The following is a 72,089-nucleotide window of genomic DNA, read 5'->3' as shown; positions in this document are numbered from 1 at the left end:
GTTTTGTTTAGCGATGAATCCATTTTGTTCCCCATTTTCTTCGTTCCTTTTTTCCCTGGTGCTCCTCCGCATCCTTGTCCTTCTTTTGCGCCCAACTTCTTGGGCAATATGTGCCCTGTGTCGGGCCCCGAAAAAAAAGACGAACAAAGAGAGGTTCTGCGACTTTTTAGACGCGCGTTTTTTTCGTCCCAACTTTCTTGTATTATTTCGCACAATACGTCGTCCATACAGGTTTTCTGGTGAAACAACACTCCATGAGAAAACAACCGAAAAAATTATGAAAATAGCAACAGGTACAAGTTTCAAGTCTGCTGAAGGTTAAAAAAATTAAATCACGCAACTTTGCCCATATATTCTAATGAGCACCTTTTCTCCTTCACCTCCTCATGGTTGTGGTTTTCCAGCGAAAATCTGTGTCTCACGTGGAGATGGTCATTTTCACCTTGGCCACTCGCTTTGTCCGTCCAACCTTGCTCAATTGCGGACGCACAACCAGAGAAAACTTACCCCGGAAAGTGGAACGCAAGGGGCCAGGATGAAAAATCTTGCTCAATGAGTCAGTGCGGGATTTATTTGTTTCTCGTTCAACTCATGTTATGAATCGGTCGTTCTCAAGATTAGTGGACTCTAGCGTAAAATCGTACTGAATGTTCATTAAAACCTTCAATCGGAGAGAATTTTTTCAGGTTCTCCGGTTTTGAGAAACAATTGGTAGGTTGAATTTTGAGAAACTTTTTTCTATTCTTAATTTTTGAAAAATACTTTTTGAAAACAAAACTGAAAAAATTCTAATTGTTGAACAAATTGGTGAAAAAAAGTTTTTGGTATATTACACATTCGGTATTTGTATGCGTTCTTGGTGTAATCAAATTTGACAGGTCGAAGCCATTTTGTAATTTGATAGGTTATGACATGGACCACCATCTTGGATTGCCACTGATACAATCCGTCACAACAGGCCTTCTTACGATTTTAGATCAAATCCGTTTTTGGCCGATTTACACAGTTTTCGCGTTAATTTTTTTCCCGATCATGCGTCCACCCACATTTCGCGTGACCCTGGTATAATTTTCGTGGGACTGCCCGCTGATTGTAGCCGAAATGTGGCGTGCACGGTGCAGTTCACGATGGTGGACCTCTCCAGCATCATAGCCATCTTTCGGCCGGCTATAAATCATATCCAGTGAAAATGATAAATTTTTCACCATGACTCCTCGCACTGTGGCACCCCAAGTGCCCCTCTATAGCGTCCAAATACGAAAAATGCTGCACACTTGTGTGGCCCTGAGAGTGCAAATACGAACACAGTGCGACTGTGTGGGTGCCACAAAATTCGTCACAGCACACAAATAGAGTGTTTCTCATTTTCACCGATTAAATTTAACTGCGATTCCTCTCACTTGCGCATATCATCCATCTTCTCGACTCCTATAATGGTTTATGGGTTCGCTCCTCCTATTCACCATCTTCCACCATACATAGCACTCCACCACAGCCGCACTCGTGCTCGCTGCTCACTCACACTGGCCGCCCCAGTCACGCACACTCCGGCCCGTCGAAGTGCTTATTTGGTCTAGTTCGTCACACACGACTCCATACATCATCGCACACTATCGCAGACGCCACAGCGGGTCTTCTTCGCGTGCGAGTGTGTGGAAAAAAGCCCAGAACACCCAGTCGGCCGTCCCGCTCTGGCCAGGCGCCGCCGGCTAGTGCGGTCCCCTTCGCGGATGGTGCATGTGTGCGGCCGTGGTGGGAGAGTGTGTTTGTGTGAAATTTATTCGCGCTGCGGGATTAAAGGGGGTTAGGATTTCACATGTATGAAATCGTATTTTATGCTTAGTTTGATAGAAGTCGTAAAGAAATCAACATCTCAGGCACAAAAAGACCGCCAAGAGACGGACACTTTCTGCAGGCGCTCCGTTCTGTCTTCTTCCATGTGTTGAATCCTCACGAGGGGTTTTCTTCCCGAAAGCAGGGACTAGCAAGGGGAGGGTTCAGAAGCCTTCAGCCACAACTGCTCACGATTCCACCTCGCCCAGTTAGACTGTCGCCCTTGGCGAGAGGATCCTTGCCTTCCTTCCGAGACGCGCCCGGCCACAAGGCGGGCAGTGGAACTCTGCAGGACCGGGCTTGTCCGGCCGAGACTCGAGTGCAATTTGCCGTGTGGTTCTGTGTTCCTGCCCAGTGAAGAATAAGGGCTCAATTCGGCCACGAATTTCCGACGTTAACACACCAAAAAGTCATTTGCAAACGTAATCTAAGGCGTAAGTAGTGCTTGAAGAATCCAATTCATCTAAAACAAGTGACCGTGAATGTAATATTGAATAGACTGAAAGAGTGGTAGCAGCACCGAAATAATGGTCTGCAAAGTTTTGTGTGTCAGAAGTGTGATCAATAAATTCAAATTTTCCAGCCACTGAGAATATGGTGCCAACAATTCTACGCCTGGTGAATATACTTGTAAGTCTGTGTGAAGATGTGCTCTATATTGTTCTCTCTTACATAAGAGCTCCCCAGTATGTGGGTCCAATTTATTCCAATCACTTCAAATGAGAGTAATACTCGCTTTTTTTCATCTTCCCATCCGGTTGGACTTGCATCGCCATACTTTGAAGCCCATGGGTCGGCATTTTTTCGCCTCTCCGCAACTCCCCGTCGAATTCTTCGGCCGGTCCTCTTCCCCCGGAAAAATTCCACACACACTGATCTATATCCACTCGCGAGATTGCCCAAGAATACCCTGCACGACCATCAGTTCCGTCTCTTGTTAATTGTGAACACGACTTTGCAATCATTGAGAACATGTTTTCCACTCTTCAATATATCCAAACGTCTCAAATGTTTCCATGTAACAACATAATTATAATTACTCGCTAGAGAAATTATTGATTGAATCTCCGCTTGATTTATTGGCAAATTATCTCGCCCAGACTTTTTCTCTCTGCGTTCGAGTCTGTGATGGGGCTTTTCTCAACACATTAGATGGGGATTCATGAGACAAGTTCATCAAACAGATGATCTAACAGCCGCGATGCCTCGATCTTGATATTGCAAAGTGCAAGCACACGATTTTCCCGCAGACGTACAGACAGAGAAAAGTGAGATAAATGGGTGAGAATTACCAGACACAAGGGGTGGAATATTTGTAGTGAATTGTACACCATTGTGTTTGAAAGTATGTAAATTCTGTTTACAATATTAACTTGGCAATGAAATGAAATGCCTTGAATTGTTATTGCTTGAAAATACGACCGAATTTCTAATTGTGTCAGTAATTGGAACAATAACAGAAATTATCCTTTTATATATATGCACATATGTAGGTAAGAATTTAGATTTGATCCCAAATTTCAGCAGAGCTTAGAAAATATAATTTTCCTTGGTAAAAGAACGCAAAATCGCATTTAATGGTACAACGCATCATTGAATTATTCCACCTTTGCGCTGAAAATTCCATCCCAAGCATTCATGTGACCTTTGGCCTGAAATCTTCAGCATTTGAATCACGTTTCCCTCATTTTTCCACCAAGGCGGAGAGTGTTGAGAATTTTGGACTTTTCACCGAGTGGCAGAGACTTGAAGTGTTCTTGTGTGAGCCATTGAAATAAACACCAACTCGGCTGGTATTAATTAAGGACAACATGAACGCACCATTAAAGTTATTGTGGAGCAAAAGACGAGCGCTTTTTCCATGGCGCTCTACCCCAAAAGTCAGAGAGCATTTTAATTAACATCCCCACGAACATTTCGAGGAGAGTCATCCTGAAATTGGGCAGAGAGACATCTCCATTTTGATATGCTCTTCGCATGTTTCTCATCATCGTGAATTCATGTTGCCGCGGACTTTTTCTTTCTCTTCGACCTCACACTCGTTTTTTTTCTCTTCTCCTCCGTGTCTTTTAATCATGCCCTCCGCGTTACGATTTTTTTCAGAGGTCTCATCCCGAAACCACCTTCATCTTCTTCATCTGCATGACTCCTCGCGGCCCTGACAACGCTCCGTGTGCTGAAATGAAGACGATGCGCATTTCTGTTTTTACGAATTTAATTAAAAAGTTGCATACGAACTTTTTGGATTATAATATGCTAATGCATCTCCTTCACGATACGAGTTGATTGTGGCGGTTTTGGGAGTTCTTTACACTCTGACTCTCGCCCCGAACTCTCTCTCTCTCTCACTCTGTTTTTAATAACACTGTACGTGAAAATTTTCAAACTCACATAATTCATGCAATCCCTCGAGAATCCTCTCGTCTTTACTTCAAAAACCGCATTTTAGACAAAACCAGAGAGCGAGAGTGCAATGAGGAAAGCCCCAAAAACCAAAGAGTATTTGCAAGAAAATTAAATAGCAAAAGCTCAAGTGGTAAAGCTCACAGTTGCTAGTCCCATAGTGCAATTTAGCATAGAGTAAAAAGACGATAACCCAGAAAATTAATCAAGAGTCTCTGTGTGTGAAAATTTCAATAACAATTCCCCGGCGATGGACAAAAAGGGAAAACATTGGCGGCTGATAAAAACGCACAGCCACAAGAGAATGTAGGGGAAGAAGAGCAAAACAGTGCACATTTCCATAACCCACCTCAATCTCGATTGTGTTAAAAGAGACCTCAACACATCATAAAGTTTATGGTCCATTACAATTTGATGCCAATTTAGATTAAAGGCGAGCACGAGAACGTAACTGGTCATAAAGTTAATTTTTATGTTGGCGCAAGTTTGTCGACGAGAGGAGAGCTTTTTTTCTCCCCCTCGGGCGCACTCTTGCGGGTGACAAGAGCAACAAAAAGCGCCACCGAGAGCGAGTCAATATTAACCCAACCACATGGGTTTGAGGATCGACGAGCGACGGTAGTTATTGCGACAATAACAAGGCCCATCAGCGTTAGGAATGCCCCATAAAAGAGCGCCTCCTTGTACGCAGATTGGCACGAATTACAATTTATAGAAGTGAAATTTCACCCACAAGGCAACAAGTTATTTTATTCCTTTTTTATTGGCTCCCACCCCCTCGGCTTTTATTACCCACTTAGACGGGGGCTGTAAAAATGCTCGAGTGTGGAGCTATTTTGACGGATTAGTGCCACTATGCTCGTGACAGAGACATTTATTACCACACATATGCTTGAATCTTATCAATTACCGAACTCATTCATCACGAGCATTCGTCTTTCAATTATTTTCTCGTAAAATTTTATTGCTGACAACACGTAAAACAGTCGTAAAAAGTCATCTTCGGGCTTCTGTACGCTTTTTCAGGCTATGCTTCCTTCCTTGATTTGTGACACTGATAAATCGCACAAATCGTCAATGAATATTTCCGTGGAGAATCTCGTTGATATCTGTGATTTAGTGGTTGAATTTTAATAAGTGAAATGTAAACATATTGAGGGCGTACAAAACAAATTAAACATTCTGGCATTAATTCTGTTCAAGAGCGAAAAAAAAATGTTATCAATATATATATATTGAGATTCTCAAGCAATTGAACGGAAAGTCAGCAGCAGAAAATGACTTTATGGTGAAAAACTGGAAAAATAGACGAGACCTAATTGAAAATTCTAATTAAAAATCTCAATTTAGAATCCCTCTTGTCTGCCAGGAGAATGAATAAACATTGGCCAGAGACGAACCTGAAATTAAACATGAGCCGAGTGATTTTTATAATTAATTTCTATATAATAAAAATGAGATGGCACGAGAGTGAGACAGACAACTCATGAATCTCCTTCACTCTCTGGTGCCTGCTCAAAATGCAAGACTTCTTCTTTTCCTGCTCTAACGCCGAGGCGTACTGTATAAATGAGTGTTGGGTATAGTGAGGGCATCATGGTTGCCGACAATAATCTATTTTTGAACCGCCTAAAATATTTCGTTAGGAAAAAACGGCGAAACGACTGGCATGTGATCATTTGGGAGGAGCTTCTTATACCCATTGAAAAAAAAGTCTGAGTGTTTGCCTGTGTTGTGTTTTTCTACACACGAGCACGAAAGAATGAGTACATTTTGTAGCGATCTGGCATATCAACTTCCTGTATTTTGGCTGTGGATATATGTATTTTTTATTTCTGAATTTGTATATTTAAAAAAAGCCACCAAGAATTAATATGACTCTTCATTGTCGCGCCGCATGCAAAAAAGTGCCATACGCGAAACAATAAAAGTGCACCATAAATTACGAAAAGTGCAATAAATTCCACTAAACATGACGCCTTGTTGATTACACAGATAGAGAGAGGGACAAAGTGTAATTAATTAATAAGTCATTGGTGATTTATCTACTGCGAAAAGTCCCCATCCAGTGCGAGAAAGAGAGCAAAGAGCTCTTTCTCCCCATTTCACACGCGGAATATCAATTTATGCCCGGCACGTGGATCAGTGCATAAATATTTCGGAACATCCAGAAAAAAAAGATACTTTTTCAAATAAAATATAACAGAAAAATAAAAATCCGCCGCTCATGAATAATATTTTGTTGATTATTAATAACAATAAACCGCAATGGAGGTCTCACGATCTGACGACTCGGCGGAAAATAATTTATTTACCAACTATTTTGAGATACCTCATTAAATTAATTAAAAGTGAATTTGCCGTGATTTATTATTCTCATTAATTACGGCGCTTTGTGATGTGCAATTTGGTCGAATTTACCACCAAATTTCTTTCGTCTCGTTTTTTGGTTGAGGGAGGGCAATTCATCCAAAAAATTGCGGACAATGTGAAATATATGTTTTCCTATCTGCCATTCATTTCCATTCAAATTTTCTCCTCAATTCAATTACACCACCTGACCGGCGATGCACGAGCAGCGAAGATGTTTCCACGGAAGTTTGACTTGAGGCACATTTATAAGTGCGAACTGTGCTCCATCTCATTTAAATTCACCTACTCAATTTGACTATCTTGCATAGATAATCAATAGCAAAGTAAGTTTTTATGTAAAGGAAGCGGCAATATTTTTCGGCTGACTTAATTTATTTGGACAGTGTGGCTTAAGAAATCAGCTCTTGGCTATTTTGGGCGAACAATGATGAATTTATCCACGAAGCTAATCGATATATTGGATATAAAATCGGACAAAAGACAACGACGATGCAAAAGAACAACGGCGTGTGGTCACCTTCTTGATCATGTTGCGCACGATTTACACCAAATCAATAAAAATATCCCGATTTATTATGCAATGCATAGAGCATATTGATCGTAAACATTGAATTGGACGTGTTTCGCCTATGAAATATGCTGTCGATGACGATTTTTTTTCCTCTCCTACCATAATATCGCCAGTTTTGCAGCCGTGCTTCTAAATAAAATATCATGAAGTTGGCTGGCGATCAAGTGATCGATAGGCAACATAGAAAACTGATATATCACAATCGATGGACGTGTTGTCTTGGTTCTCTATGCTGGCGCACAAGAAGGCTGAAGGTCTCATAAATGGGAAATTAAATATGTCCAGAAGTCATTCCATATGTGAGATATCATAAAGCATTTCGATTGACTTTCCATCCTGGCAGAAACATGAATGAATATGAATGGGCAAAGGCACGACTGATGGTTGGGAAGGAAGAAAAAAGACAGACAGCAATTGAGAGAGACATGGAAGGGAGGCGCATAAAAAAGCCACCGGATTAATGTACATAGCAGAAACAATAAATATAAATCATATTCTCACGTATAGAAAAAGCCCCACACTCATTGAAGTATTTCAATATACATTTATAGCTAAAATAAATTATGATCAGCCAGTGACAAGGCGATAGAGATCTCTCAAAACTTTTCATGCAACCGTGAAACCGATCATAAGTGTCATGACAAATTAATTAACAAATCGCTCATGGAATTCACAATTTCCCCATCGTGATCACCTGAACAAGTTCACGTAAGCCACTGCCAAAGCTCTTCATTAAAGCCCTCACGCAGAAGTTCACGCACCTTTAATTGCGCGGTACTTTTTCCGTGTTTGGCAAAGTCACCCCCAGTGGCCCCTATTTGGGGCGAGTGAGAGATGGTAATGCAAAAGGGGCACAGAATGCCAGTAAATCATTAATGTCAAAATTAGTTGCGTGTGGCCCGCAGCATGTTTAGCGTCCGAGATAAAAGTTTCATTTCACTGGGTGGCAGAGAGGGTCGGAAAAAAAGTGCCACCCCCACAATTTTCCACCCCAACACACCTTTTCGGGCCACCCAAACCTCCGGCGGAACTTTTCGTGCGACACTTTCGCTATCGAGCCACGAACATGAGGAACAACAGAGTCGTGAATGGGAGTGAATACTTACGAAATTAGGACGATGTTTTCAGTGGTAAAGAGTTGAAAGGTCGGTAGATTAAAGAATTACGACAAGGGAAAGGTTTCCAAATTAAGATATATGTTTCAAAAAGAAAGAATACACGAGATTCTGCAAATGAAACTCAAAACATCTTCGATTCACAAGTGAGTATCGACTTGGAAAGGCTCGTTTAGAGTGGGAATCGAGATGAAGTCCATGAGAGTCTTCCTGGTAAAATAAATAAATGGGCTCCCTCTGCTTATGTGGGAATGACCCGAGGGGGTTTCTGGGGATCCAATTTTGAGATACAACCCTCTCCATACATCTGCCTGCGTCTCTGCCACCCTGCCGGAAAATATTAAACACATTGTCTGAGATAGAAGGGAAATTGATGATTTTCATCTTTCTCGGTGCAAATTTAAAGAGTCCACCCACTCAAATGAAATTTATCACCATTGGAAAATTGTGTTTATCTTCGAACACCACGAGAATAATGTACTTTCTCTCGGGGGTGACTCGGCCGCCCCGGGGCAGATGATTTATGGGGTGGAAAGGTGACTCTGGAGGAGACCGAAATGCTGAGAGCCACATTTTCCATCGCCGGTCGGGGAGATCGTGTAATTAAACAGTAATTCATCACAGAGTTGAAACACACAGAGACACGTTTTCCAGAGCCGTTGCCCAAACTCCCCACGGAGGGGAGTTATCCTGCGCTTAAACATTCCTCCGTGACGGAAGCACTTATTTGACCCGTGTTCCTTCCTGGCAGCTTTCGAGCGGCAGGAGTGAGGAAAAAGTTATTAAAATTGCGAGTCGGTGTGAAAGGAAAAGGGGTTGGAATCACGCGCACAATTTTCTGGGTGGGATGTTAAACCCTCCGCTTTGGGTGTCATCCCCAAAGAATGAGTTATTTCCACCCTCGCAAACACACACGTGACGTCAGCAGCGAAATTTTAATTCACCCCCGAAAGCTCCACGAAAGCTCACCTTTTGTGTGAATTCTGCAGCATATTGTAATTAAAAAGCAATTTATGGCACTGTTTAACATGAAGCGCTTCCCCAAGCATTTTCCGCCGACGACTGCGATGGAGAAAAATTGCTATGCGACTATCGTGGTTTTTTGGGACCTTATCACTAATCCTCGATCTATCCTCAGTGGCGAGACAGAGGAGACATGAAAGGAGGCTCGTTGGCGATTATTTAATAATTCAATAATTCCCGACTTCTCCCTTTTCAATGGCACTTCTTTGGCCCATCGATGCATCGCGACTCGCCACTCTTGCTCATTCCAATCACGCACCATCAAAATGATATTCTGATGATGTGTCCAACGAGAAGGCAAGACTCTTTCTGCTCCTTTCCATGTCTTTCTCATCGTCCTCATCATATTTTCTCCCCATTCGAATGATGAATGTTAATGCGCGGCGAGAGAATGTGTTTTTAATATCCATGTGATTGATATTTATTTCGGAATAATGAATTGTGTGCTAAAATTTTTAATTAAATCCTTCACCGTATCTCTCCCACATATTTTCCATCCATATAGCCGCCTGAAAGGCCCAAAGACCCAAATGGACACAGAGAGTGAAAGAGAAAGAGATGCGGTTTTTGGAATAAATTTGGGGCTTTCGTTCACGCGAAGCGAATTTCAATGTTTCACAAACTAAAATTAACATGATAAAGCGCATAATATAGCTGAATCAGGGATTATAGATGGTTTACGCATTGATTTATTGGCTCCAATTGCTCGTACATCGATATATAGATGATTTAAAAAAAAATTAAATCTCACCTCAACTTGCTTTTTCTACTATACTCTTTTTCCCATTGCAAATTTAATTAATCATTTTGTACAATTTTCCACGTTTTTCCACAGCAATTATTCAGTGCTGAGTGGAATTTAACAAATGCATTTTTTGCTGACTCCATCAATTGAAATTGAATTCCATATTGATGGAAGATATGATACATATTTTTTAATGCGCATTGCTGAAGTGATTTCTTGGGTGTTTAAAAATAAATAGACTTTGCAGCAAATTCTGCAAAATCGCCACAGAAAGGTCAATTTGTATGGATGTTCAAAGCGAAAGGAGCCGCGAACCATCATCATCAATCTCCCATGCATTTGCCCATAAATAATAACTCTCTGGGTGCATATTTTATCGCCCATTGCTCTTGTTTTTTTCCCCCGACTGAGAAACATTTATATTTAACAATATTTCTCTGCAATGCGAATCGACAAACAAACCAGCAAATGGGATAAATAAGCGGCGACAAACGCCTTTTAGCCATTATTTCACTGCCACTCCATTTAAAATGTGTCTCTCTTATGCCCACAAAACTCTCCTGAGTGAATTTATGTCTGGGAATTTGCTTTCCAACACTCTTCAACATATCAAGAATTGTCCCCAACAATTTTCCTCGTGATTTTCTCCCAGCGAATCGTTTATCATGAAATTGGAATTGCACATTGGAATTCCTGCCTTATTTGCATGCCATTTACTCGTGCTGCTGCCCGGAAGACAAATGCCATCATAATCAAATTGGAGGCAAATTTGCCGGTGTCGGCAAAAAAGCACGTGAGCGAGAGAGAACAACCCCAATAAATCATCAGCCATTCTGTTGTCATTGACATGTTCGCCCATTTTATTTCATTCTACACACTGTATTTTTTCTTCCCCTGTCGACTTTCTCCATCTCACTCACACCCCTCTCAGCAGCGACGCCCCAGAGTGAGAGGGAAGACTGAACAGCCATTACTATTTCACCCCTTGTGTTCTTCATCCATTGTTTCCCTTCATAATTCACCCAAAAGCACGTGGTTCGTATCCTCTGCCTGTGTGTTTGTTGCCCATAGAATGTAGGTCGAATGCTGCGCACTCCAAGGCCTCTTCGGCAGCGCCATCTGTGAAATTGCCGTCCAAGCTGAGAGCTTTTCCACCCCTATGAGAAAGCTTCGTCCTCGTCGCTTTGCCACTACCTCAAATTAAGGGTGTGTGTCTGGATAAAACAGACACAGCTCTCCAATAGCCTTAGCTGTCCCAACAACCCCTGCGAAAGGACAGCTTTTGAAGCTCTAAACCGCCCCTGCTGTCTGCCAAGCCCTCGTGCGGGAAACTTGCGAAGCAGCTGCTCTTAAGATTCATGAATGAAAAGCTCCCACAACTCTTCCCACATTAATCAATAGCAGCGACAATTTTATTGCCACGGCCATTAACTGACAATTATTTGACTTTAATGCCCATTCAGTGCACATTAAAACGTCATGTGGCAGCCACACTAAGTCGGGCTGTAAGAAGTAATCACGCAAGGCTCGTCGGTGTGTTTGAAAACTATCAAAAATTTTATGGGTTTGCTTCAACACATGTCGAGAAGGCACTTTGCGCGGTCTTTCAGTTGGCTTCTTATTGCACTCTGCGGAATATATTATAATATTAAGAGAGAGAAAAATAATTGCTGATATTTTAGTGATTGGACATTGATAAAAATGTATTAAATCATAGCATACAATGTTGTCACGAATGACAATAAGACGCGCCGGTAATTTCCTGAATAAATTCCATGCTCACAGAAGCAATTATTGGTGGCTATTTGAGTTTGAGTTGAATGGAGAAATTAAGGAGACTATCAGGCAATTGATTGTTTAATCGCACGCTTAAATCATTTTCTCCGTCCGCGAACGAGACCAAGAGCAATTCCGGATATCCTCAGGGAGACAAAGGCTCATTTGACACTCTTTTCTCGTGCTCACACACTCCGCCGCCTTGGCCAGGGATGCGAGCTTATGAATGTTTGGTTGTGTTAAAAGGGGGCATTGTTTGTTGCAACAAGTGTCGCGCGGAGGTATAACAACTTAACAAAAGGAAATAATAGCAATAAATAATAGCAATGAGGTGGCGAGAAAGGATGTGGAAGACGAAGAAAAGCACGGGATGCGGTGGAAAAGGAGAGATGGAGAGCGAAGCGTTGTGGAAAATGTATAATCACTTGTAAGCCATTGTATGACGAGAACCCGCTGTGGATTTCCAATATTATCATTGATCTCGGCGGGTAAGATGGGATAATTTTATTTATTTGCTCTTCCCACTTATATTCTGTGTCGCCGGAATTGTGTGTGAAAAAGAGTCCCCAACACCGATATGGTTTGATCTTGATAAAATAAAATTGGTGCTGAGGTGATAAACGTAAGAAAGGTGCAAAAATGACATTATGAGATGTGTTTCTCATATTATATGGAGAATTCCAGCGAGTTTTACATTTTATACTCTTTTTACTACATCGACACACTCGCCCGAGAAATTGCTTATGGGATGCTTTTTTCTCACCACCTACCATGAGACTCTCGGAAGACTCAAAAGACACCAGAGCAACACCTTTTCTGGCACTGAGAGCAATTTCGATTTGACTATCTGTACGAAAAAAAATACAATAATTGCGACTCAAATTGTTAAGAGTGATTCAATTTGGGATAAGAAAAGCACAAATTTGTACTGTTAAATGAGTAAATTAAAACGAAATGAGGAAACCTTTTTAAACTCACTGATGATTGCATAGATTTAAATGCAAAAAAGTAAAATGTATTTAAAGACAAATTTTCCTCAGTGTTGTCTTGAGAAAATCCGTAATGATTGAGTGCAAGTTGCATGGAGAAAAAGTCTCCTTGAGATTCAATCTTTCACACCTCGCTGGACAGATTCTCACCGAGAGTTGGGCAGTCGTAACTCCTCTCCTCAGCCCATCTCTTTGAGCTTAATTAAATATGCTGGTGAGTTAGCGAGTGCCATAAATTTCAACCATTCTTCATCTTGTTACTTTCTTTATCTGCAATCAAATAATTGCTCACAATTACACCTTCATTGACATGTTCAATACACTCAGCGCTCGTCGATGCTATTTGAATAGCTAATTCGGTGGTGTTGACAAATTTTTCTGGCACCTTCGAAAAGGGGGAGAAAAGAGAAATTTTCGGGAATTTCCAAAGCCATTTTTGCAATTGTGAACGTGAGATTTGAAAGGTGTATTTACAGTGTCATGACTGGAGTTGGAAAATGTTCAAAATTATCATCAAAAAAATCGCAGAAAATGTCTCTTTCATCCAAAACCCGGTTTTTCTATGTCTCTATAGCATTTGCATGAGGTAAAAGTAATACTTGGAACAGAGTCTTGGCATCGTTAATTTGTTGGTCTTTCTGTGTGTGTGGTTTTTTTTCGGGAACTCTGCTCAGCATTTTATCACGTCAAGAAGTGAAAAGTGCCGCCAAAAAACGAGCACAAAAAGAAATACAATCGCGAGATTTTTCACAGAGATTAGGTTGATTTCTGTGGAAAAAAAAGGCGAGAGAATACTGGTGGGAAAATACTTTTTTGGATTCGTCAGAGATTCAACTCATTTCTTTGACCTTTGCCACATTTTTCCGGGCCTCTCTTTCATAACATACCTTTGTGAGGTGGAGGAGGTCATTAAGTTAATGAAAATATGTGTAAGTTGTAATTATTTTGAGTTGGGCGGAAGGCCATGAACAGCAGTCAGGGAAGGGTCTCGCGAACCCTTGACACGCATAGGGGTGGGTGGGCGAGGGTGGAAAATCACAGTAATTGTGTGGAAATTCTCTCCCCGCTCTTTTTGGCTTCCGGCTTGTACTTTTCCTCCTCTTTTTTTTGGCCAATTTTGCGGGGGCGACTCAGATACCCCAGTATTAAGTTGCCTACATAGTTACCATGTTTAGTAATATTCTAACATGATAGGCGGAACTCTATTTTTGATATATAGTCTCCGCTATAAATCTCCCAGCACGAAATTCAACCACACAAACACATGAAATTGAGTGAAAAGCCGACAGAGAGAATTTTCTGTACCGGAAAATGCAGATTTTATTTTGCACTCACAATAAATAGTGAAAACAGTCACATTTTGGAGCTTCCCTTGAGTAATTTTCCAATTGGGGAAAAATGCGCCCGCAAGTCCAGAGGTCAGTGGAATGATTTCGCATCGTTTTGTGTAGAGTTTCTCTAGAGAATATTTGGGGAGGAATTCTAGAAAGAGAATAATTTGAGTAGTTCCCCTAGACTGGCGCAGATGGCACCAGATCTCCTCTGAAGATGTTCCATGCAGTGAGGAAATATTTCACACTTGCTCGAAGAATGGCACGAACACTGCGTACAAATTCTCCATTCCTTTCTCATGAAGTATTCTCGTATTTTAATTATTCTCCTTTTCTCTCTCTCTCTCTTCCAGAATATACACACCGGCATACACAAATTCAGGTGAGTTTAATCGTGGAGAATTTTCTTTTCTGTCACTCTCTTCTGATGATATCGCAAAGAACAACTTCACATATTGCGGCAAAGAGAAAGTTTCTCGAGGAATTCCTTCCTCCCCTCACACTGAAGGACACTGAAGCAGAAAAAAAACCTTCAGAAAAAATGAGAGCAATAAAAATATTATCCCTCCTTCACGTAACACTTACCTTCTTTTGCCGAAGAACGTCACCTTGTGCGGAGGCAATTTTTGCTCATGCCATTCAGTGGCTCGTCCAGTGACCAAGGAAGTCACTCTTTTGACGGCAAAGTGTGTGAAAATCGATATAAAATATGAGAAAATTCTGTACAGAGTGTTTTCCGCAGCCCGAGAATATTTCTCCCTTCAACCATATGTCACTTTCCCGCAAGAAATGCCATAAATAACAATTGTGGGGCAAAGTTTTCGTGTTGCACGACAATCAAACATTTTAATCGGAAATATTGGTGAATTTTTCCTGGGCGGAAAAACCTCGAGTCAGAAATTGGTTCTCGCGCGTGAAATTCGACAAAACATGGATATTCTCAAAATGCAGACATCACTTGTCGCGCATCTTTAAGCCTTTATGCAAATTGACCTCCAAGCATGTATGCAAGGAATATTTCGCGATGGAGATTTACCAGTTGCGATGTTATTCGTCTCTGCGTCATTCTCTCTGTATTTTGGTGCGGTTCGCGCGCGACTTTCCCGCCAAAAAGACCACAAGCTCGCGGCTTAGCAAACCGGTTGCCTCTGCAAGAGCAAAAATCCACAGAAGGCTCCACACAAAACAACCAATAAATCCTCACCCTATAGAGAGATCCATCGGGAAGAGGGAGAATCTAATGAAGTGGTTGCGAGAGACTCTTTCAATTTCGATGAAATGCGACCAACAACACGCGGATTTGCATATCTCGCCGTGGAAAGTCAATGAAGTGTGTATATTTCTCAGGATATAACTTCTCCCCGGCACTGCACTCGCACTGAGTTTATTTATGTGTACCGAACAGTCATGCAGAAAGTCATCCAGTCAGCAAATCAGCTGACCAGCACTCCGAGTGACTTCATTTCAATTTATTTCATTGACATTCTGCCACTCTTTGCCCATTCTTTCACTCCACCTCAATTCACTGGTGAATGCAGATCGCAAAAATGTGTGAGAAAAGGAGGAACATCACTCTTTTTTCATGCCGTGAAATGACCATTTCGATTTAATTTGCATACATTCGGCGCTGTTGATTTGTTTTCCACCACAAAACGAATCGCCATACATTCATCACAATTTATTTGAGAGGCTTTTCTGACATTCATCATTGATTTTCTCTCCTTTGCTTAAACACAAACAGAGTTGATGCGCGAGAGAACGATAGATTTGTATAGAAAATTTTAAATCAATGTGAAAAGCACAATTTTCATGGTCTTAACACTAATAGTTCCATTGGAAATAAGTGTAAGAAATTGAATTTTAGCCAACATCACAAATAATTGGCTGTGATAATTTATTAGCAGAATTATGTATAGTTTTGTGTTTAGATAAATACACAAGAGTCTTAGAAATTAATCTCTTATCTAGATTCTACGCAACTCTCTTGATGATATTCGCAATTAAGTGCGCCTTTGAAAATCGACCTCCAAATCCCATTCGCGATTTTTCTGCTGCTCATTTGAATTTCAACTAAAAATTTCTTGGAAGCTCATTTCGCGATGCCATCCAATTTTAGATATTCATTCAAATCGACTCGCTTCCCTCTGCATCCACCCACCTTCTGGTCGGTTATTTATGGCCCAAAATCAATCGGCTCTCTATCGCGACAATTCTTCTTCAGCCATGTGAAATGATGCGTGCGCCAAATGATAAGGCAAGAAGGTCATTTTCAGCTAATCCATCATTGATGAGCCCCTTAGATCGATTCATTGAGTGAATCTGAGTGTGAGTGAGGCCTTTTTTCGGCTACTCTCCAGTGCGGTTGTGTGCAAAAGTTCAGAGATCAAAGTGAAACAGCAGTATTCGGCGGGATTATGGGTCTGGCCACATGAGCAAATGAAAAGGATGGTAAAATCAGGCGGCAAAAATGGCAATGGAAGAAGAGGAAATTTATGGTATAGGGGAGCGGCCATTATTCATTTTCATACTGGATTTCGGTGTAAATTTGATTCTCTTCCTGTCTCTCTTTCGCTGGATTTTCCTAAGCATAGTGCAAAGGATTTCTTCGCAGGGGGAAATTCTCAGAAATCTCCTCCGTCAAGAAATGCTTCTTTCCCAAGAATATCAATCAAGACTTTGCATTTGATTTTTTTTATTGTGGGAATAATATATAATTTTCCAGTGATTTCTACGAAAAAATTATCACTCACTCGTCGGCGCTTTCTTTCTGTGAGAGGGAAGAAATTGCATTTCTCCAAGTGTTTTCTCTCTATTGAGAAATATTCTCCTCGACACTCTATTTTCTCATCTTCTCCCTCACATAATTTTCCATCCCTTTTCCACAGCACCAACACCATCACACGCGGCGGAGTGTATTTGTGAAAACCAGCTGTATTGATTAATGGCTTTGTAGATTTTCCTTTGACATGAGATCCCCTGAATGTTTACGAAAATTGTTCGCAGAAGCGGAAGTTTTCCACGAGGGTTGAGCCTCGCGATGGTGTGAGGAAGTGAAATTTCAACCCACCGAAGAACAATTCCCTCCCACTTGGGAAGCCGTATTTCAAAAAAAAAACACTGCGAGAAAAAGCGGAACTTCCAGAGACGAATGGATAATCCCTGAGTTGTTGTTTAATCTCCCAAATTGACATCGATCCACTTTCACATAAAGATTTTCCTTTTCAACCCCTCTCCAGGAGCGCCCTTTGCTGTGTGCAAAAAAGGGGGTGTTGGGAAAGGGGCAGAGAAACTAAAAGTTCTCCCTGTCTTACACTCAACACAAAAGGCGCTATGCTATGGATTTGGCCATGTATAGGCGAAAAGGAGGAGAAGAATGTTTCTCCCGACATATAAATAGCTATCTTCCAGAAGTAAAGTTGAACTGACAACGACAACGACTATGACGATGAGGAGAGATTCGCATTTCGCAGAAGGAGGGTGAATGAACAAGAAGAGGAGACGAAGAAGTATGAATAAGACGATGCCGAGACTATCACGGATTCTGAGGAAATTTCAGGGGCATCTCAATAGCTATGACGATGGCATTGATCACCTATTAAACGGATATTTTGCACAATATTTCTTTCCTGATTGTGATCGGAAAACTATGCTGACTTTCAGACTAGTCAGACTCAGCTAAAATCGTAAGACGTCTTTCGATTTTAGCTCTTCACTCACTGAAATTTTGGTAATCTTCTGTGGAACACATTCAATACCATGGATTGCCTTTAAAGCCCATTTTTCCGCCCCAGCAAGTGCTGGAGAAAGGGCAGAAGAGAGACTCGACCCAGGGCACAGGGATATACTGAAGAGTATTTCATAGTAGAGGGAAATTTTCTCTTGCGGATTGTATTTTATATGAGAAGGCAGAAAGATCTCCAAAGACAAGGCTCCGAGTGAGAGAAAATTCACAATTCAATTGAGACACTTTTCACATCGCGTCTTTTGATTTTGCGACACGCACACGGCTTTTTGCCGGCCAGTGAAAGACTTACAAATTGATTCTTGCCGCTCTGCAGCTCTCGTTGGACATTTTTCCCTGTTGGCTGATACAAATAATTGACAGTAAATCGATGTTGCTTCAACCCCCGTCTTTCTTGTCTCTCGCCGGCCATCCGACACGACAGTTTCGAGATGGCACGAGCAAAATTTTGCGCAATGGCTTGTGCGAGGCATGGAGAAAATAACATAACATGGTGGAATATAAAAATATAATATGAAATAAGACAACAATTCAATTTGCTCCGTACTATTCGTCTGACATTGTCTTCTTCGTCTTTGACGGTGATTTATTTCACAGCGGATATGTTGGGGAGTGTTGGGTGGGATTTGTGCCATTCCTTCGCCTCCTTCTTCATCATCCCAGACACACACTCGATGGTATAGTTTAGTTTGAAAAGTTTTGGGATACAGAGAGATGGCAACTTTTGTCGGGGTGGAAGACACCATCCGGAGAGGCGAACAAGAGGGTTGACATGGCGTGGGTGGAAGGGTTGGCAAAAAAGTCAAATACAGGGGTTAGAGGGCGAGAAATGAGGAGAGGAAATTGCGATGAGATGGGGATGCAGGGAATTTTGAAAAGGATTGTGTGTACTTCGCCGGAGACACCAGAAAAGACATGGAGGAATTATAATCTACGAAAGCATATCCTTAATTAACATTTATTCAAATTTATGTAGTTTCAAAGGGAGGGATTGACAGTCCATGAATAAATTAACTTTTAGCAGCCAGAGATAAATCATCTCACTCGCAAACAAACAGTGAGACACTTTTTGAATTCGTTTCCTTTTTTTCTCTCTCTCCCTCTCTGTGTTTTTCTGGGAAGAATTTTCCACGAGAATAACTATATTTACACCCACTCTTTACTCCATTTCCATGCCTTTTCTCGCCGCTCTTTCATCCGTCAATTCTCATGGAATGAAAATGGGCGAAAAAGCGGCCCAAAAGTTCAAATCTAGCGAGATAGAGATTTTTTTGGCGGACGGAAGAAAATCATATCAGGATTAGAGTTCCATTGAAATTTTGAAAAGAGTGAAACTCACATTAAAATTATATTAAAACTATTTATTATGATGATTCTTTTAAGGCGGATTTTCTGATTTATTTAACATCTTTTCGGACATTCTTCAGATTTCATGCAATGTAGAATCCTAATCTGTCTCTTCACTTCTGGCACGAGATTTAAATGGCAGCGGGTGGGAAATTCTGCAGCATCTTTTCATCTTTTCAGCCCTCCGCGCGCGTCCTGTGGAAGAGAAAGAGGGCAAAAGGATCGCCGGGGAGACGCAGAAAGGGCGGTCTGGGAGACAAGGAGAAGTGGTAGGAAAAGAATTTAATTAGTTTCGACATGACACACTCTCTTTTTTCCATGTCGCACGGCCCAAAGAAAGCCGTGGAGGAAATTTCGTGCGCGCTAGAGAAAAAAAAGGAGGGAAACTTTCATGAGTGACACTTGGGATGGGCAAAAAACGGGAAGAAAAGACAAGAAATATAAATTATTTATAGCCTAGAGGAGCATCTCATTCTCAGCTCCATCGTCAATTGGCGTGGAAAAGCTTAGGCGAGTGTCTTTTTTCCGCTCGAAGAAAATTCCCTTTATGCGCGGGGATTGTGTAGACTTTGAGATGTATAGTCCTGAATTGAGGAGAGTTGTGATGGTTGATGGAGCAAATGAGACAATTTGAGCGGTTCACGGCGTGGGAATGGGCGCTCTTCTCCGGTGAAAATTCTCTTGGTGTTTGAGGAATTTTCCTCCTGAGGTGTATTTGTGATTAATGACGATGATGCGAGCCTCCTCTCACAGCATCTTCGCCGAGGAGAGGGGCTCGCAAGTGCGCGACCATGCGCAGCATCCTCGTAAATCTCCCATCAGGCATCGCACTCCCACTTTTGGGGCAGCTGGTGAGTGCGCATGAGAGAAGCATGCAGCCGGAAAATCTTCCGGCCATCCTCGCGCACAAATCTCGTCCCGCTTTTCCCGGCTCTCTCGCAAATCATCGGGAGGGAAATTATTTGTTGTCTTTTTGCCCCATGTGGGGAAAAAGATGAGAGATTTTTCGGCCGTGCCAGTGGCATCTTAAATGGAGACACTCAGTCTCCGTCTGGCCAGTCGATCATCACGAGCGCGAACATCCTGGACCACTTTCCGCTCGCAAGATCGCGTCCCATGTTGGTCGCCTGCACATTTCATCGCGAATTTGCTATTTTCACGTGGAACTTTCGACGAAAGGTGTTGGACAAGAGTGCTCAAATCTCTGCTTACTAATCGGGGACTCGCGTGTGGTTTCTCGAGAGGCTTTTCTGCTTCTTCCAGTCCTTCTTTTCATCCCATATTTCCCATTCACCCCGATATACGCTCTAATTTCTCGTCGTGTTTCCTTTGCGTGAAGTTCAAGTGCCGCTGAACAGTGATTTTGTCTCATTTTCTGATACAATTTCATCGACTTCCTGTGAGAGAAGTATCTCGTGAAGAATATTTTTAAAAGATCTCTCCAAACACACACAAAAGTGCGAACATTTCATTGCGTCAAGTGATTTATGGGGCATTTTTTCTCAGCAAGAATTTCTCCTCTGCACCCAAATATTGTCCAACATTCAACGATATATATCGAATATTGGCTGCTCGCGAGGACCTTCTCAGCCCTCTGGCATTGTCTCAAATTTCACTGAGAAATTTCTCATCCTCGAAACTCCTCAATCTTGCCTCTGACACTCCACTTTGAGCCGCTGAAGAGAAACTCAGAAAGACAGTGAGACTTTCCCTCAAGTACAAAGAAAGTGTGTGTGCGTGTGGTTTTGTGGCCCCAAATTATATTTTTCTAACCTGAAAAAGACGAAGAGAGGGCAACCCACAGAGGAGACAGGAGGAAAGCGGATGCCAAACCACCCCAAAAACTCCTCCCTCATCCCCCAGAGCATGTCTTTCAACGTGAGATACTTCGTCATAGAAATTTTCCTGCTGACTCAGACAAATATTTCGTGATGGTGAAAATGTCGCCGCGACGGAAAAAGTATAGATGATTATTTATATGACATTCAACACCAGCATAACATGACTTCTGTGCTCAGTGTGTCCCAATTGAAATGTTGGAGCAATGAAAAATAGTGAGAGAAGTGATTCTGTCAGAGAACTCGAGTGTTTCTGTCCAAGACAAGACTTTTGACTGACTCTGCAGGAGCGAAAAGTGGCAGAAAATCATCACAATTGTCGGTTTCATTGAGGTGAGTTTTCCACTCATCATGACAACTCTGTCCGAAGGTGCGCAACACTGGCGAGATCGTGAACTTCTTATCACCACTGACTGGTCGCTACGTAGATGAATTTTAATTAAATCAAAGGCTGCGAGAGTGAAGAAATCTCATGAGAATTTAGGCCAGAGGTCATGGAGGTTCTTTCAATTCTAAAGCAACAGCGAAGGAAGTTTTCTGTGTATTATTGTGTCACAAAAGTTGAAGAGAGAATTTTTTTTGTGTGCCTTCGCAATCGTCTCCCATAATTCTTTCACCGAGAAATTTTCCGCATTTTATCACTCGACATCAAAACACGCGTAGAAGAAATCACAAATTCCCGTCCCACCCGAGAGAGAAGTCGCGTCGAACAAAAATACACTGGATGGCGAGGAGGCAGTTTAGAGAGGATGCCATTCGGGATGAAAAGGAGGGCAGAATGAGTAGTATTATAAAACAATCATTTAATAATAAACCCCACAAAAAGCGCTCTTCTCCAACTCGCAAGAATGATTTTCTTAGCGCGGAAAAACAAGACGACGCCATGGGATAAGAAGTTGCGAAAGAGGGGGCTGGAGAATGAGGATGAACATAGCGCAAGGGGATGGAGGAAAAGGGTGGAAATTTTCTCCCAGCAAATATGATTTACAGTAAGTTATTTCGGCTTCACTCGATTCCACCACAAAATGCAAACCCATCCCATGTTTCACTCGACATCCGAAATCCAACCCGGTTGACACTGCAGTGGAATCATTAGGCAGAGCAGCGCTAGTGCTTCGCGAAGGCTTCTTGTAAGCAGTGAAGGAAGAGTATAATAAATTTTTTATTGGATAATATGAATAATTCTTGGAATTCCTTTCATTATCTTGCCTTCAAGTATGACAAATGATTCTAATTTAACTATATCTCAGCAATCTGTCAAGATGACAGATCACTTGTGAGACAGTTTTATAAACTGATAACTGCCTTGATTGCTCAATATTTCATGTTTCTCATAATTATTTCGCATATCACTATGCTAAAATCTGTGTATGAAATCATTAATGTGATGTGCTTAGTAAATTCGTGTTATTTAATGCGCAATACCTCGACGCTCTTCACGGTCACCCGGGTTGTGCCCTTCTTTCGCTGTCTCAACACGAATCCGAGTCTCGCACGATAATCACACAAACATCCGGCCACCCAGAGCAGCCCCCCCTAGAAATCTCCGACAATTTGGGGGATGAAATGGTGAAAATGCACGCAGAAACTTTCACGACGGACGATGAAGTTGGCGGGAGTTTAGCCCAAAGACGGCGACTTTTGAGTGGTTGTGGCGCTTCTTCAATCTCGGGCCTTCCCTCTGCGAAATTTATCTTTCGAGGCGTTACTCAGGAGGCGGCCCAGCTATTTCACCATGTTTAGTTTTCTGCAGAGAAATTATCTGCCACGGAAATGAGACGCGAAACTTCAATTTAAATTGCTTTCACGCACGGAATAGTTCAAGGGGTGGGCGATGGTGGGCTTTCCGCCCTCCAAAATAGTGGATTTTCCGCTGATTTTTTCGGTGGGGAGTGTAAAAGCGAGTGAAATGAAGTGGAAGAATCTATTACCACCGAATTTGGGGAGGAAATGAGAATTGCAGTGAGTTGAATTGTTTCTAGATTCCAGATGCTCTGCGCCATCGCCATGTAATTTCCCATGCGGGCGGAAAAAATCAGTGAAAATTTCTGAAATTCTGCACTCTAGATAAGCATCGTAGCTGTGAGCAAAAATGGTGTGTGTCTGTTGGGTAAGAAAGAGCGACAAGTACATTAGAGAATAATGTGTGCGCCTCATGGAGGAATTTCACATTTGCCCTTGGCTCCGTCTCACTCCCTCCCCGCGTAGCCCAGAAATATTTCCCCACACCGATATCCATCTGAGGAGATGCCAAAAAGAGCGAGAGACCAAGAAAGGGAGAGAGCAACGGCACAGAAAAAGTTAAATATTGTGTAAGAGATGTAAAACGCGTGTTTTCCGTTTAACAGATAACATTTTTCGATTTAAGCGATATCGCCGGGCAAGAGAGAGAAGGCGACTTTCCCCACGATCGCACGCCAGAGAAGGAGAGGGAGAATCAATCCAATGGACACGTAATGTGTGGGCTGACCGCAAATATCGTGGAACAATGCGCGATCCGCGGATAAATACGTTTACATATTTATGCTGAAGCGGCGCACGGTCAATTTTTTCAGCCGTCCTCCGCGAGTCTCTCTGCCGCGATCCCCAGTGCGATCGCAGATACTCAGAAGAGGGTCCGTGGGGAAAAAATACGCCGGGTCCCCAGAGGGATCGCGGTTTTTTGCCCGCGATCGCGACCTGATCAAATACACCCAAGACAAAACAGCGCGCAAAAACCCATCGAGCCGCGACAGTAAATCATAAGAGCGGCGGGAAAACTTGTGAACTTTGCGCGCCATGGCAGAAATTTTCCCTCCGCACGTCCAATTGTCTCGTGCGGATCATTTTGCGACCATCATCGAATGATCGATCGCTGGAGAGCGCAGAATCCATTGAGTTGTTATCGTGCGAAAATGTAGAGAAAAAAGCCGATTGATTTGTGATGACTTTTCGCAGATTATATTTATAAAGTATAAATAACTGTGGAGATTTATGTCAAAATTTATTGCAAGCCGCACCTCCATCCATTTTCCTGGGTGGGTGAACTGGAGATGACTTTATTCCTCGCCATGCGAGCAGAAATTGGCCCAGTTTGAGTGCACAAACCACAGAGATCCTTCTGAGCAACCAGCAATTTTTCTCTGCTTTGGTGCCAAAAGAACACGTCAACATTCAAGACGCATCGAAACTCCTCCAGAGATGAGGGCAAAGGGCCTCACATAGGCTTACATCAAAACAGAACTGCTAACGCTATAGTTTTGTGATTTAATTCGGGAAACTGTGCAATTAAAAAGGGATTTCTTATCTTATTTTTATTCAAACAATAGCAAGATTCAGTTTACAATTGTAGTAATAATCTATTTAGTGAAATACTTCTCAATCTGCATCCCGATCTATAAAGCTGTGTCTCCTTATCAACTCTGATTGCGAGTGAAAAGGACCGAAATTTCCTTAAATTCTCGTCTTCGGAGGCGAAGAGCAGTGAGCAGAGGGACACGAACGCCGTGGAATGACGGAGATGGAGTCAATGCTGTGGCCTCAGAAGACGAAACAGAGTGGAAGATGGATAAACAATTTATGGGAAATCGGCACATTTGAAACGTTCAAAAAATTTACATTGATACCCATCTGTGGGGAACGTGACTCGAATGTCTCATTGTGTAAATGTGTAAGAATTGCTCTCTGGCTCTCTTTTTCACACTCGCCTGTTTGTTTATTTATTGCACTTATTTATTTACAATTTTATAAACATTGATGAGCATATTGTCAATTACCAGCGGCTGCAGTGTCTTACTTTAGCCACCGTGACCAAAAAGACACCCATTGAATCACAAGTTATGCTAATGATCATCAATTTGTTGTTTGATTGATTTTTATTATGGGATTATTGAGTGAAGGAGATGGAATCTCGCGCGGGAATCTTCATTGAGCAATGGTAATTTTCGCCACGAGCATAGCAATGCCATTTCAGTATTTTTCACACACCTGAGCCCTCATTACTATTTCACGGCATTTTTCCCGCATTTTCAATCAGCCAAAAAGCCCGGGGCGGCACTGGAAATCGCGCGGAAAATGCGCTTGAAAGGCTTTGTTTGGCGATAGTCGTAAAGAGTGGTGAGCATATGCCATTCACGAGCAGCTGGTAAGATGTTTTTGTCATAAAGTTTCACTCTCCTTATCTTTATGAAATTCATATTGCGCTCTGAACCGCCAAAAAAGTCACTTAAAAATTCCGTCAGAGTATATTAACTACATGACTCAACGACAAATTGATGATAACTCCAGGGGAGATCAGCGATCGTAAATTTCCCCGCTGTACCAGCGACAAAAAGGGGTCAAAATTTGAATACCTCACCTGGGTCAACAAAGGCCCGTCGAGAGAGTGAGAGAGAGGAAATAAAATTGGGCAGGAGAGGAAAATAATAACATTAATAAAGAAGCATGTTCAGCTGATTGAAATGTGCGATAGTCCATTTTCACATCTAATCTTTCCTCACGAATAACAACAATTAATTACTTCCACAGAGCGCAAAAAGACCCACGGGGAAGGAAAAGAATCGCTTCTTTTGCATCAACCAAAATTACACGCTTGAATTTATGTGGGGGAGTCCAAAAGCTCCCAAAAAATCTCCCCGAACAAAGACCAATTAAGAAATCATTGAAATGAATTTGAATGTAACTGTTCTTGGCCCCTTCTTTGCGCGATTTTATTCACATCTTTCTCCCCAAATGGCGCATTTCTTCCAGCATTAACAATGGAGTCCGCAAGATGACGATTAAAAATGTGGAAAATTAATGCTAATGAATAGAGTCAAAACTCTCCGCGCGTTGATCACATAAATCTCCAGCAAGTCGAGCTGCAAAGCTCGACCGATTTAATTGAATTTCAAGCAAAACCCGAAGACGCATCCATGGAAAAATACCAACTCTAATTAGGATGTTTAGAAGAAAAGAAAGTCTCCATGTTCGTTCCGCCACGGCTCATGTTGGACAATTTTGTAACATTAGAAATACATTTTATCCATTTACTCCTACAACACTGCGGCGGCTGCTTAGGGGACTCCCCTAATTCTCACATTTACACGGACGTCCTCCCTTGGTTTGGCTTTGCCAGGGATTTCCGGAAAGTCATGAAACTTTCCAAAGTTTCGCCCAGTGACCGGAAAACTTAAGTCCGCACGGCGTGAGGCAAAATGCACATACAACTATTCCGCAGAGCAAAAATATTTCTGGCCACAATCCTCAGTGGAATTCTTATCATTTCTCAATTCTTCAGCTTCTTTTCCTCACCCAGGAAGCACTCTGTAATTACCCAAAGTACACTCTAAGCGGTTGTCAACATTAATTCGCCCAACACTTCCTCTCCTCCTCATTAGCTGCGCCCGGAGCTTTCGCCCGAGTGGGTGGCGGTGGAGCAAAAAGAAAGCCACCCCTGGGAGAGGAAAAAACATTGATTCTCTTAACCCTCGCCAGAGGCTCATGTGTGTTGCTATAAATACATTACATTAGCACCCTCGAATGTGTGCATATACATATGTGTTGTTCCTGTGTGACTCAGAGGATGGGAGAGGGAGAGTCCTCGACGTGAAGGATGAGCGAGAGAGAGAGCAGGAGAGAAAGTGGGAGAGAGGAGAGAAAATTCTACTATTTGCGAGGGATCGTAAATCAAATGCATCAACCCCTGTGTCAAGCCACGCCTGTCAACTAACTGAAAAGGTAGGGGGTTGAATTTTGCCGTCAAAAAAGCCCAGGCCAAGAGACACACACAGGGAAAATTGGATAGAGTGTGAAAAGTGTGAGTGAAACTTGCCATAAAAGTGGAGAAAAAAGAGCGAATAAAAGCCGAGGGTTGGGTGGCATTTCACAGAAGAGTGACGTAAAGGGTGGAAATTCATTTTCTCCTCGCTCTGTCCAAATTGTCATTCGAAATCTATCACAATTGCACACAGAAGCCCCTCGTCCTTCGGGACTTCATTATAAGGCTCGGCCCATTAATTCGATTGAGTGCGAATCACTCACTTTCATGGTCAAATTTCAATTTCAATCCTTATATTGTGCTGTGGCATCGAAAAGGGGATTTTAATGTTCGCCTCATGTTACAATTTCGAGCATTCAGAAGCGCTTTAACTAAATTTTCTTTCACATTTAAATACGTTCTGCTGGATTTTTTTAATAATCTCCTCTCAGCGCAGATTTTTCAACCCAAAAAAAATCTCTTATCATTGTGACAAAAAAAAACAGTCAGAAAAAAGCACTCAACGAAAGTCACGGGTGGGCAAAAAGTGGTTCACAGTGATGCAAAAATACTCCAAAAAATTCACCATATCCAGGGTGAAAATGTGAAAGAGAGTTCTGGGGGACATTTTTTATGATTTATGAGTTCAACACTGGAAAACGGAAAAACTCTCGTCTGTTTATTCAGAAGGGAAGGAGCACAATGACGAGGAGGGTTGATGGCAAAAATAGAGGCACAGTGGGTGGCTCATTCAGGGATTTCTTCATCTTCTCGCCCTGCCATTCTCATCCCTCCGCCAGTGACTTCTTTTCCCGTGAGGCTCCGATCACGATGCCATTTGGGTTGTTTTTTTTCTTCTTCTTTCGAGAAAGGTAAGAGGCATTTTTCTACGTCTCACCATTTCTTTGATGTTATGGTCGACAGATTTTTGCTCTCAATAGGGTCAAAAACTGTCTCACCTTGAGCAAACTTTCTAATTTTTCTATTATCTCCACGAGTTTTTATGGTCTTCTAGTGAGAGTGCGACAGACATCTTCTTCTCGGAAAGTCCTGTGGGGGAATTTTAAAAATTTGGCTATTTTTGCAGCGCGAAAAACACAGAGAAACCGCCGCCACACGTTTCACGATCATTGTCTCCGATAATCGTTAAATCATAAATCATCCCCCGAGAGCGACTTTTAGCACATTTTCATTGAAAGAATCCCTCTCGCTTCAGCCACTGTTGGCTGGGTTGGAAAAATAGGAGAGAAATTCGCGGACAAAATACGAGTCATAAATTAAGCGTCGCGCCGATAACACTCTTTCTGGCGCGGTGAAAAAAAAACATCACTTCCCTCTTTAGCACTATCTCGAGCTTTCGAACTTTACCGCACTATTTGATGTCACCTCAATCGATATCCGCACGTGTGAAATCAATTGCATTCAATTTTGCAAGCCACCGCATCGACTGTAATTGATTTTCACAACCCTTTGTTGCCAACCAAATATGCTGCGATCGATTTCATACCGACCCTTTGATAGCTGATTTATGATCATTTGGTTGTGATCACATAAATCTGAGCAGCGTGAGGGCGCAACAAAAGGAAGAACGTGCCAGGAAAGTAATCTGATTGACCCTTTGTCGCATTTCTTTCGATATTTTTTTTCTCTGTATAATCATAACGATCCTTCGATACTATTTGTAGCATCAGAGAATTTTCTTTTAACTCAACCGATGCGATTCGAAATAAATTAATCTCTGTTGCGTAATATTTACCCCTCCGCGCGATCCATGAAGTCTCATCTCGTTATGAAAATCCGCAACTGATTTGAGGCAACATTTCCGAACAAACTCCCTCGGTGAGCAAAGGTGCACTGTTTCGTGAAAATTTGATGTGATTTATGAATTTTCAGCGAAGAAATAAATCAATTTGTAACATCAAATGTTTTAATTCTTCGCGATTGAATTAATCCGGGCAGTTGATTAATGATTTAACAATGCAATTAGCGTTGAACAGTGGATATTTGGAGCGCGTGAATCGCCATGAAAGATTCATGAAATTTTCCAAATACTCTTTGCAACACTGCCACGGGATTTTCAGCGCCCAAATATAGAAAAATAGACTTCAAATGGGTGATTTATGGAAAAATATTTTGATATTTTTGTTTACACACAAATATCTCCCCGAACAACATGTGCAACTAATTCTCTCGCCCTTCGAGAAAAGAAATGCGCCTCTTTTCCTCTCCTTTGGGTGAAAATCCATCTGAGAAGGCAAAAATTCATGGACTTTCATCTACGGTGCATCTGCCGCCGAAACTGGAGATTATGTGACTGAGCATCTCACTCTCCCTTCCGTGCCCAGGATGTGTTCCAGGGGAGTCCCTGGGCAAATGGAGAAAAGTGATATTCCCCTCGGCATGGCGCAAAACCTGACGGGAAGCCAGGGGGTGGGTTGAGGCAATAAAAATGTAAGATCGCCGGACCATGACTTGGAACACCGCTGGGATGAAAGCTCATGTTTTCCTGTTGGTTGTTCATTTTCGTGCTGCCTTTTTTGCCATGGCTCTTTGTCGAGTCGCACACCCCCCATTCCACCCCCTCCGCCGTCACTCCGACATGGAACCGAGGGAAAAAATTACAAGTGACCTCTTCTGGCCTTTGGTCGTTCGTCATAGACAAAGGAACCAATGAAGAAGTGCTGGAGAAAATCACGGAAAATGTCAGAGAACGGCACCCATGGGGTGGTGTGAAGTCGAAATTGAGCCATTGTCGCGTATTTGCATTTTCAGCAAACAGCCACTGTTTGTCGAGGGGTGGTCGCTTCACCCCAATGACCATCGTAGACGGTTTCAATTGCAGCGGCGTCCTGTCAGCTCAGCCAACATGACATCGAGTCTGATTTGGACGTTGAAATCAATAATCCACTCATTCAATTTTGATGATAAACGAGTTGATTGTCCCCAAAGTGTTTCTCCAGTCATTTCACCCCGGCAAGACCAAAACCATTTTGCGTATTCACGTAACGCACTCCTGGAAAAAGTCGGAAGTTTCGTGATTTATGCCCTCTAACTGAGTAACAGGTGCGTTGAATTCCATCAATTGTCCTGTAGAAATAAGTTCAAATCCAGAGAGAGAGCCTTGAGATGCAATTTTCTCACACTTGACGTGTATTGGCGATGAATAAATCCTCGCCAATTGACGCAAAGTGTCCTCCGGATGCAAGAAGAGAGCCTCAATAACTCTTCCTCAAGTGGACTCACGATGGACGTCTAAAATGTTTGCAAGAACTCCTCAAGAAGTGCCCCCGAGCGGATGCATTGCTTTAATTTCCTCAGACAAGACTCCCCCCCTCCCCCGAGTCGGGATCGGGAGCGAAAGGGGAGTTCTTGCCCGAAAGCGAAAAATCGATCCGAGGGTGAAAAACAAGCAAGTTCCAAATGAATTGTTTTCATTTCAATGTCGAACCCGCCTCTTGAGCTGTGCAATGGCTGCAAAAGTGCTCCGAGGACTCTCTCACATGGAACATTTATTGCTGAGCGCTTCATCAATCAATCCTGCTAAGAGTGAGAAACCTTCTTAGATCCTCCCAATTGCAATTTGCTTTCGAAGGAAGATTTTTCTCACTCCTGCCGAGGAGGGGAGCCAGCCACACAGTCGTGGAAGTTTTCACCCTCGCACCGTCGAAAATCATCCATGCATCGCTCCCGGAACGGAGGGATGTTTCCGAAGCCGGAGGCTATGGATGAGGGTTCACAGGGGGAGGGATGGTTTAATGAAACGTTCCCAGAAAGTGAGATTTTACATGAAACTCAGTGCAGAGAATGTGAAGCTTGAAAGAATTGTTTGGATTCCGTATCAGACAAACTTCAAGAATTCAAGAAAGGCTCTGTTTTCCCTGTGTCAATACACAGGCATACTTTGTTATAAGTTTATGGATTTAAGGGTGAATACTATCTGTTTACAAATGGCAAATCTCCTTCCGAATCGATCATCGAATTGAATTTATGCAGCTGAGTCCTGCGGTTGGCTAACCCCAACTTTTGCGACGGTCATCCCCAAAGTGTAAACATGCCAGAGTCAAAAATCCCTCCAGGGAGAATTCACTTAATTACTGACATCCCCTCGGCGGCGGGAGACTGCAAAGTGCAACCCTTTGAAGGGTGGTGAAAATGGTATTTCGCCAGGCGAATTATTAATGAAATTTTTCGGCCCATCAGAGCACAAAGTGGCCCCAAGGAAGGCCAGCAATTTAACCGAAATTGTGTGTCGTGTGATTGAATTAAGTTTGTCGCCCCCTCATTTGTCATTCGAGCAATTATTGTGATTAATAGCTCAGAGCTAATAATTCAAATATATTCGCCACAATTATTATCGCGTGAAACTATTTTGGCCACGCGGAGCTCCTCTCTGAAGCCGAGGACATTTCGAGGAGAGGTGTTCTGAGTTATTTCACGTGGCAAGTGAGGTGGAAAGAAATTTCCATTCACGAGTGTACAAATTGCATTTTCCAGGAGGAGAGCCATAATCTAGTCAAATGTTTCGGAATTCGATTTAATTTAACAGTGAAACGTGTTCTGAGTGCGAAACTAAGATTTACCACTCTTATTTTCTATTTTCATCACCATCCCAAAAGGCAGAACTTGCTTCACTTTCCAGATTGTTGGCAAATGCGAACGTCGCTGAATATGTTTTGAATTGTAAATTAGTTTTTCGATTTGCGCGCCACTCTTTTTCAGCTATCAACCATTCACTCTCTTGCATCTCTTTTTTCTCTCCACACACACAGGATGAACATCTCTCCCCCAAATTGAATTTTCCCTCATGAATATCGCCCTACCCCCCTCCCGCACTGCGATTTCCGATAGAGTCGAAAATGCGGGCGAGAATGGGAAATTCTTGGCACCGAAATCAAGAAAAAAACACTCAATGAATTGCATCGTGAGTGAGAAACAGAATGAGGAATCTATTCCAGTGGCATTTCACTCGCCTAATGAATTGAATTATTGCAAGATAAACAACATATTAAATGGTCATAAAAGCAAGTCCACACAGAGGCATTTATAGAGACATAAAACTTCAATAAAATTCCACTTTGTTGCCACAATATTCAACCTCCTCACACACTGCCAACTTCTCAGCGAGCGCAACAGTTCGTTCTGGTGGCGGTGGAACATAATCTCAAATTTTATTGCATCGTAAAACATCATCATTACCATCGTTCTCTCGAGGGTTTCTTGTGAGATTTCCACGCGTTCCAGCATCCAATTGAGTGGCGATATTCTTAACTGTGTCACTGCGGGACGAGGAGGAAATCGAGAAATTGATTGACAGGATTATCGATTTGATGCATCAGACAACAGGTTCGATATGATTGATGTACGGAGTTTTAGTTTAAGTATATACATTGTAGAGCATTGCGTTCCCAGGTAAAATTTCATGGTGAATTAATGGCGAAGTAAATCGTATTCCAATTACACTTGCTCAGCGTTAATTCTCCGTGGCGGGTCTATATCAAAATTGCCCCACGAAATATCATTTAATTGAGTCTCTCAGTGACATTCCCGCGAGACTGCCTCGAGAATCCCGGGCAATTCGAGCGCAATAAATAAAGCACTTAAGCAGATACTCTCCTTTTGATTTACGATCAGCAATAAAAGACGATGAGTCGCTCTTTTTTTCACCCCATGCGAAGAGACACTGTGGCACTGACTTCTCGCGTCTTGTCCACACACGGAAGGACATTTCGGGTGAGCGTTTTGCTCGCGAAAATGGCCCAAAAGTGGACCCGCGCGGGATTCCCCCGCGCACTCGATATTAATTGAGTGGTGTTGTTGGCAATTTTTATTGAATTAAAGGCACCGGGAGAGTGCAAAAATTGCAACCCATGTTGACTCACTAATGAAGTCTTCTCGCATTGGTGCATGCAAGAAAATTTTATTAGCATTTTGCAGTGGTGCACATGAGAGTGTTTAACGATGTCGTTGCATTTGCATATTTGCATGTTATTTTTGCGCGGCACACGCTTTTTCTTGGAAGTGTGTAAATTTACTCGGAATTCCAATTGCCTCCGTTGTCCCCCGCGTTCTCCCATTGGGGATAAAAAGTGTGTAAGATACGGCCACGAGAGGAGCTTGGCGAGCAGCACGACGAGAAACATCTGAGATGTTAGAATTAGGGATAAGAAGACACGTATAGAACAAATTCGCGCGCAATGAGAAGTGCACGAATGCTCTCAAGTTATGGGGTAAAGCCCCTGACAATGTATACCCTTTAATTTCACCTCAGTGCGAAAACTGGCCGCTCTGAGCTCCTCATTTTTTCTGTCTCCCCTTGAGCTTGACTGGGCGAGAAAACGGGTTGGAAATCCATTTCCTCCACAGCCGGAGGGCCAAAGATGCACCGTGTATGGAATGTTTTCATGTGGGCAGCCGAAAAGTGAAACACACCCCCATAATCCATGACATGAATAATTCCCTCAACCAGCAATCTGACGGCTTTCATTAAAAAGCCGGGCGAGAGATTCAAATGGGCCCGAAATTTGAATACAGCCGCACATAGGGTGCTCCTCCATGGATTGGTATTTTCGGGGGGAGGCGGCGACCCCCCGAGGAGGTCTTGCTGTGAGATTTGCGACGCCGGATATTAAAACCATTCCTCGGCCACCTTCTCACTTTTCGGGGCGGGAGATCGAAGGGGTCGAATTGAATATTCATGGCGGCAACCCTCAGAAACTGTCGGGAGTCTCGCTGCGTCTCAGGGGCGAGGAAATCCGATCTCTGACTGACGTATTCTGCTGGAAATTTGATTGTGCCATTTTCCGACGCCGTGGGGGTGGAAATAGTCACACCCACTGCGCGACTCCTGAAGGCGACACTGACATGTCGGCGTTGTCTTTCGATTTTAATGAAGAATAGAGGCAGAAGCGACAAGTTTTCTCAACCAGGCCATCCAGACTTTGTTTGTCCCTGTAATTTTCCACAACACCAACTGTTCGAGGATGGACAGATAAAAGACGCTCCGTGTTCGATTCGGCCATATATGAAATTCTGCGAATCCCTTGCCTCTGGATCTATGAGAAAATCTCGATGGTGTTTTCGTCCATAAATCAATGGGGTGTCAAGCATTGTGAATCAATCAAAAATCCTCGTGATATGGTGAAAATTACAGACGATCTGTGTGCCATATTTTCGCGCCCAGCTAGAAAATCGCTCATGCCTTGGCCTTTTTCCACCTCGCACAGGAAGATGTGAGCGGAAAGGAGTCGCGGAGACAGGGCGGGCTTAGCCAGAGATTTCATCTCACAGACAGTGGAGCATTAATCCAAAACGAAAATGTGGAACAAGCTATAATTTTCATGATTTATTGGTTGCAGAATATTGCGGATAGTAGATGTGATAAAAGAATAAATAAAGCATGGAGTTCCTCCACCTTAAACAAGTCACTCTCTTTGCCTCTTTGCACTTTTTTCTGCACTCTCATGGCTAATCTCCGGACGGTGTTTCTTATTGTGTGCGGCTGGAAGAGAATTTGGGACGTTTGACAGTGTCGCCGTGAAGAATTTCCTCCGCCACTACGCGAGTCGCGAGTGTGGTGAAAAATGATTCTAATTCTCTTTCCGAGAATTCTATCCATCCGTATCAGAATTAATTCGAGGCCCCGCGTTTGGAGGGGCACTGAAATGAAATTGGCCAATTATTGGAATGCCGTTTCCTGGACCCTCTCCACGTCCCGCCGCTCATCTCTTCCCAAAGGTGGCTTCTCTGGAAAAGAGACTCCGCGATGTATAGAGAAAAAAACGACCGTGTGGCATCTCTTGAGCGTGTTCTAGAGACACACTGCGCGAGAATGTGATGTATTTATGTATAGTATTTTATTAAATTATAATTCGTTGTACGGCTCTTGAGTGGAATTTCCATTTTTCTATATATTTATTCCTAGCATACACGTTATCTTCAATTTTGCGCAATAAATCAATTTCTGAAAGTTATATTATAATTATTGCCTATAGGCCGTTATTTCGGTGGAAGAAGGGGGTTCCCTCGCTCGACGGGAGGGTTTCCACTGCCATGTCGAAGGATGGATCATGGCCGGGGAGTGCGGGGCCGAGGGCGCCTTTCGGCCGGGCACAAGAAACAACACCCAGTGCTGTGTACATCGGTAACATGAGGCCCGAGTCCAGCAATGTGGAACGAGAACGCGACCAAGGCAGAATCGATGGGAAGTAGCTGATAAGGGGGATACCACAATTTCATTCACCAGTGAAATTATATTAAATTCCCTACTCGCCATGGCCTGTGCACCGACACTTCTTGCCTCTATGTGCATTCTTTGGCTGATAAACACCCGAGCATTATCACCTCAGCGAGGCCCCCAATTACCATCATTACTCTAATGGCGGAGAGACTTTTTTTCGGAACTATGCAGCGCCTGTTTTTGGGGCGAGAACACAGCATTTTAATTATTCATTGCCTTGAACGATGATCACAGAACGAACAAAACACCCAACGTCAGCTGTGTCATCATCACGGCAATATGAATAACTAGCGCGACCATAAATCAATTTGGTCTAACATTTTAATTTCTCTCGTAGCGGACAAAATGGTTTTATGATTATGAATTTCAAGAGCATGCAAACAACCGCCGAAAAGGGTGGTCGGCCTTTTTTCCCCGCTGCCTCGCCAAACAACTCAATCCAACGACCATCCCCTGCAAGAATTTCCTGTTTCGCAGGGGCCACCAAGTGACCAAACCCATGTCTAGGTTGCTTTCCGCCGAGAAGCTCAACTCGACGAATTAATTTGATTTCTTGGCTCACATTTGAAGAGATCTGTGAGACTGAAATTTTCGGAAAATCACTTGGCTGGATGTTTGAAGGCAAAATTCTCAAATATCCAGATTCAAAATTATACGAATTATATATGCCAACTTGGCAACCCCTTGGCTCATGATGGTGGACCTCCGTGGCACGACAAAGAAACCCAACCCGAAGATTTCCAGTTCTTCCAGTTGCTCGGGTCTCACGGGGTGGTGAGAGTTGCAACTGATGGACTCACACTGTAATTGCCATCATGTGAGGCTCCTCCCCAGGTCTGTGGCAATATTTTTCAATTAGAAGCAAGTCTCATGAAATAATTCGATTATTCTGGTCGGCCGGAGAAAAATGACGAAGGAAATATATGGCGATGATTGCAGATGATTTTTCCAGCAGTCTGGCGTGAGTTATTGAATGATGGGGTCACGGGGGACCAGAGGTCCACCCTCTTGCACCCTTCCACGTTGCGCCCGAAGCCAATCGAGAGAGAGAGAGAGTCCGAAACAAGCGTGGAGGTTGTGGTGTAAATTAGAAACAGTGGCTTATTCTTGTGCTTCACCTTTCCTCTTCGCATGACTGTCCATGGCGTAACAATAAAACCAGAATCAGTGGCCTCTAATATGATGACATTTTCAACACCATGCAGACTAATTTATGGGAATCACACACTTTTCAATGGGAAAGCATACCGAAATCCGTTCTTTCCAGGCTCCCAAGCACTTTGTTGCAATTTCAACCATAGGAGACCGCCTAAATACCACAATCCAATTAATCACGGAAGTGGTTCCAAATGCTATTCCATGTAATCTTCGATGATCATGGTAATTTTCGGGGGTCCAAGACTGACGCCATTGCTTCTAATATGCGGCAATCTCTTTGTTAACCTCTTGGAACTTGCCACAAGTTGTCTCGACTGTCTTTTTTTCGGCTACAAGAGACATTATTCAGGGTAAAAAAACGTATCAGAGGATTTAATATCTCAATGCGTTGTCGGGAGTAACATTAAAGGATCACCGAAAGCCTGAGAGTGTCCGACTGTGAGGAAGAGAAAGTTGGATGATTTAATTTGAGGTTGTGATACTTCTTGGCGATTTATTGCGGTGCCACAGAGAGGAAGCAAAAAAACTTCCACCCCTAAGATTGAGTTGTAAAAATATCCAAAGTTCCTCCCTTAAGACGGTGTAAAGCAGACAATCGATTTTTAATGGTGCCCTTTTCTCTCTCTCTCTCTTTGCAGGTAACACATAAGTAAACATCTCGGCCGGGAGAAAAAGGCGACCAAGGAGGTGAAAATCTCAAAAGACGGTCATAATTGTGGGACACGGTGGTGAGGAAAAGTTGGGAAAATACCTGTTGGTCTCATCTCGAGGGAGCCCTTCATGTCTAATGGCCATTAAATTAACATTCCGGCGACCCGGGCGAATTGCAAGAAATAATTCAATTCGGTGCCGACAAATCCGCGATTTTCATTAATAATTTCCCGCCAACTTTCACTTTTTCCACCGGCGTCTCTGGGGACTCCTCTTTTGGCGCCAAGAGTGAACTTTCGTGTTCACCCCGCGAGGGGCCTCCGGATCGATAGTTGTGGTTGGTCTCTTTCCCACCACAAGACGTCCAGGAGGAACCATTTAGCATCGAGAGTCCATTTTTGCGCAGGTCATATTTCTTATTCAGTCACCATTCCTCGCAGCGCCCGTTGACTGATTTGTTCTGACAGTTGAACCAACACGCAGGGGAGAAGCACTCAGCCCATCGTCCGTGTACACGCTCACAGCCAAATGCAGCCATGGTGGTGTTGCCGAAGAGAAAGAAATGCCAAGTCCACATATGGCGGATATGATGGGCGCCTCGGATGGGGTGGGATCTAAATCTCTTCAATGAGGATTCCCACTCCTTGCCACTCTCTCAGCTGGAGAAATATTTTGTCAGGCACAGAGTTGGTTCGGGAGAAGAACGCCTTCCAGTTGGAGTCGAATAGCTTTACGTGAATTCGATTTTGAGGCACGACTTTCTTCGTTTTCAGGCCAAATCAACTGATTTCGTACAGATGTATCTTGAAATATTTCCCAAAATCGCTAGAAACGGGCTCTAAAAAATATGATTCAGAGTGAAGTTTGAGAAATTTCTCAGATCGACCCTGCGCTTCTCCTGTTTGTATGCCATTTGACAAATCGTTAGGCAAATATTTACCCAACGAGACAACGATGAATCACGGTGGATTTCCACTTTCCGCCCAAAAGAAAATATCTCCAATGGAATTTCCTTCCCCACCGAAAAAAGCGGGCATTTTTATCTAGATTTCTGTGGAGGAATTAATTGCCTGAGACGCTGTGTGGGGAAAATTCTGTGGGAAATCCTCCGTGATGATCCTGGCATGGCGAAAGTGAGGACTTTTGATTGAGCCGAGGGCCGAGAGCGAGACAGGGACGGAGTGCGAAAAAGAAGAGGGAATCCATGTGAAAACACGGGGCTCTCAGCTTGGCATGACTTACCACAAGAGACAGCAACAGCAGTGTATTAGAGCTCGACTCGACGCTGTAGATGAAGGCTGAGCAATTGTAGCGTTGCTCTGTGCTCGAGAGCCACGGCTTTTCTCAGTGTTTGCATGACATTCGGGAAAATCACACGCGATTCTCGCCAGCGAGCTTTTCCCGTCGTCAGCAGGATGTCCACGGGACATTTGTGGGGATCCATTTCGCGAAAATTCACGTGTGTGAAGTGACGTAGGTGAATTTCTGTGCGTGCGTGCGTGCGCGGAGCATAAGCCTGAAAAATGTGCCTCTCGTGTCTCATTCGCCCACTACTGATAAAAATCCTCTTGAGCATTTCAGCGCAAAGTGGAGTGATTGTGTCATAAGAAATTTATTTGAATTATTCATTCACGATTTTTAGTGCATTTTATTGTACATTATTCGCCGTTTCTCCATTCATATTTATTCCATTGAAGAGCAACTCTCTGCAATTGTGCTGTGTTGGTGCCTCGAAAAATCACCCGTCATTTTTCATCTCTTGCGGGGAAAGCCACTGTGCGTGTGCTTGAAAAGTTTTTTATTATATACACTCTCGTGAATTTTCACCGCACTTTCTGGGTGAAATCCGTGCAGAAGAAGTGTGAAGAAGCGAGTCTGTTTCTTTTTTGGGCGGTAAAAAAAAGAGAAAATGCACAATGGAGGATACGTGAAAATGTGTCAAAAGGCTAGAATGAGATCAAACTCGTGATTAGTGTCTCCAAATGGGATAGTGTATGGCCTCATGGAAATGAAAAGTCTGAGCAAAGTGACACTCTGACACAGTTACAATTCGGATAAGAACATTACAAGCAAGGTAAACCATATGTCAACGGGCAACTTAACAGCATAATCTGTCCCGCCATGAGACTCCATTTGTGAAGTCTTGTAGCGACATTTGTTGCTCGCGCAACGTTAATTTATTGGCAGCACAGATATTCAAAGTATAATATTTAAATGAAGTGCGGAGAAATCACGCGAAAATCACCCCCCGTGCATTGCTCATAAATTACAATCCTTCAATTGGGCACGGGAAAAAATGCCACCCTTGGGAGGTGAAATTACAAATTGAAACCTTGTTATCCGAGATGTAAGTGCTGAGAGACTTTATTTGTCCCGGTCGAGGCGCAATAAATAAGACAGAGGCTGCATAAAAGATGCATTGGGAGAATGGAAATGGGAGAGACTTTCCCTTTTTCGGGGTGTCTCCTCGGATAATCAACTTCCAACTGCCGCAGGCAGATAAATCATACAAAACCCGCAAAAAGCACGTGAGAAAGAGGATGCGGTTGCCCAAGAAGGTACATCAAATCATCCATGTCTCTTCCTTGGCCTTCAGGGCTCGCCGAAAAATCCAATTATCGATTTATCCCCGGCAACACACGCGATAATTTATGTCGCCAGCTTGTGTGTCACTTTTCCCTTCCTGGAAGTCTTATTCAAATTTTTAACCCACTTATTGGCCACTTTGGTATTCCTCGTCGTCACTGAATGTCATGCGAAATGCAAGAACCTGTTTCTTACCTTTACCGTCGCGACTTTTGCCGCCTTATGCAATATCGCGCCACGTGTTTGAGACCGAGGACTCCCCTTCGGTGGAATGAATGAATTCCTCAAGTGAAATTCTGGACATCTACAAAGGTCATTCGGCACTCTTCTCTCTCACTCGCATTTGCTAATTCCTTTTCTAATGAGCTTCGCAAGCTCCAAAGCTCCCCTAAGCAGAAGAGATAATCTACGCATCTCAATTACACATGCGGTATATTTTAATAACGAAAATCAATTAATAAAAAAACAAGGCGAGTGTGAAATATTCATTATGACAGTGCAACATACAATTTCTTGGAAAATGCTTGTTTCCAATTGCTGTTGCATAAAAAGATGGGTTCTTTTACATGTAAGAACTTGTAATGATCAAAATGATGGATTTCAATGTTCACAGATGAATTCTTAATATCACGAAGGGCTTATCTTGAGTGTTTTCATGCTTCAAAGACATTTGTTATTTTTTTTGCAACATTGTGCGGCGCCTTGAAGACTCTCCGCGCCTCCGAAGAGAGTCTTCAAGGCGAATCTCCAATTCTGGGAGAACACTTTCACTGGGATATTTCTGTTGGGAAAAGCTGGGCTGTCGGTTGCCCCTTTTTGATGCATCCCAAGTCCCAAAGCGACCGAGAAATTCTCCACCAATTAAGACATCATCAGATACGACGCAGAGATGCATGTGGATCATTGAGATTAATTCAATTCTCTCCCATTTGGACGCTCTGGTAAATTTCTCCTTCTGGTCACTGCCAGAACTCGCTTTTTTTCGCCTCAATCTTGCGGGCTTTTGGTGTTTGTCTCGGAAATGCGGGCACTTCTTTGTCGTTTCAATTGGTGGATGACTCTCGATTTGCCCATGGGAGGCAGAGAGTCTCTTTCCCACCCATTGTAATGTCAAATCACTCGAATTTCCTCTCATCTCTCACACCTCCGAGGCTGGCAATTATATTTTCCTCGCGAGTCTCTGCCAATCTCTGTGGTCTGTGATTGCAGCGAGAATCCCCTCGGCGAGACGTGCCATCGAAGGCATATTAGTGGCTCATAATATGGGAATTAATAAGTACATTGGTCGAGTGGAAGGCAACAAATCATCTAATTTGCATTTTAATTGCAATAATTTCATTTAACACCATTTTATCGCAAAAAGTGCATAATTGAATAATAAAATACTATTCGTCGTCGTGTGTACATCCATTAAATTCCACAACTTTTTACCACACAATATTCTTTATTATTTTCATATTCAACTCTCGTACTATTTTGTCTTCTCATCTCCTCCCTTGAACAGTCCAACTTGGCACTGTGAAAATTGTCTTACATGTTTCACGTTTGTTATTATCTCACCGGCAGCAAATTACTCGCCCTATGATATTCTCATAGAGGAGCGACAAGAAATTCACGTTGCATTCATTCCTTCAAATGAGCACAGAATTCTCTCTTTGAACTTCTCAATGACTGGATGGTGTAGCGAATTCCGAGAGGCGGACAAGTAGACATTTATGAGAATCTTAGGCACACTTAACCATCATCATTTGTACGAGAAATGCAGCACTTATTTTCTAGAAGATATCTTACTGCGAAAACTGCGATTGCCACTGAAATTTGTCTAAGTGCGACTCTGCTTTGTGCATTTGATCGCCTCTCGCGCCGTTGCGAAGCACCAGAGGGGAAAAGTATGCTGAAAATTAGCCTCTTAAGTACATCTCAAATTCTATATAATTTTTTCGGGATTGTGGGGGCTTTAGCTCCTCTCCTTCCAGCCGGAGTGGCAATTGTGAAAAAAAAGCTGCTGAGTGTGGTGTGAAACCAGATGCGCACCGGATGAATATTATCCAATTTGTTTTGATGCACTTGTAATTCATATAATTGTCTTATTAAATGTGCATTTATACTGCATGAACACGAACCGCAGCAGCTAACACAAAACATTGTTGCTGCCACCGTCGCCTTTTCGATTTGCGCACGAAACGCCCGTCGCGTTTGCACAATTATGATAAATTTTGTCAATTCAATTAATCACAGGTGAATATCGCGAGCACCTGGGAAGGTGGCTTCTGTGGTGACTCTCTGGGCGGCGTTTTTTTTTTCGCCCCCAGTGCGGCATCGGGGGAAGTTTTGGGCCGAAAAGCGGCGGGAACGAGGAGCACATGAAATTTCCTCAACAATTCGGACAATGGCCATAAATCTGTCACTCTCTCGTGATGCCTTTTTTCCTCTGTATTTTATTTTATTGTGTCACGGAAAACAGTCAAATCGGAAGTAGTGAAAGATACATTTTTTGTTTTGTGGCATTTCTGCTTTGTTTTCAATTCACCCTGCACTTTTTACGGGGTGGGTTTCCGTCCCGGCGACCACGAGAAAATTTATCATTGCGCAATTTCCCGTGGTCGGTCCTTAGGACAGCGTGGTGGCCAGGAAACTGGACGAGCGAAGCTCTGAGAAATTCGAAAAATTTCACATGAGATTTTCGGGTGAAAGTTTTTCCTTCACGCGCGCGCCCGTCCAGTTCTTTGACCAGGCCACCGAAAAAAAAACAACAACGAAGGCAATTCTTTCACGGTGTCTTTGGAACGTGAATTGGAGGAGAAATAGAAAGTTTCTCGTGTGCGTTGCAGCACTTTGAATATTTCGCCATGTCTAGGGGACCACACACAATTGACTAATAAATTGTTTTCTGGGGCGAAAGAAGCCCAAAAAAATTTTTGTGGAGAAACGTGTGTGGAACTTCCTAAATAAATTAGTTTATTTTCCACTGTGGCGAACACTCATGAGAACAAACACACACTTAATAAATTCACTGGTTCCTCCCGAATATGATTCAGTTCTCTTTTGCTTTTTTATCTCTGCACACGAAGGTGTTTTACATAAATAACGGGCAACCAAATTTATGGCGTGGCTCCCTCTCAGACACACTCACGGGCTTCCTGAGGGGGCGAGCGAGAAAGGGAGAGAGAGAGAGGTCAGATCCTAAAGAAATAAATATGTTTCTAAAAGTATATTCTTTCTCAAAATATTCAAAAGCGACGGAAGAGGTATTTTTTCTAATACGCACATCACTATGTGTCTCTCTGGTTGTGCCAATTCCAATCGGAGAGTCGCACAGCCATAGAAGAGATTCTGAGAAAAAAAGCACTCACCCAGAAATAAAACAGCCGCGACAGCGACCGAAAAGAGAATATTGAGAAAATAAATTAATTCTACGAGGAAGAGGTCCGCGACATGAAAATGCAAAAGAGGCAATTTACACAGTCATCAGTTGAATTGAGTAACCAAACTTGTCACCAGCGCTGTAATTTGGTAATTAATTTTCGTTACACTCCGCTGGCGATCCTGAAGATCACTCCACAAGACCTCCATCATCGACAATGACTTCCCTGAAGCAGCACGCTTTCGCGGCATCTGCCGTGGATTAATTCAAATCACTGAAAATTGCAATTTTCACTCTGGCAGACGCACTTTTTCCCAAGCCCAAAGCACAAGAGAAAATGCCCAGTCAAGGAGGAGGGCTGACTGAGGCCAAACCACATGTTCAGTTCCCACAAAACCATGCAATTAGCGTTTTCAGCCAATCACACAATCTCCTCTGTAATTACTACTTTGCCTCTACCTCTTACATGTCTGCGGCAACTTCCCACCTCGCCTCATGGCTCTGGAGGGCCTCTGCTTGGCGGGAAAAACCGCGAGACTGCACGGGAAAACCGCCCGGGGAAACCAGTATTTCCTCTGCAATTTATCAAACAGTGATAAATATTTGAATGGGTCGACAATTTCTCTTGAACTTCATAAAATGTGTCAACAACTATAAATTTCTCACCAGCATTTCAGTGGTCGCGGTGTATTAAGAAAATTTCAATAAATCTTTTGAGCGCAATTCTAGGCGTAATTCGCCTGAAGAAATATAGTGATTAGTTTGCAAATTGATGCTTTGATCACATGTGTCAGTGGACAAGTGGATGATGTTTTAGAAATGCCGTGTAGTCTAGAAGCGGCACATCCTGCAATTGGGAATGATTGGAAAAATTCCTCCCATCTTTGGACCACTTTCTGAACAATTCGTTACTTCTCTCATGGCACCTCTCGTGCTGTGCAGAATAATAAACGGACCCACGCGAGACACTCACGGCGGGGGAGTTTCGAACCATTGCACGAGAGGAGGAAGAAGAAAAAAATAAACAGAATTGAATCTTTAATATCGGAGCCAGAGTTAATTTTCCGACCACGAGACGATGAAGTGAAGCCAAAAGACAGTCCGTGTCAATAAATAATTCCTCCTTCTGGGTGCGTTGCGTGAAATTCGCCTTCGCTGGCACAGCTGAAAGAAATCCATTTTCACAGCCACCATGTGAGCTGCAATAAATAATTCTCGAAAATAGTTGTATGTTGTCTCAATTGACGTTGAGATGTGCAAGTGATATTTTAACAATGCATTGATTTTGCTCTTGAGATGCGCTCAATGAATTCCACTTGGCGAATTTGCAATTGCGAACCAGTGAAATTCCTCCTGCGTGTCTCTGGCTCGTCAAGTATCTGTGGCATGGGCCGAGACAGCCCCCCGGTGCTCTTTTTCACGCCGAAATGTCTCGCAACATTAACATCATTCTCATGTCCACCCCTTCTGGCTCCGATGCTCGAGATGGCGAGATATTTTCTCGCTCCACTGACCACACAGTGGCACATTCTTTCCCTCCTGGGACACCCAAAACCACCCCCGAGAAGCGCTTTGTGGCGCTGAGGCAGCACATAATGTTCAGGTGATTCCAGGGGCTGGCAAACGCTGGAATTCTAGAGGCAACTCCAAGGGCAAAGCTGTTTCTATGTAGGAAAACCCTCATGCTTTCCATCCCGCGAAGCTTCCTGAGAGCTGTGAGGAAATCGCTTTGATATTGAGTGCAACGCTTGAGCTTGCATTTGGAGCTTTCCAGAGCTTTTCCACCCCTCCATCAGTGCTCACTCGTTAGTCCGGTCTTGACGCTGCAATTTCAAGATCATTAATTACAGTGGAAATGACAAAATTTATAGAAATATCTACTTGTGTGGGAAAAAAGTGGGTGGTCATTTCATTAACACGAAAGTGCTTTTGGCATGTCCATTAGGCCACCTTCCGGTCAGACCTTCTCCAAATGTGCAACCCAGCAATTCAATTTTACCCCCGCAAATTCTGTGTCTCTCGCGAGGAAGTGCACTATAGGCTTGTGTCCCTAATTGCCAACACCAGAAGACTTTTATCCCTGGCAAACGTGCTAATTAAAACGCGCCTCACACATTACACAGACCTATTTTGTACCTCCGCGACACCCCCAAAGCCTCCCCAATGGGTGAACTTTTAGCAACACCACCACTTCATACATTCGCTGCACACTCGGGAAAATTAATTTATGTTGTTCACCCCTAATGGCGGCTTTACACCTTTGTCAGTGGCTTCGCGAAGCTCACACTGAGCTTTCCTATATCTATAATGTCTTGGGAAGAAGTTTAGCTGGGCGATACAGAGTCAGAAAGTGCGGCTCAAGCATTGCTAGACAATCGATACATTTTCAAATAAGTTTTGCACTTCCCCGAAATGCCCAGAAATTTACTCTTCCGGCGATTCTCGATTTCCATACAGTTCGCTGTCCAATTTTCCGTGGCGCGGAGCAATAAAAGAGTTTCCGAGGGTGCCAATGTGAGTCCGACAGATGGTTCCTCGCCCGAGAACCAGGTTCGATTGCCATCTGGCTGAAATTCTCGTCGTCTCACCCACACCGCACTGGCCAATCGCGAGACAATCAATTGCAAGCACTCACCTGGTATTCTCGAGTGATTTCCAATATGAGATATTTTTGCCATTTCGAACGGCAATTGCTGGGCGTGGGGAGTTCATGCGATGTTTGGCGGCCGAAAAATGTGCGCCTGACTTCGCGTGTCTGCCGGCAGTTTAGTCATCATTACCATCAGACATTCGCGCATAGATCGGGGCATCGCTCCCACCCCTTCGCACCATTTTCACCTCGTCCTGGAACAATAAACCTCAAGTCTTACTTCTGTTCCTTGTTCGCAGTTAATAAATTTCCCTTCTGTGCCATTCCGCGTGATTGAAATTCGTGTCGAACAACGCGAACTTGTGCGCGAGGACGGGTTAGACGCCCTCCGACAGCTTATAATGTCCAAAAATTCCTCCCCGCCCAAACCATGGTGGCACATATGATTTTAATTTGAGGAAAATTAACCCATTTTCCGGCCCGAGATTTCAATCCCCTTTTCTTCGCTCAAGCCAAGGCGCTCTCTTGAGCACCTCTTGAGGGTGTTGAATTCATTCTATCGTAATTTACTTTAAGTGGTGTTTCCTGTAGATGATTCCCTACAGTTTGTAGACTCTTTCTCTCTCTCCTTTGCTGCAGCATAAATAATTCAGGGGTTGTGGAAGTGGGAAAAAACAGCGGAAGTCACCTCATCCTCTCCACCCCAGAAATTCCCCAAAATGTAAGAGAGAGAGAGAGAGGAGAAAGTGAGGAAAATTCCGTCGGGTACATTATGTGGGTTAGTCAAAATGTAAAACTATCAACACGGTCGCCTCATAATTTATGTATGTGATGGGAAAAGCGCCAGCTTCCGAAAAAGCCCATGTCATTTATTTGGGATTTAACGATGTGATAACACTTTCTAAACACTCTTCAGTCGGAGGAGTGCCTTCGGAATTCCATGCGGCCGCCAGTGACGAATGAAGTCCTCAAAAGTTACACTCTGAGATTCATCGCAGTTCTCTTATTAACGACTCCGCGTGCTTTCAATGGTGCTGAATGTGAAGCATTTCCGAAATCAGGCTTTTATGCTTATAGGTTTTACGATAAAAATGGCACACGCAAAGAAGAGACTTTAATGGAAAAGGCAATCGCTTAAGAACAGTAGCCAAATAATCGTGATTAGTGTAATTTATCCGAGTGTATTATTACTCAATAGTGGGCAATTTTTCAACGATAAACACAAACAGCCTCTCAGGAGTACATAAAAGATTGCAATTTAATAGATAGTCATTTAATTTAATGAGACAGGCTCTCTTTTTTCACACACCATCTCGCCTCATTATCTGTAATGGGATCCGATGTCTTTTTCAACGGCGCTGGACTTTTTCTCGGCAATCCACCTTGCTCAATTTTTCTGCTGCACACCGCGGCAGGTGAAGTTCTCCCCATATTTGCTACGCAAGCATGATCAATTGACAATAATTTCTCACAGATATATCCCACTGAGCAGTTGATTTGACCAGTTCTCACCTGATTAGCGGCTCTGCATGCGATCCGTTGACGAGGTTCCAAGGAGATGTCTTTGGTAAAAGAACCCATCCATGGAGGAATTCCCATCCGCCGCACTGCGATCGATGGCCATAAAAGTCATACCCAAGTGATCACCACGAGTGATCCTCATGCGATCCGCGCGAGGGGTGATTTTGAGATATGCCACAGCAAATTACGTCTGACATGTCATTAATTTATTGGATTTCACTCACAAATATCCCCATGCGAATGCGGCGATCTCGTTTTTGCCCCGCTCTCATCTCGCATATTGTCTAATTAAGGTCCGTCATCGTCCAATTTGCACCTCAGCTCCAGACCTGACACAGTGCCACTGAGCGCGGGCATTGCCGATGGTAAATTATTCTGAGCACACAGCGCAGCAACTTCATTCCACCATCGATACTTTTGTGAGTGAAAAATTCCAATGCACTTTTTCCATCTCACTCACCGATCCTCCGGTGCAGCGTGGCTTTTTGCCCGCGACGGGCGTCCCAGCGAGTGTTTTCGCTCTGGCAAAACGTGAGAGAGACACAAAATGGCAAAATGCGATCTTAATAACTCAATTTAATTCCTATATAGCAGTTGAAGATGAGAATACATTAAATGTTTTATTTATGGACTTCATAATTGTCCCTGCATCTCTATTTAGTCATAGACACTCACATACGATCGCCAACAAGATCATCGCGACTTGTTCCATCGCACGCACTCCAATATGGTCGGAGAGCGCGCGTTTAATCGCTCCCAAAGACAGGTTGGCGCATGCGAAGTGTCCGATTTTTCAAGAAACCCCCCCAAACACTTGCGCAAATTGCTCTTTCACAGTCTGCTTCAGTTTATTTTCATCAAGATTCAATCATGCTTACAAACTTTCGGACTTGCATTTGCAATCACCGTCGATCTTTAGTGAGTGTTGTTGCCACAGTGGTTCTCGAATCCTAATCACTCTGTGTGATTTCTTGCAAATTGCATTTAGTGAGAAAAACTGCGAGAGCCGTAATGACGCATTTTCACATGTGGACGCCATCGCGGAGTGTTTTCGCGTTGAGCCGTGGAAAAAAAGACGCGCCCGCGAGATTGAAATGCTCAGCAAGGCCTTATTTAGCCCGTCATTGCTCACTTCCTCTGGATCAAGCATTGTTTCCACGACGCGATTTCGCAATGGCTCACAAAAGCATTCCTCAGGCTTGGTCGCGATGCGTGTCATTTGGGTTGTAGAGATAGAAGCGATCTTGTCCATTTGCGGAGTGACGTGAAATTGCGCACGTGCCCGCCAAAGTCAGGTTCTCGAGGGGGGTTTTTATTGAATTTGACACCCCGACGAGTGCCTGATATGCTCACCCTGACCACGGAGTTCAACAAACTCCCCACAATCAATAACAGGCACCCCTTTTTTGCGCCCCGGCCGCCGCTGGGGATATCGCTTTCACGGGAATTTTCAGTTAAATATTGAGATAAAGTACTTCCTGCGACTTCACCTGACCTCTCTAATATTTTTCCACCGGCACAGCTCTGGCGATGAAAAATACGCGGCAATGCTTTGCACCATTATTTTTCATCAACCCAACTTCTCCACCCCATTGAGAAAAATCGCCAATGGTTTTTCTGGGAATTCTCGCACTCGAGAGGAATTCCCGAGAGAGCCTGAAAAATCGAGACAGGTGCGAAATATCTCCCTGGAGACACAAATGCAATGCAATCATGATGGAAAAGTTTTGATGGATATTTCCAATAAAATTGCGAAAAAACAATATTCGAAATTGATCGCAGATACTTTGACGGCACTTCCGATATTGATTTGACAGTGAGGAACTTGCGAAGTAAGAGTTATTTCTTGATCACAAATTGTTCAAAGGTGACTCGATCGGCAGCAGTGATTTTTCAGGCTCAAGCATTTCACAACGACTCGAAAGCTCAGTTTTCGGCTTAGCTATTAAGGTCACCCGCATATGTCGTCGCGTTAAGATTCACAAATCGACCTCCAAAGCTCCGCCGACAAGTGAACTATTTCTGCAAGAGTGAGGCAAGTGAGTTCGCTTAATTACAGCCGACGGCAACGACCATCTCACCCAGTGAAATGGCAAATGGAATAAGAAAATGGTTTATTTATGATGTGTGGATTGCACTTCTTTTTCCTCCTTGCGTTGCCTCCAATTTCAATCGATTGAGCCCAGTGCGAAAATTGAGATGAAGCAGCTCAAAATGTATCGCGAAGAGCAAGTCATTCCAATTAGTGATGAATTATTTATTTACTGTTGGGTATTGACAGTTTTATTATCTCACTGGCCCATAAAACATCGCCGGATTATCTCGACTCAATTAATTTCCAATTGGAAAACAATTAAAATTTTACAGCAAACAGTGTGTCGGCCACTTGAGCGATTTCTCTGGCCGACGTGCGTTCATTCGGGTCACGCCAATTCACACACAATTTCTCAGCCATTTTGAGGCCGCCGATGACTCTTCCCCTCTCGGCGGCGCCTCTTGCTGTGTGTTGGTGTGCCACAGAGTGGGGGAAGCGTTCCAATGCAACGCCCATAAGCACAATCAATCATCGCGCCTCGCGACATTCCGCGGAAAAGCGGTCACAGGGACAAGAATCCACCAAATCGGACACATCTGCCGCCCTCGAACGACTGCCAAGATCTCTATCGGCGGCGCTCGCCTTCGCACAACGCATTCCTGGCCAAATCTCCCGAGACTTTTGTCCAATTGGAACTTCCTCGGCAATCGACAGCCATCTGTGTGCCAGGCACTCCACACTCCAGAGCTTCTTGTCACTCAATACAGGTGTCACTGCGAGCAGAAGCAAGATTTATGGGCGCATTCCTCGCGCCACTGGTTTGAACCTTCGATGCTGATTGAGGTTTGGTGTTGAGAATTTCCCGCGCTTTTGCATAACTCATGAGGGGAGTGTTATTCCCAATAACAGCGTCCGTTGCAAGGGACGCTTTGGCGTCTGTCTGAACGAACGCAATTTATAAGGAAAGCTCAGAAAGCTTCTGTCGAATTTATTTACTCTCTTCAATTCCACACATAAAATGTAATAAGATTTTTATTAAAAGTGTTCTTTCTGATGAATTTATGACATAACAAGGATGAGAAAGTGTGATTTGAGAATGTTTCGTATAGTTTTTCAAAGCATTTCACGATATTTTCAAGCTCTTAAAGTGATTCTGCTGACCCTCCCTTTGATGTCTCACTCTCTCTCTCTCTCTCTCAAATTTGGCCAGAGCTTGAGTAAGTCATAACTCTGCAACCCTCTTGACTAAATCCCTTGTAGTCCTGCTGATAGAACTCAATCCCAAGCGGATTTGCATTTGAGGAAAAAAGGTCCTCCGCTGTCCAGAGAAGGGTTGAACAATTGAGAGGTCGCACAATTGGCAAAATAATTATCATCCCTCTGGCAGCAAATATTTGCTCAGACAGTGTCAAGCTCTCATGCGAAAATTCTCCGCACGCTGCAAAATCTGCACACCATCGCATTTCGGGGATGGTGTGGCTCGCCATTCGTCATATTCATTGTCGTCGGTATTCATCTTATGAGCGGGAAATTATCTCTTTTGCTTGGCTGGGCTTTCGCATATGTGCGCCCGGCGAGGGAGAGCTTTCACAAATCACCCCTCGATTGTCGGGGTTGGGGCGGAAATGGGAAGCACCATGTTGTGGAGTGAATTCAATCGTCGCCTTGTTTTCGGGGCTGCCTCTGCAAGTGATAACAATGGACCCAGTCTGCTGGGGATGATTGTGACTTTTGTACCGGGCGAGAGGGGGTGGCATGACAATTCTCGGCGCGAGGGTGAGTGACAATTCAAAGATTGTCACTCGCATTCATCCCGGCGAATTTGCCCGGGGGCGAGAATCATTGCATTTTTCCACTGGGAAAAATTTCCCGCCTCAATAAATATCAACACGCATTGACATAGAATCTTATTTGAATTTTTGCCAATAAATTCACCCTCACACCCCCCCACAATGGTGTACGCCATCTTCATGGGTGGGAGAAGCATTCCTCGGCGCCTCCTCCGGAGTTGCAATTTTAAAGCTCGCACGCTGTGCATCCCCTGGAATCCATTCACACTACAGAGAGCAAGCTTACAGTGGGAAATTCCAAGTATTCCAGGATACAGATCTGCGAGGGTGGACGAGGGACGACAAACCTGCTGATGATGATGATGAAAACAAAACGGAGCACACTAATAAATTAATCACGGCAAATGTTCACACCATTTAGCAAGAATCCAATCCGATATGGAATTTAATTTAGAGAGACACCCAACTCTCTCTATTTTCCATGATAATTGCACGAGAAAATACACCAATTGAATTATTTGCCTTCGAGCGACATTACTCACTGCATCGTGAATGGGAGGGAGTGATTCTCCATGTGAGGGACTATTTGGGGAATTTGTGCGGATGGGAAATCACTGAATTGGGACGAAGCCGATGAACAAAGAGCCTTGGAGCATCTGGAGTAAATTATGGGGAATATTGTGTCGTATATAAAATGCTATTAAGAAAAATCTATAAGAAACTCTTCCGATCATTGCAAAATGTAACAATTTGTTCTTCAAAAACTGCTCCTCTTACATCAGAAAATGCTAAAAAGATGAAAGACTTTCACATGATATTTTAGGGCCAAAAAATTCCCACCACTTGCGCCATCGTGCTTGCAATCTTTGGAGTCTCAGTGCTTGAAATTACTTGCAAATTATTCATAAAGCAGTGGCAAGTGGCCGCGAAGAATGATTTCATTTCCAAGTTATTATTTTGGCGTGCGGACAATAAATCTTTCCTCCTGGCGTGAGGGGGGTCTAAGAGACGTGAGATTAATTGTTGTTGGCATCGATCCTCGCAGACAGATCTGTTGCGCTTGTTTGACAATTTATCAACTCGACAATATCAAACAGTGTAGCGCGATCTCGTCACTCGGTGTGGCATTTATAAGAATAATTTTACCCTCTATTGCACCACTTTGTGCGATCATCAGCGTGATCGCACGTATTTGGCGCTCTTTTCGCACGTGCGTGCGTCGCCTCTTGACATTGTTGCACACGCGAGAGCTGCTTAGTCGGGATCGCGGGAATGAGACGCGATAAAAAATGCCTCCATCGCAGTAAACATGTGTTTCTGGTCAGAAAGTAGTTTGTCACAGGAGATTTATCAGTGCCACTCGAGGAGGCTTTGTCCACACCAGAGGAGATCTCTTGGCGCGCGGGGGAGATTTGTGGCATTTTATTGCACCGTTTCACAATAAGATGAATTAGAAGGTGTGGATGATCGAGAGTTGACAATCACTTCCCTTCGTTGAATGTGTGTATTTTGGGATGTGAGACTCGAGTAAAGAGGTCAAAAAGTAGCTCTTCTCGCCGAAGACTCTGTGTCAATTTACAACATCTGCAGAGAATTCTCTCCCTGGAGATCCCACCCCTTCATCTCTGGTAAATGAAGCTCACATTTTCGCATAACTCTGGCTGTCAGACCAAACAAACCGGGCCAAGAGTGTCGTGTCGCCTTGCCGTATTCCGCCTTCATGGCCATGAAGTTCGAGAAGATGCCATCCAACCCCCGATGAATGGTCCATTTACCATGGAATCTCATAATGATCACATGGACTCGAGAGGCGATCCTCGGTCGTGATCGCCGGAGCCAATGGGGAGTGTTTTCGCACATGTTCCATATTTTCCTATATGTGAATACTGTCTGGTGGGAAAAAGAGAAAAAGCCATCCTCGATGTGACAACTTTTTCATGACTGATCCATCTGACGAAATCAGTTTCTTTGAAGATCGTGCCATGAGCAGATCAATCCCGCCATGGGTATTTTTAGGAAGCCCGCCAAAATCCAAAGTCTCTCAAATGCGATGCTAAGCAAAACTAACGGACTCTCTCTCTCGGTGTCTTTGCAGGAAATTTTCGTTACCAAGGCCAAAGCCCTCGCCAAGGAGTGGATCATCTGGGATACGTAAACAATGAGCGATCACTGAGCCCAGCGTGATCTAATCCAAGTGATGTGTCAGGTGAAAGTGAAGTTGTAAAGTTACTGAGACACGCTCTGCAAGTGAGGCTCCGTGAGCCACGTGTGAGGATAGCTTTAGAGTCGATCGGGCAGGGGCAAAAGCACCAAAAATTGGGGGTGACGACGATTGGATCTACTGCGGTGACGAGAGGAGTGTCAAGGACGCAAAAATGACCATGAGTACAAATAATTGCGAGAGTATGACATCATACTTTGCCAACAGCTACATGGGCTCGGAGATGCACGGCCACTACCCGGCGGGCGGGGTGGGCGACCTGGACGGTGGGCAGCAGATGCACCACTACAACCAGAACCCCAACCAGGGCAACATGCCCTACCCCCGCTTCCCGCCCTACGATCGCATGGGCTACTACAACCAGTCCATGGAGCCCGCCACCTACACGCGAGCCGACAGCCCGTCCAGTCAGCTGGGCGCCAGCGGGATGCCCCAGCAGCCCAACGGGACGCCCATCGGGTCGCAGTCGCAACAGCAGCAGCCGCAGCAGCAGCAGCAGCCCGTCGTCTACGCCAGTTGCAAGCTGCAGGCGGCCGTGGGCGGCCTGGGCATGGGCGCCGAGGGCGGATCGCCTCCCCTCGAGCAGATGGGCACCCACCACATGAACTCGCAAATGTCGATATCCCATCACATGGCGCACGCCCAGGGACAGGTGAGCACAGAGTCCAAATTGACCCGATTTAGGCTCAGCTAGAGCCTCTCATGTTTAAATTGCAAACACTGAACACCCGCAATTCCATTCGCAGGTCCACCAGAACCCCCAGCACATGGGCATGTACACACAGACGGGCGGCGGGCCGCCCGTGGGCCCTCCGCAAGGCATGATGCACCAGCAGGGGCCCCAACTGCACCAGGGGCAGCAGCAGCAACCGCCCAACAGTCAGAACACCCAGGCGTCGCTGCCCTCGCCGCTCTACCCGTGGATGAGGAGTCAATTCGGTGAGTCCCGTGAGTCTCTTCTTGGCTGAACTTATCTGCCCCTGACCCTCGCGAGAAATCCCGCCGAGACTGAGCCAGTCTCGCCACTCTTTTGCCTGCATTTCGGCGCTTAACTCTCAATTCTGCGCCAATTGATTCGTCACGGATTCAGGTGATAATGCTGGCAGGTTTCTTCTGGGTCTCCTCCTGCTGGGCCGAACAACAGACCGCACTCTTCCGGGTCTCTTGTGTCGCTTGCACCAATTTCTGCCATTCAACTGTGCGGATCATAAATATTAAGAGAAGCTGTAAATTCAAATGTCTTGTTGGGCAGCGTTGCAAGCACAAAGAGCGAGTCAATAGGCAGAATTCCCCATAAAACATTGCGCATAAAAGGAGCTCGAGTGAGAGAGAGCCTCCGGGAAAGATAGCAAGTGGCCGAAGAGAAAGTGGCGAAGGAGGAATTAAATGTAAATTACCATTTCAAGTCACACAAATTGTATTAAATCAATTTTGGCCCTCACTCCCCCCCTTTTGCGACTCTCGGCGACCACAGAATTTCAGTTTAGTTTACACTGTGGTTCAACGTCTGAATTACAAGCATAAAAGCACGTTTCTTCTCGTTGGCGGCCATAAATTTAGCGACGCTCAACAATGTTGCAACAAGTGGCTCGTTTTCAGACATCTTGATGTACTAAAGAGCTTTCTGGTTTAGATAACTATATGGGGGATACACACCCCACTCTCTGGACCCGCACACACTCGCCTCCACGAATTTTCTGCGCCTCTCCGGCAGCCTTTTGCGCCCCATTTCGGCCTCTATATGTACATACATATAGTAAAAAGAGCTTCACGCGGCCGTCTAACTTTTATTTAATTCTTCGAATTATCCTCCTTCGTCATCCTTGGCTGGGGATTTACCATCTTGCATCAGAACGCTCTTGGCAGACAATGCCCCAAAATGTGATGCTTTGTGTGCGATGTTCTGAATGTGACAAAAAAAAGCCTCCCGGACAGTGAGGGCAAAAAGCACGATAAATAGGAAGAGTCGGTGAATGAAATCGTTGCCATTGTTTTCGTATTTCAGCATCCCCAAGTTTCGGGGGCAAAAACCACCCCCAGGCAGCAGAAGAAAATCCTCTGAGAGAGAGGGAAAAATTTATTTCACTTTCCCTCTTCTCGGGCGGTGGGTGGGCAATTTTTCTTCCCCACCGAATCGCAACGCGATTTTCTTTGACAATAGATGGGGTATTAGTCAACTTCCAAAACACAATAATATCGTATTAGGGGGAGCAGCAGTTCAAGGATTGGGATGAATCCTTCATGAGCAGAAGAAAGGCGATTTTTTTGCCCTCCGCCACCCTCCTTTTGATACGATTGTGTCACCTCAAATGCCACCAGAGGGGCAATTATCGAGGGTTTGTGGAACACCGCGGGGCAATTCTTCGTGCGGTGCGAGATTCCCGCTGCAATTGCATTCCATTAATAAATTTCATTCTTATTATTAACTCTTTAAGAGAGACAAACACCGCAAATCATGAGGATTGGTATTTCACTGCGGATGTCTTGTGGCTCAGAGCTGAGATGAAGTGACAGAAGTATAGATAAGAGAGCTTTTTTGAAAGCTTTTCTGACAACAATTATCGATTTGTTATTTCTTTTGAAAGTCCTTTAGTGGATGGAATTTAATTGAAGGACCAACAGCGCTGATTGCAAAGCTACAAGACCGTCAAGATTGACAGCTTGACCATCGCGAGTATCTTCCGGATTCACTGGATTCCTTCCAATCACACAACATGTGATCTATTGCCTCCAACTCTGGCCAGTTCGGCCTTCCTTGGGTGTCTCTGGCGGTGCATCTCGCGTGAATATTTGTGAGTCCGCGGCATGTTAAAGATGCATCCGAGTGCCAACGAGGGAGCAAAGTGTGGTTGGTGCACAAGAAAGGTATCCACGAGCACAGATTGATGGTCCCCATTGCATACGGCAATGTAACTAATGGGCGCAATCAATTTTGCTTTACATCTCAATCTCTCCAGCGTCTTTCTGCCCCACGTCCCGATTCCTTTGGACGCCCTTTTTGTTCTGGCCCAACAAAACCATGCGCTCACATGAAAGTGCCTGTATTGTAGCTCGTGTGCGCTCTCGCCCTCGGATGAATGGGACGGATTCTTTCGGGGGGAGCCGGGGAGCGATAAGAGAGCTGGATGGCAGGACAATGGCATGATTGAAGACATCATAGATTTGCCACTGACGTCATTGTGCGGGTCGTGGAGAGACTTATGCCTCTGCAACAGCTCAATTTATGTGTAAATTAATCCAATTTCCATCCACAATTGGCCTGCAACACCCAGAAAGCGTGGGCGGATTGTCGCGAGTGGCTTTAATTGGATATCCATATAGACTCGCGGGGATGGGCGTTTGCGTGTCTGCCTTCCTCGCGGCGCTGCAGCTGGGAGACTACAAAATCCGGGAACATCCTCAGGGCTTCCCCACAAGTTCACGGGTCGCCCCCCATGCAAATGAACCCCATCAATATTTTCCCACCTCTTCGCGCGGCGCAGTGAAATTAATTTTGACGTGGAGGTGAAAACGGTGCGAGAATCAATTATCAGGAGGCAGGAAATTAGTTGTGGGGCAATGGAAAATTTGACGAGAAAAGAGGTGTATATCACTCCATGGTGAGATTAGTTTATTCAACTCTCATGCGCATCCATCAATTGGCTTGGCAGCGTAATTTGGCGAGTTGTTTTCGGCGCGGGAAAAGAATAAGTCAGTGCCCACAGAATCGTAATTAAAATCATATTAAAGTTCAATTTGGTCGAAAATTGAGTGAAAAGCTTGAAATAATTCCCCTCTAATTGCAATTTCACAGCAGAGACTCGGATTTTTTTCGCCACACTCTGAGGCAACTTTCCTACACCCATGGAATTTAATATGTTCAAATTTTACATCAATTTTAATCCAATTTTCATTCATAAATCAAAATTGTCTTCCTGACTCTATATGGCTCTTTAATCTCTTTTCTTTCTCTCTGCATGGCGTTCTCTTGGGATCCCATGGATAATCACAAGAGGCAAAAACTTCCGTCTAATTATTTCTCTATTCCTCCCCTCGACAGAGAAAAATTCTCCGCTAGATGGAAATTGAGAAGATCTTCCCGTATGAACTTGTCGGTCTTTTTTTTACAGTCCACGCTGAGCACATGTGCTTTGGAGGATCGGCGTTTTTGTGTCTCAGGCATTCCTCTCTTTGTGCGGTGCGACCCATCAGCCCGAGGATTTTAATACCCACCCATCGGAACGGCATAAATTCCTCACGGAGATTCTGTTGTGATGTCGAGAATTTTGATATGGGTCGTCGAAAACATCCTGCCTTCGGGAGGCCCGAAGGATGCACCCAGAATCTTGGAAAAACACCTCACAATGCCACAAGATATTACTCAATGTCATCTTCCACCGACAATTAAGTCCCTTTCCCGCGCCTTTTATCTCCCGAGGGGTGGAACGGCGGCAGGGTGAGGGGTTCGCGGTGGGACGAGGTTGATATTATGTGAATTATTTACAAGGGCATAAAATGCAAATCATCGCAGTTTTATGGGAATTTCCTCAGGAGACTTCTCAAGCAATCAAATGGAGCAGCAAAGGCGATATTACATTTCGCATCCAAGGATTGGATTTCATTTTTTAAGTCCCTAACTAGCATCAGTACTTTTCTTTTACTGAGAATTTAAAGAGTTTGTTTTCCTTCTTGCTTACACGTTTAATTCAAATACACTTTGAACCAAAGTTTAGACTCAATTTTCCTCTACATCTTTTAATTTAATTCCATTTCACATATTTTCTTTCCCAATTCCCGCGATCTTCTCGTCATTCGTCTAATCCTGCAGATAATCAGATTTGATGCGATGGAAGAGATAATCTTCTCGCGCATCCCATCCGTCTTCTTGGACATTCTTGCGGTTTCGCGTCCTCGCGGTGATTAAATTTCCAACGCCGAAATTCCTCATGTTGGATTGCAAATTAATATCACGTCGTCATTTATTTAATCCCCATTGGAGGGAGGGGGGCCGCTGGGTCGTTTTTTCCTCATCATCTTTTCTGGCAAAGTTGAAATTGCTAGGAATCACAAGTTGGGATTAAAACACATGTTCATCACTGACAAGAATAAATACTTGTAGTGAGGTCTTTTGATGTTGTGCGCGCTGCCTTCGAGGAAAAATGACTCTGTGGCATAGAGAGAGAGGAAAACCGGTGGCGAAAAGGGCTCGGATGAACAAAAGGCTTTTATTTATAAAACTCCCGAGACAAGCGCCAAATATGAAGAATTCGGTCGGAATTCTACAGAGTGTGAGCAAAGGGGGGAACGCAGCGCGGGAAGAGGGAGAGAATTAATGAATTAATTATGAATGTGGCATGGAAATTTTGATTTATTTCCTCACTCGCTATTTTCATTACACCGCACAAGACAATTCGGAGTTTTCCACCCTCGTCGCGGGGGTCAGAGATCAACCCCCTCGTGGGGTCGCGCGAGGCGCAAAAAAGCAGAGACTTTCTAATTATTTTGCATGGAAGGGATTCAAAACGTATTAATCAGGCCCGTGAGAGAAATTCTGCTGGGTTGTCCATTAATTTGAATCCACCTTGATGACCATTTCTTGCTTAATTGCGGCGAATTTTTGACACCAAATTTATTTTCATCTCTGCAGCCGGCCACAAAAGAAATGAGCCAGTGAGCACACGCTTTTTTGCGCACAGGTTGTCCTGGCCTAGGAGATGCCTTTTTTGCCGCCCCATCCGCCATCCATCTCCTCAGGTGTGCTCTTGGACAGCATCAGGCCGCGCAACAAAAGAAGTAATACTGCGTGGCAAATGACTTGGGGAGTTTGTAATGCATACAGAGAGAGCTCATTTCATAGCCAATGGTGGGGGGCGAAGTGTTATTAATTTTCTTTCGAGGCTCGCTATTATTACCCAGAAGAGAAGGAAGGTAATTGAATGCCCGCGGACATTGAATCAGATAATTATATTTCTCATCATAATTAAATTCCAATTCAATTCCGCCATCTCATTTCGACTTCTCGCCAGTGTTTCTTCGCTGTGCCTCTTTTTTTCGTGTGTGTGCCCTCGAAACCACTCCTCCCGAAATGATGAGCAATGACTCTGGATTATCGTATCTCGTGTTGCCTGGCCTTTTTTGTGCTCCACCAAACTAAATAACCATCAAACTCTAATGGCTCTTTAATAGTCCACCACCATTGCCGGCCATTTTTGAGGCCTCTTTGCCATTGATCCGTGTAGATGATGGCTCTTTATAGATGTTTTTCTTGCCGAGAGAACTTTTTTCCTCCTCTTTCTCAGGCAGAAATCCTCATGGGGTGCACGCAGTTTGCCACACACCCGGAAATGGCAGAAAGCGATGTTGGGAAGGAACTTTGTTCCTTATCTGACCATAGATGTAATCAATTCAATGACGTCAATCACGCATTCGCCCAAGAAAGCGCGCGAGAGAGAGAGAGAGAGAGAGCAGAGTTGAGAGGAATATGAGACTGTTCTCTAGATAGTATTAACGTCTACATTGCCTCCAACTCTGCTCGCGGTTGCAAATGATCGGCGAAGAGTGGCTAAGGAGACTCTTGGGCTCAATTAATCCCCAAAATTTGCTCTTTGGGTGCAATTAAACGATTTTCCCCGACACACTGAGATTTCCCCAGCCTCAATTCCACATGTCTCTCCTCTTCTTTGCCTCTTCCAGAGCGAAAGCGTGGCCGACAGACGTACACGAGATACCAAACACTGGAGCTGGAGAAGGAGTTCCACTTCAACCGATACTTGACGCGGAGGAGACGGATCGAGATTGCCCATGCCCTCTGCCTCACTGAGCGCCAGATCAAGATCTGGTTCCAGAATCGCCGGATGAAGTGGAAAAAGGAGAACAAGACGAAAGGCGAGCCGGGATCTGGAGACAATGCCGATGAAATCACGCCTCCCACAAGTCCACAGTAATGCAACCCCTCCGCGAGAGCCAGTCTTAATTCAATTTCGGAGTAATTTATCCCGGTTGATTTACCCTCGAACACACTTTGGCAATAATGGTGGTGTTTTTCATCCCACTGAAATTTCCTCTTTAGTTTCCAGACTCGGACAATTTCAGAAATTGGATTTTAATGAATTTTGATAAGAATGTCTCAAATGATTTCAAGTCTCCCACGCGATAACTTGTGCAACAACACAGCCAGAGTTGAGATCTCTAGTGAGATGACAGCGACAAGATGAAGGCATAGAGATGACCTGTGGAGCGAGATTTAATGAGAAATCTATAAAGATATAATTAAAAATAGTAATGAAAACCAACTCATGTGACCTCAAATTAATTTAAAAGAAATATATTAATATTTAATGAGTAAACGTGTAAGAGTTAGTAATGAAATTAATATATTATGCGTATAATTTCGTGTGTAAACAAGTAGACCTCCTCCACCTCCCACAATACATATAATAATAATAAAAGATGGACAATTGGAGTTGCAGATGAACGAGGACATGAAAAATATGACAAAAATTCCTGTCAACATTTATCGTTGAAGCTGAGCATGGGTTTTTTTCTGTTTATTCCGAACTACAAAGGATATGGAGAGAATGAGAGAAAATTTATTTATTGTCACGCAGAAACACACAAGAAAACCATGTGAATAATGGACTCTGAGCAAGTGGTAGCCAAGAAAATAGGAAGGGAAATGCGAGAAAAATAGTTAGAGGCCAGTGATTCAGTGCAATCAAGTGGAAAAGGAAAAAAAGAGGACACAGAAGTATGGTAATTTTGTGGAATAGAATACACAATGGAAAAATGGAATTATTAAGGAAAAATAATAAAAATTACCCAATATACGTACAAAAGTGCTGGACAATTTTTAAATGTACATAGAGTATGGAAAAATCCTAAAGAAAATTTTAAGAAAAAAAAGTATTTAGACTCTTAAATGTAAGGAAAACCAAGTATCGAGAGGAAGATTTTACTTATTGTATCCCATGAACAAAAGGAAGAGAAAAAAACCACAAAAGTATATATAAATTTGCATATTAAAGAGAGAAGAATCTAATTTTCAAAGATCATCTTGTAAGATTATTGCTAAAAAAAATGGCAAAAAGTAGAAGTGAAAAATGAACCTTTTTAATTGTAATTTCATTGTGATTCGCAAGTGAATTCTCAATTTTGGATATGACGTATACAAAATTCAGCGAGATAGGCAAGGAGGAAATTTCTTAAAAAAAAATGTGTAGAGTATTTGAAATGTGTAATTCAAATTTAGTAAGGCATTTGAATTATTCGTCTATGACGCCCACTGAGTCCTTAAGTACCATCGCACTGAAAAGAGTGCATATTTTATTTGGATTTTACTGCAAAATTGTCGAGAAAAAGCAACCATCCCTTCTTTTCAATGAAGACCTAAGGAAAACCCCAGGATAAACACACACACACATAAGAAGGGAGAGTGATTTGCTGATGGGATCATATAGTTTTCTTCTCAGAATTTTTATTCAATTACGATCTCAAGAAAGAAAGAAATCACATCGGCATACGCGTGTTATTATACGCACCAATATTTTCGCTAATGCCCGGCAAATTTCTCTCCCTGTGTAGAAAATAATATCTCTGTATAAAATAGGCAAGAAAAAGTGATGTGAAAATAGTCTGTAAAGTAAGTTTAAAGAAGATAAAAAGAACAGTGTAATTTTAACTGATTGATTCAGAAAGTACACGTCGCAATAATACTCTCTAATTTGCCCCATGATCGTTAATTTGACTCATCATTTGTCATCAGAAAGAGTTAGAGGAAAATAGTTTTAACAAATGGACGCATTTGACAGTACCCTGAATCTCTTTTACCCGCATACCAAAGCCATACAAGTTCTGTAATTAAAGAAGAAAATGAACAAGTCTCTTAAACACTAATTTAAATACGAAATAGTGGTGTATTTTTTATAAAATAAATGTGTGCCCATATGTAAGAGGAAATCAATATCGAGAGAGCAACAACCAGACAGTGAAGAGTATTAGATCAATGCCAATAGTTTATTTTCCCAAGTAAAGCATCTCCCATTGCCCTATATAATACGTACTTCTTTCCTTGCAACACACGACTGACAAAATTGTTGATTTGGAAGCTGAAAAGAAAAAGTGGACGAAAATGATTTGCGGAGGAATTAGACAACAAATATACGTAAAATCAACCGCCCCAAAATGTATGATATTTAGTGACAACTTGTATTTACCACTAAAAGATATTCTAATAAATTCTAATTAACCTTTAACGTGTTAAGAGAAAGCATTTTCGATGATATTTCTGATATTTATATATTTTAAACAAAAAATGAATTGAGCCAAGAGCCATCAACTAAATTTATGGTGATACTATCGCCACACAGTAATTTATCGCAAAAATTCTATCTCCGGGAACTGAAGTTCCTCTCGCGAACAAGGAGAAAAGGAAAGCGAAACAAGGAGGAAAAATGGCAAGCATGAAAATTGAGTAAAATTAGACTTTTCCCATTTTTCAGGTGCGCATGACTCATTTTATTTTCACTTTGTAAGAACAAGACGAGTTGAAGTAGGCAAAAGATGGGCACAGAATGTATATTTGTATTAAAGACGAATGCAAAAGAAGATAAAAAAAAGATGAATAAAAATTTATAATATATTTAAAGTGAGGAGGAAAAAAAATTGAGTAAAAGAGATGAAAAAAAACCCTATAGATTTAAGAATGTAAGATATAGCATTGATACAGTAATGTGAAATTGTGATTATTTTTGTTATAATGTAACAACATATTATTTAAAAAGGCAAAACAAATTGTAACGAATTCTGCAGGCCACAGGTTGACGTGAAATTTTTTTTTCTCTTTTCTTTCCTGCGAAGAAATGGGACATTTTTCTACAATAAAAAAAAGAAACAGAAAAGAAAAAACAAAGAACTATTCGAATATGACAAAAGCAAAATGTGCAAAGAATCTTGAGAAGCACTAAAAAATTATTTCTCTCTCATTTTAAGGAATAGTGAAATTTAGAGTATAAAAATTTTTCTATTGGTATAAAATTGGTTTCTAAATATTGAGAAAAACGGAGTATAAAAAAAATTGAGAAAAAAAATCTATTGCTAATTAATTCTTAAACTATTGGAATGAGAAATTTGATTGTGTAAAGAAAACACAGACACTTGAAAAGGTACCATTACTATAAATACTATAGATAAAAGAAGTGAAGTTTCGTGTTGAAACGAGACCATCAATTTTTTTTTGTTTAGAACCGTCATAGATTATATACACAACAACTTAAATAATATTGTCGTATATACAAGAAAAAAGGAAGTATAAGATAACAATAAAAAAAAACATTGTAAAATATTTTAAAAATCGATTTTTGACACACACGAAAGAAGACATTTGAGAAAATGGTGGGCTAATTTCGTCAATCAATCACGGTTAATTTTTCATGCAAGAGAGCCCTCTCACTCTTCCTATCACTCAATGTTTTTCGTCATAAATCAACCGGGTGAGACCTGTCTGAACTCTGTCTCACCAGCAGGCCTCGGAGATGTTCATTTTCGATTAAGTTATTACGGACAACAAAGGGTCTTTTGTGGCCAAGAACAAAGGACAAACATCCACCAACTATTGGTGGGATTCTTGAAGATGATGAAACACCCGAGAAACATCCGCAGGGTTGGGCAAGGTGTCCTGTTTTTGGGGAATATATATTCAAAAATTGTTATTCAAAGCTTCAAAGAAATCCCCCAAAAACTCTCGAGAAAGTTTCAGGGAAGTGCGAAAAGGGGGTGCCAAAGGGGTATAAATTCACTGTGTGGCGCACAAATGACGATTAAATGTAGCTTGAAGGCAAGATATGGAGAGAATGGCAAGTTGTATGCCAAAAGAAAGCGACAAGAAGGCTCAAAGTATTGTGCAGAGTAATGTCCTCTTCAATTCAACTTGCAAAGATAAGTTGTGCACACACTTGAAGATTTGACATAGAGGAATGTATATTAAGAGAATATTAAGTAAAACAGCACGAAGAATCTTTGCATTGAAGTGAAATGCACTGTGAGTTGAACCTTCCTTAGTCTAATCCTCAAGTGTGTGCTCGCCTTCAGGAGAAGAATCATTGGGCGAATTCCAAAGACGAAACTTTGTCTCCAAGAGAGACACTATAGCCAGATATGGGGATAAAATGAGCTGGCAACTTTTGCCTCCTGTGGAGAGCCTCCCGAAACCCCCTCACTGTGAAAGGGTTCAGCAGCCCCCAAAAGCTTATTGATCCGCTGCTCCTCCGAGAAAGTGAATAAATGGGTGGGATTTTCAACCCAATGACTTCATTGTTTGCACCACAGCGATGAAAATGTGTCTCCCAAATGCCTCACGATTATCATCGATCAATCATTCTTGATGGACTTTTCGCGGGAGGCCTCGTGACATGGAAAAAAGACCTGCGTGGCCCATGGGAAATATCCACACAATTTGGCAGGCAAATCGAATGACAATTCATGCAATTGGACGTCCACAATCAGCATTAATGTGCCTTTTTATTAAATCTGACATCGGCGAGAGATCATAAATCATGCATTAAGCATTCCATCGGGATGGATACAATATTTTTTCCCAATCCAACACCCACGATACCCAAACTCCAGCCCGACCGAGAATGCCCTCAGAGATTTCTGGACACTGAGTCTTGAGCTGGTGAAGCAGCCCGACTAGCTGTCTTGCAACATAGAGCGGAACCGCTCTTGGATGAGACTCCGTCGAGGGGCCATCATGAAATGGGCACATCCAAAATTAGGGTCCGCCTGACTCGAAGGTGGTTCTCGAGCACGAAGACGCCTCTGAGTACCGAAAAAATGGGATTTTGGGCCAAAAATGTTCAAAAACTCTGGATTTTTCGCAAAAATGCGATCCTCCTTGTGCCAAAGGACACCCCAGGTGGTCAAGAAGTGTGCAAATCCGTCGAAAAGTGCCCCTTTTGGACGATTTTGGAGTTTCTTGTGGAAACTATAACCGTCTCGTTTCGATTCACTGACGTTTTTATGACTGGTGTGATCTAGCGGAGTTTGAGCCATGCCCAATATATTCACTTTAGCGCTGAGAATTCCTCACGCAACCATACCAACTTCCATCAAAGACACCGACTCCGATGGGGTATTCAGAAGGAGAAAAAACCCCATTAATTACCTCTTTGCTCTTTAATTGTCTACCAGTTGAAAATTCAAGATTTTCCATTCAATTACCATAGTTAAACATCCATAAAATTGAATTGTACTCAATGGCGAGAAACTTCTCATATGTGGGTGTTTATTTCTTCATCATTAATCGCCAGATATTTCCCATCAGTCTCACCTGCCGGAGAGCCCATCGATGGACATCAACTTAAGGTAAGTCCGCAGCGTTCTCCGCGATCCCTTCTGTTCGCGACACTCTGTCCACAAAGAGGTGCCAAATGGTTGGGTGTTAATTGGAAGACAAAGTATCATCTTGATTGCATATCGCGGTGAAAATTCACGGAGCCGCAGTTCTAAATAGCCCGAGGCGTGAATATTAATTCGATGCTATTACAATCTCAGCACCGGGCTGTAATTTAGCTCGACGGTCAATAGCTGTTTTCACAGTGCATATCACATTCATTAGTTTGGGTGTAATTCCTGCAATTTGCATTGTGATGAGATGCTGAAGTGCCGATGAAAAGCATCTTTTTTCACATGAGAGATGCCATAAAGCACGTTCACCTCCAAGATGAGATGACTTGGCGAATTCTGGGTGATGTAACAGCAGAAATTTTGAGGATAGGAAGACATTTTCAACATACTTTTCCATGAGGGAATATTAAGAGTGAAAGAAAAGGTAAACGACAGAGTTGAAAGTGAACTTCTAACAATAAATTGTTCGAGTAATACAATTAAGAAGAAAGTTGTGTGTGTGTGCATAATCAAGCTTGATTGAAAGGTAGGTATCAAATTATATAATTTTATGGTCATTTTCTAAAGCATTATTGTTATACGCGAAGAAATTCAAACGTACGAAATTCGAGTGTAAATTTTTCAGAAACCCAAACACGAATTTTGAATTACAAATTAATCTTCTCTTGCATGCCTCTGAAAAATACATCGCGGCCACATTTCTTTTCCAAAAAGAGAATTTAAATTAGCATTCCCAAAAACGAACCCATAATATTAACAAAGAAGTCTCACTGTTGAACTTGGCGACCTCTTAACGATCATTAACTTTACGTGTTTCAAAAGGCAACCACTATTAAGAAATTCCTCTAGATTGTTTGAACAAACATTTTCAGGTAATTCCATACAGTGGAATTGAGATTAAATTCTCCACAATTGTTTTATTCAGAGCCCAACAAGTTCTCGGCATTTTCCGCTTCGTGGCTAAAAGAAATGCGCCTTTTATACAAATAAAATAGAGTCGGAAAAACTTTTGTCATCCAGAAAGCTCTCTAATTTTGCTTGATAAAATTTTTTCGCTCACTTGAGGAATGATTTGCCATTTTTCTCCCATTCTATGGACGGTCAGGGCCTCCCTTCGAGGCGGATTTATCGGGAGACCATGAATAAGTTTGGGGCGGGTGTGGGCATGAGGGAAAAAGAAAAGAAAAGTGCAGGAGGAGAAAGTGGGGTAGTGGTTGGCGTATTATTTGGAATACAATTTCGTCCTCAATGTGGCAAATTCTCTGAAGCGATTTTTCGTCCCGTCGTTGGACGACAAGGAGAAAACGACGACGTTTGGTATTTTTTCTCACTCACCCGGCATTCTATATATACTTGCCACGCCACTGACATTGATGGATTGGCAAAACGGAAAGCGAAAAACTGAAAATGTCACTCGGATTAATGTTTGGGTATAAAGAGAGAGCGAGGAGGAAAAAACTCACCCTTAAATATATAACATTGCTACAAATGTTGACTCACTTATATAATGTTCTCCCTATATATTTTGGCGTGGAGAGATGGAAAATTTCCTCATTGAGCCATTATTTAGAATTAGAATTCGAAATACCGACACTTCGCTGCGCTCCTCCGCATCCATGCGGAGGCCGGAGAGTGCTCGGTAAATGATGGCTCGGGTCCAACCCCCAAAAAGTGGTCAAAGACTAGGAGTGCACGATCAATCCTGCGGGAGAGACAGCCTGCAGGCAGTGAAAGTGGTGACAATGTGGACTTTAATTCGGGGATGATGCGCCGTGGCAGGAGCGCGGTTGCTCTTAAAAATGGCAAAGCCCCATCTTCTTCCGCCGGGTGCCGTGGGGGTGGAATTCTTGAAATTGGCGGCTGAGAGAAAAGCCTCCCTGGCCCAGAGAAATATCCGGCATTATGTGGCATTTCTCTTTTTCCCTCCCCCAACGACGCGGGCGCGTGGGTGACACAGCCATCAATCACCGAGGGATGATGGATCTACCATCACTGTATCCATTTTAACTGGCAAACACTCGTGGGTGAGGGTGGATTTTTCCACGGAGTATCGCCGCCTCTCGCTCTGACCCATTTGTCGGCGCCCGAAGACGGGGGCGGGAGAGCCTCTTTCTTTCCTCCGGAGGAGCGTGTTTTGTTTCATTTCCTTCGCTCTCCCCCAGCAGCATCATCAAGCAAAACCACCCACCCGAGCCACCTTCTCGTGCCATTGTTGCCACACTCATACTGATTGAAGTGGCCATTAGGTTCTCGTTACACCACTCAATGGCTGGCAGGCACTCACGATGGATTTTCCAGGAGGGCTGGCGCGGTGGGATGATGATGGGACCAAGAAGAGAGCTTATAGCCACTCTGAAGAAAGAGATTCTTTCGAAGACCAAAGACATAGAGTCCTCCACGCGCTGAAAACTATCGCAGTTCAAGCGAAATCTTACCAATTTCCGAACAACTGCCCGACAGCGAAAGATATCTATGATTTCTCCAAATTTTTCCCATCATAGAAACCAAAGACGATGCTTGACTTCATCCCTTCCGCACGATTAGAGTATCTGTGGCTTCCTGAGCAGCGAGTTTGGGGCAAAAAGAGGCACCTCGTGATGTAATGGCGAGTGCAAGAGTCGAGGAAGGAAAAAACAAACAGACTCAGTGAAGCAGAAGGTGGACAGGAAGGCTAGAAAAAAATTGGAAATGGATTGTAGAAGAGATCCGGAGGGGGTGGGTGGAAAAATGACTGACCGGAAGAGATCTTCTGGTGGTTTTTCTGCTGAATAGACCGCCCTGAAAAGGTGGCCATCGACAGGGAAAAACTCCCCATAAATCATCCCCACCGTCTCGCCCCCCCCCCCACAAAGATCAGGCCCATATATAGTGAATAATTTGCAGAAATTCCACCGACAATTCCTCGGGATTGAAATTCAAATCAATTTCCCAATGGGCCGTGGCAGTTGCCGTCAAAGCGCCAACTAAAGAGGTCCGTGCCATATTCCCATTCATGCCTCGCCATTCACCTCGAGATTCAACACGATGTGAAGAGACTACACGGGTGGAAATGTTTTGAAATACTGCCACATCGTTAAATTTAATATGCGACTCATTTAGTCGAAGTGCTGCCGATTTGTTTGGAATATTTATTGCTAAAATAAATAAAAATCTCTCGAGCACACACCGATGGGCGAAAATTATATGGAAAATTTTTTCACACCACCACCATGAACATATGGATCCCGGACCTGGGACAATCTCTCCAGTGCACATTTTCAATTTTTTAACACACCTGTTCATCTATTTATTTTTATTTTTTGTCCACACGCACTTCTTGTTGACTTTGCCCTATATAATCATGATTTACATTTACACTTGGCTCATTATGTCGTTTATTTTTTTCGCTGAAATACCAACAGTTTAGTGGAATCAAAGAGCGGAAAGTATTTGTTTTTGAGATCGCACTTTTGACCACAATACCGCATTGATCTTCACCAGAGAGATCAACGACAAAGATTTCTCGCACAAAGTCTTCTAAAAATGTCGTCTTCTCCTTTCAAATCTCGCCCTTCTAATGATAAAATATTGAGACAGGATTTTCAGGGCTTTTTCGCTCTTCTCCACCGCCTCAAAGATAAGAAAAACGTGGCACGAGTTTCCTCATGAGTTGCCTCATTAAAATGCTCAAACAAAGGGAAAGCTCGGCAATCTCTGCTCTGAAAATTTGTAAGAGAGCTTCGAAATCCACTCCATGAGATCCCCATTGAAATTTCCGTCATCCGAGTGGGTGGAATTTGGGGTGGCATTGAAGGGTTTTGCGTCGGGTTTGGGTGGAGAATTGTTGAGAACATCCTTATATTATGATGCATGGTGGTTGATTTATGCGATTTAATTTCCTGCACCACCGCTGCGTCCCGATGTGAGCTTCAAAAGAGGAAATTCCCACCAAGCTGCCGCCCCCTGGCAATAATCTCTGTATCCTTCCACGGGAGCATAAAATAATTCCTACGAGAGTGACACGGTGTGATGCAATCATTTTGCCATACTTGCAATTCAACGCTCAATCATTTTGAGTTTTGTCGCGGGGTTGGGGCTCAACTCACCCCCCAAAACTCACCAGAGAGAGAGAGAGCGTCGCTGAGAGGCAAAAGAATTTATGGATTTTGCAAGTGATGGGGAGTGGGATTGAGTGATTTCGCAGTGAAAATGGAATGAATATCTATTATTTTTCAACACTTTCCACCCAATTAATCAGTTGCAGGCCAAAATCACCTCAACCGCAGGCCAAATTGTCCAATTCGCGGACAAAATTGCTGCGGTGCATCCACAGAAAGCTCCCTGGAAAGCTCAACCCCGCTGAACAAATGAGCCGTGGCAGAGGCAAAATGCAGAAGAAATAAATAAAATTGATTGAACATAATGCATGGTGCGGCGCAAAAAATTCCCCATTGCCTATTCAGAGCAATTTTCAGTCGGGAGAATATCATTTTAATTGCACTAATTATCCATATGAATAGCAAGAGTGCATTTATAAAAGTTTCACGTGTTATTTGTGCAATTATTTTGCAATCAAATTTATATTAAACATGTTTTCCCCACGCTGCAGCATCGCTCGCTCGCGATTTTGATGTTTTTCACCCCAATTATATTCCTATATATTCCACAATTACTATTTATTTCCATCATTCGCGCCCATTAGCATTTCTTTCGCTGTGCGCCCCCTAAAAATCTCTTTTTGCGCCTGTTTTCTCATGACTTTGCCGAAGAAAAAACTGCGGGAAAGTGCGATCAGACGATTCAGAATTCACACATTTGATCACGCTATGCGTGATTTTTCCAATACTTGCCGTTTTTGAGGGTTGCACGAGGGGTGGCGACTCCAGACATGAAAATGGGCGCTGCTGACAATTGAAATCAAATGAATCAACAACGGTATCAGGCAGCAAAATCAAATATTAAATCACTGGGCGCAGAGGCACTTCCGGAATGCGATGCCCATCGCAATGAGGAATGTTTCACGGGCACGTTGCAAATTTCTAACACCCAACAAATTCATTGGGCAAATATTTTATCTGCACCACTGAAATATATAACTATCATCATAAATTAAAATGGCAATTCAGCAATATTCTGATGAATTTATTACCAGTGGAATGGCATTTTGTTCTGCGGTTTATTCACTGATTAAAATGGATATTTTTCACCCACATTTTTGCCGTGACAACCATTTTCCACTGATCCTGCGAGCATTGTCAAAAATATCATATGCAAAATTACCGAATATTGATTTGTCCATGTCTTTTTTCTGCTCACTCAATTGAGAGACAATGCCGTCATAAATATTTAGAGTTTATTTCAGAGCTCAATTTCGGCTGGCTTCCTTTTTGCCCCACCAACTGTGTCCATCTCCGGAGTGGACATAAATCAAATGCAAATGCCAGGAAGGCCAGAGGACAAAAATGGTCAACACTTAGCCATTCAGTGAGCGTAGAATATTGCAAGATTGACCCAATTTCGCCATGGGGGGACTGAAGAAGCTGAAGGAATTGTTTTTCAAATATCGCCACCCACTGAGAAAGTGTCACGAGTTCAACTGCGAGGAAGACAAGGCGAAAAATTCGCCAACTCCCCGGTCACAAGACCAATTGTCCAGGCGGGACTTTATTCTCGTGGGTTGAAAATCAGAAGCTATACAGAATTTTTGACTCGGCCGAGCACAAATGGAATTCTTGAGCAGCAAAAACCAGGCAAATTTCAATGAAAACGTTACACAACATCTGATGGTGCGAATTCTCAAGGGACACGTCGAGAAATGTGGGCATTTTTCACAGAATCCGCGCCAACCGGAAATTCCGCTGCAATGCTGAGAATTCAGAGTATTTTTACCGACCCTTCTCAGACATCCCCGCGTCAGAATGCACCCCAAAACAGGGCTTGCAAGATTCCTTTGAATTTTAATCCATGGTCAGACCTTGAAGACCTCCGCAAGGGGTGACGTGCCATTAAAACTCTTCACACTCGGAACCACAAAACCCCACCTTTATGCAAATTTCGGGCGAAAATGTTTGCCAATTGAGGCAGGTTTTCAATGCAACTACTAAATGCGGTCCTCATTTGTGGCAAGGACGAAAAGGGGTTCAACAATGCGCTAAATTGGCAACTTGTACCAATTAAAAGTGAAGCGTGAAGGGATTGTAGTTTCTCGGGCATTTTGCATATCTTCTCATGGTCATGCAAATTCCAACAAGTGGATTTTGCCAGCCCTCCTCTTGCGCGTGTAACGCGGCCGAAATCTTCAAAGCAGGGAATCTCTGCGAACGGCACAGAAAGAACAAAGGCTTGTCTCATATTGCACTCAGAGGAATTCGAGAAAATTTGTGAATTTCAAAAATTTATCGTCTTCAAATCATCTGTGATAGTCAATTCGCCTTTTTCAGTTGGAATTTCTGAGCTCTACACATTCTTCTGAGTGCAGAAACCATTTCTTCTCACCCATCATCATCTTTAATACATGGAGATGGAGGAAGATGGAATTCTCCATTATTAAAATGCAGCATCGTGTAAGGGAAGAAATGTGTGAGAGTCCTGTTTATTTTTCATCCCTCATGTGTCACCATGAGCCGGTTCGCTCTCGTCTCTAAGCAAAGGAAGGCGATCCACCCCGCATGGCTTCCATTGCTTATTTTTAACAGAGTGCCATTGTTATTTCTGTGTCACAATCCAAAGGGGAGTATCAATCTTTCCCTCTTGCCGTCTGTTGTTGCGCCTTTTT

The 72,089-nt window shown here is 43.2% G+C and overlaps 1 protein-coding gene across 2 annotated transcripts; it reads left to right on the top strand.

Moving 5' to 3' along the window:
- The first annotated feature begins 38,337 nt into the window (after window positions 1–38,337).
- Window positions 38,338–63,310, top strand: LOC132257369 (homeotic protein antennapedia). Of its 2 annotated transcripts, none has more exons than XM_059754235.1 (4): window positions 38,338–38,921; window positions 52,829–53,606; window positions 53,701–53,893; window positions 59,627–63,310. In XM_059754235.1, exons 2-4 carry the CDS (start codon window positions 53,109–53,111, stop codon window positions 59,875–59,877), a joined length of 942 nt encoding a protein of 313 aa, XP_059610218.1. In that variant the 5' UTR covers window positions 38,338–38,921; window positions 52,829–53,108; the 3' UTR covers window positions 59,878–63,310. The 2 variants fall into 2 exon arrangements, with proteins under 2 accessions (XP_059610218.1, XP_059610217.1); XM_059754234.1 differs by having other exon boundaries at window positions 53,701–53,902.
- The last annotated feature ends 8,779 nt before the right edge of the window (window positions 63,311–72,089 follow it).

This window comes from Phlebotomus argentipes, unplaced genomic scaffold, assembly GCF_947086385.1.
Source record: "Phlebotomus argentipes unplaced genomic scaffold, Phlebotomus argentipes genome assembly scaffold_4, whole genome shotgun sequence".
NCBI lineage: Eukaryota > Metazoa > Arthropoda > Insecta > Diptera > Psychodidae > Phlebotomus > Phlebotomus argentipes.
The sequence above is the reverse complement of the archived record's forward strand: the minus strand, read 5'-3'. Positions and strand labels throughout refer to the sequence as shown.

Excerpts from the sequence above, each read along its gene's own strand:
- LOC132257369 (XM_059754234.1), top strand. The coding sequence starts at position 53,109 with ATGACCATGAGTACAAATAATTGCGAGAGTATGACATCATACTTTGCC. Across the intron at positions 53,607-53,700 it reads TGGCGCACGCCCAGGGACAG|GTCCACCAGAACCCCCAGCA; the intron begins GTGAGCACAGAG and ends TTCCATTCGCAG. Across the intron at positions 53,903-59,626 it reads GAGTCAATTCGGTGAGTCCC|AGCGAAAGCGTGGCCGACAG; the intron begins GTGAGTCTCTTC and ends TGCCTCTTCCAG.